Here is a 72,089-nt window from a genome sequence, read left to right as displayed (position 1 = left end):
GCACAAGAGCTTCACTATTCCCTCTTGGATTTGCTCCTTGTCTTCAGATTGGCTTTGCTCTCTCAACCCTGTGGGAATACTGGGCACAGACCCTCAGAACTGAAGGAATGTTACAAAGTCAAGGACAAGCCCTCACAGTGGGAGCTCTATCCTAGATCCCCAAGTAACTCTGAATCATCCACCTCTATCCCTTCCCTAGTCACTATCCCTGTGCCATGACACCATCCCCACTACCAAAGACCACATCACTGGCCAGTCACCCCAGAGCTGAATGTCCCAGACTTGCCAAATCATCAGAGTCATCCAGGGATACTTCTTAAAAACACACACCCTCTGGCTCCTCCACTGTTCATTCTGGTGTGGACCCAGGAGTCTCTGTCTTTAATAAGCATCTCCTGGTCATTCTGTAATTGGGGAAACTTGGAAGCCACACAAGCAATTTTAAAACTTTAATTAGCATCAGAATAACTTGGGTGTTTATTACAATGCACATTCCTACCCTCACCCCAAAGATTCTGCTTCTAGTAGCCCTGGGGGGATCCCTAGGAACCTGCATCTTTACTCATTTTTTTTGTTTGTTCTAATTAGTTATACATGACATTAGAATGCATTTTTTAAAAACTATTTTATTTATTTTTTAGTTGTAGATGGACACAATACCTTTATTTTGTTTATTTATTTGTATGTGGTGCTGAGGATCGAACCCAGGGCCTTGGCAAGTGCTCTACCACTGAGCCACAATCCCAGCCCTAGAATGCATTTTGACACATCATACATAAATGGAGTATGATTGCTTATTCTTCTCGTTGTGCAAGATGTAGGATTACACTGGTCTTGTAATCCTATATGCACATAGAGTGGAACCTACAGTTTTTAAAAAATATATTTTTAGTTGTAAATGGACACAATACCTTTATTTTGTTTATTTTTATGTGGTGCCAGGATGGAACCCAGTGCCTCATGCATGCTCAGAAAGCGCTCTACCACTGAGCCACAACCTCAGCCCCAGAACTTGCATTTTAACACTGATTATGAGAGATGGGTTCCTAGGCTACAGTTTGAGAAATGTTATTTTAAAGAAATTCCATTTAGTTTCAGAATCTCCACTGAATCAGCCATTGTGATCTGGAGCTAGCCCCATCTTCTACCCTATTCCAGGACCCGTGGACCAGAGAAGGATTTTGATTCTTGGAGTTCAGGAGCCATAAACCCAAACCACTGGGTAGGAGGCAACAGAATGATTCAAGGGGTTGGTCACAAAGGAGGAAGGTAACTCTTCCATTTAACAAAAGAAACAAAGCAAGCTGCCTTTAAATCGAATGTGGGTAAAACAACCTTTATATATAAATAATAACAGAAGAATAAGAATTGGCCACTAATGTACTAAGAGTTTACTGTGCACTAAATGTCTGAGGTATGTTGTTGAATCCATGACGAAATTTTAATCTATATTTTTGAGAGGATAAAAAAGTATATACAAACACAGCAAGTAACAGAGCTTGGTCTCAAACCTAGGTCTTTTCTGAAGTCAAAGCATATGGATGTATTTAACCATCATAGTCGGTGTGTTGCAGCTAGGAACAGGCATCACTTCCAAAGTCAGGAAAAAGAAACCCATAAATGCAAAATTATATACACAGGAGAATGATTGGCTAATAAAAGGGACCTGAAGTTGATCGCACAATCCTTTTGCATTTTTTAAAAAAAATCCACTCCCATAATTTACCAATTTGGTAAACTTTTATGAATTGTGTTTTATTAAGCTAACACACCTGTAATGCATGGGAGGGCTCTAGAGGTCCCCGAAAGTGCAAATAATTGAAAGATACAGAGGTGATGTAAAAGGAAACCAGCTAAGGATTTCAGACTAAATAACATCCCATTCCAGTGGAAACGCAGCCACGGAAATAAATCGCACAGCTGTTTGCACTGTGACCTCCCCCGCTTGAGTCACAGCGCCCGGGAGCCTGCACCTTAGCTGGTCGGCACCCGCCGGCTGCTGCGCCTCACTCTGCGGAGGTGGGAGGCAGCAGGGCTGCGTTCCTGGCCCCCTTGCGGTTCCCATTCAGGCCACGCGTTGGTATCCAGCCTGCTCTGCCCAGCCTTGCGGCGCCGGTTTATCCCGATTTGCACCAAGAGGCGGGATCCGATCTCTAATTTTCTGCGAACTCAATGTGCTTTGCGAACAAATAGCTATAATCAAAATGCCTCCTGTCGACTTTGCAGAACCTTGGAGGAGGAGTTCACCAGTGCTAAACACACGGTTTCCAAATCCTCATCCTCAAAGCAGTCCTTTAAGATACCAACGTGTAGGGCCTGGGAGGGAAAATCCAGAACAATGTAGCAAGGTGTGGGGAGGGTGTGGAAAACTGAAAAAGAGAGGCAGGCGTGTCCCTAGTCCCACTTCCTGCCCTCACTGCCTCCTCCATCCTTTCCTGTGGTTCCTTGACACAGAGTTTTGGATTCCAGGGGAAGACCTCAATTTTGCTTTCTGTTTAATCATAGCAAGCACATGTAAGGAACAAAGATTGTGAGACCGGTGTCAACTTCAGGTTTTGAGACTGGATAACAAGAACCGTGACATACAAGTAGCCCCCCAAACCAGAGATCCAAGGAAGCAGCCTGAATCCTAAACAGTTCAACTCTCTGATTGTTGCACGAGTCACTTTAGCAACAAGTGTTTACGGGCTAATCGGTCTGTAAATTCATCATTAACTTGAGCAGGAGCCAGAACCGCAAGACCTAGATTTGCCTTTAAGAAGCTCCTGGTTTAGAGGAGGGCAGATTCATAACAAGGGAACACGGTAGTAGACTAGATTATAAGGGGAAGTTCTATGAAAGAGGCGGGTTTTGAACTATTAGGATTTGGAGAGCAAGAGAAAACCGTGCTGAGGTCATTCCAGGAGAAGAGAAAGGGCTTCAATTCTTTCCATTTATCAAAAACTTCTCGGGCCAGAACTCAAATCTGGCTTGCCCTTTCAGTTTTCCACCATGAGGACTGAGAGGATGAATGCCTACAGACTTCACAGAAATCAAATCGGGTTTATGCAGAGTTACATAAAGTGTCAGTGACATGAAATGACTTCAATTGCAATTTAAGTATTATGCCATTTATAAAGATAGCATCCTGAATTCAAAACAGCCTGGACTTAGAAAAACCACCTGCCGAATACCTTTCACCCTTCTCTTTGCTTGGATACCTTTAAAATATTAAGCTGTAGAGCAAATAATTAGTTGGATGAATAAGAGCAAAAACTCCATTCTATATGATTATTTTCTCTGTACCATATGAACCAAACAGCTGCATTTAAAATAGATACACGTGATTCCATTATTGCCTAAGCTATCACTTTGGAGGAAATTTTTGAAACACTGAAAATACAGCTGAGAAGATAGTTTGAATCCTTTGGTTCTGAGAAGGCAGCTCTCTATGAGTTGGGTGAAAGCTGCATTGAGACCCTACACCTGCTTGCAAATAGAATCTTAACTGGCAATTTGGCTTCTAGGTAGTGTATTATGACTTAGAAAATAAATCAGTCTTTTTTCTTTCATAAAGAACACGAGGCCACCATCAGTGCCAAGTCTGTTCTCCACAATAATTTGGCAGTGTGCCTGGATGCTCAGCAGCCTTGCAGCCGAAGCTTCCCGGCCCATTTGCTATGTGGTGCTTTTATTTTTTGTCTTCCAGTTCAAGATTGCAATATGTCCCACCCTTCCTGGTTTTTTTGGACAATAGTATTTTCAACTCTCCCTTAATGTCTCATTTTCCTAAACCGGAGGTCTAAGATTAACTGTGATTCTCTTTAAACTCTTATGGTTCTATTATTCATTTAGATAAGCCCTTGTGGACTCCAATTCAACTTAGAAGGTGTTCTCCAAACTGTTAAGTTTCTCAGGATATTAATAGAGATTTCATGAGATAAGGGTTCTGATGTCCAATAACAATAGGAAATGCCGCAAACCTTCTAAGTATCCACTTAGGGTTTTAAAATGGACATCAGATAAAAAAAAAAAAGAAAAAGAAATCAAGCAGGAAATATGTTTATTTCAAAACTGATTTGTTTATAGAATTCTCTCTCTCTCTTCTTTCTTTTTATAAGCTCCCTAGAATATAATGAGAGCTAATATTTATAGCTATTTCTATTCCTTTAGTGATTACCTTATAAATTGTAATATGAACAACTAACAGACTTCAATATTAAGAGCTTTACTCTCCTTCTGAGCTTTATGAGAATCTTAGAAATGCTGTCATGCCAATCACCACCTACCCTAAATTATATGTTATCCTCTTTTGATATTTTTGCCTCAAAAATTACACATTAATTGTACCATTCTTCATGGTCAACATTTATGCTTTTCGTTTTTGTGTGTTGCTAATCTTCCTCCTGATGTTATAAGGAGGTACCTGCATTAGAAATTCATTTGTGAAGATTCATTGGTACTGAATTCTCTTGGGTTTGTGTCTGAAAAGGCTTTATTTATTTTTTTTGAAAGATTATGTTGCTAAACATAGAACTGTAACTTCAAAGTTATTTTCTTCCAGTATTTTGAAAGATTGTTTTCTATTCTTCTCTCGTCCATTGTGTTGGCTAAATAGTCAACCATCAGTCATTGACGGTTTTTGGGTTTTGGTTTGTTGTTGTGTTTTCTTGTTTAGTTGATTTTAGTATCTTCTCCATCTATTTATTGCTCTGAATTTGTTACTCTGTTGTCTGTTTCTTTTCATTTATGGTGTTTGGCACTTTGGGGAACTTCTTTAATCTGTGATTTGGCATTTCTAATGTGTTTAACCCCTTCTGCAAAACACTAAGTCACTGTGTCTTTTAATATTGGATCTACCTCATTTTTATTTCAGAACTAAGATCATGTGTGTGCTGGACCTACTTATTCTGCCTTCCATGTTTCTTAATCTCCTTTTCGTATTTTTCTTGGTCTCTGTCCCACTTTGTGTGTAACTTCTTCAGCTTTACTTTCCAAGTCACTAATCATTTCTTTAACTGTGTTTAATAAAATCTTAAATCTATCCATCTAGATTCTACTTTTAATTATCATAATTTTCACTTCTGGAGACTCTTTCCAGAACTTTTTCCAATTTATTTCTTCATATGTATTAATTTATTTATACATTTTAATTTTATATCATATACTTGGCATCTATTAATTCTAATAACCTAAGTCTTTGAAGGTCTGATTTTGTGGTTTACTATTTTTACTGAATCTCATTTATGGTTGTATGTTTCCTAAGTGTACAGTGAGCATATACAACATGAAATCCTAATTAAGGGATTTCTTTGAACCTAGGTTGTGAGGTTTGTTCCTTCAGAGAGGATTTGTGTTGGTTTCTACCTGACAGGACACTTGTTCTAGTATACATAATGCTTATTATAAAGCTGTAGTAATTAAGATTATGTGGTGTTAGCAAAGGGATGGGAAACTGAGCTCATAAATAGATGTTCACATATATGGTAAATTGTGTATGACAAGTAGCATTGCAGACACTGTACAAAATATGAACTATTTAATACATGTTGCAAGATAATTAAAAAAAAGATGTTTCTTTATGGGACTACAACAGGAAAATGTCTTACCCATGTCTGCTTTTTCATTATGAGGGACCATTATAAAACTAAAGTGAAGAAAAGTCATTTTTACATTAAGGATTTGAAAATCGTATTAGCTAAGGAAAAAAGATTTAAAAAATCAAGCAGGAAATATGTTTATTTCAAAACTGGTTTGTCTACGGAATCCTCTTGCATTCAGACCGACATATTGACTTTCAGAATACGTGTGAGCCCTGAGAGTGTATGAAAAGATAGCATATGTCTGCATAAAAATGAAGGAAAAGTAAGATATACTCATGTCCATGTCCCGTGTGGGTAATGGAAATGGGGTTCCCCTTGGTGGAATGGGCTGGCTGAGAAATAAAAGCTAAGAGAAATAAAATGGTGAAAAAAACTACAGAACACAGAAAGTAATATCAAAAGTGGGGGCAGGATGGGCAAGCTGACAAGACGGATGGAGCTTCTAGACTCTGGCAAAATGGAGCCCGCACCTGCTTTAATTATATCAGGAAACATCAAAGGCCTTCCATAGAATGTTTTTTTACCATAAATGGTTAAAGTTGGGCTGTCCAGTTGCCAACAGGTTACACCCATCTCTGGAGCTACTATGAGGGATTTTCCTAGTAGAGCAGAGATAAAGGTCAGCACATGCATTGGGCAATCTATTGATAAGAGAGCCATGGATAGTTCACAATGCAAAATCTAAATCTCCCTGGCTACCATACCCAGAGAAGACTCCCAAGTTATTCACAGATGGCTTCCTGAAGTATATATTTGCAAAAATGTTTCAAACTGTTTTTGAGTCATCATACTTGCCCAGGCCATTTTAACAATGTGTGCCCCTATCTCAGTTGGGTCCCCTCATTAGAATATGGAAAAGCAGGTTCAGTATATCCGTCCATGGAGAAGGGATTTCAGGAAGCATCTTAAGGGAATCAGAAAATGATCCAGGGAAGGCAGAAAAACCAATAAATTGTGGGTTAATGTACAGGTTACTGCCACAGTCCAGCTGCAGCAAACTAACCGGGGGGTGACGAGCAACTTGTGTAGATTGATACAGCAGGAGTGGGAGCCGTTTATTGTAGGACAGGAGGGGTATATATACATTCCACACAGCTTATCTTAATTAACATAAACTAGATACAGCAGTCAACCAATAAGGAATCTCCACACTTAATGGCTCGCTGGCGTTACTTCACAAACCACTCCCTCTGGCAAAATGCCAGGCGCCATCCTGACTTGTTTACAGACCCTAACAGGTTACCATCATGTGTGACTGCGGCTTAACAATTCTGGAGCCATTTTAAGATAATGGACGTGAAACACCCCAGAACTGCTCCCCTGAAGGAACAGAAAGTTCAACTCCCACCCCTCATTAGTGGAGACCTGCTCCTGAGCACTGACTCTCGGGTTTGGTTGGCCTGCCTGCCCTACTCCTCAGCACGCCCGGGAGCATGGACAAACTCAGTCCTGCAGCTGGACAGTGCCCAGGCAGAGAGCCACAGTAAGCCAACAGAGTGTGTGAGAGCCACTGGCAGGTGACCTCCGGGGTAAGTGGAGGGGATATGGGTGGAGTATCTACAGAATCCCCCTTTCCATGGAAACGGGAACTCATGGAAATCTCTTGTTTATCCCAATCAAGCACAAGCACATTAGGTATCAAGAAAGAAGATGGGTAACATAAGTCAGGCGCTCTCCGAAGGGAACTTGACCCTGCACAAGGCTGTGGGTGAACGCAGAGACAGTACAGCTACTCATCATTGCTAAAAGGGCAAAGGTTCAAAAATACAGTCTGCAAGCAAACAGAACTTTGGGCCTCTTCAGCACATTCCTTCATTTAACTGTCAGTGCATCTGGCGTGAGGTCTGTGGTGCAGTTGGGCCTCCCCAGCATCGAGGCTCTTGGCTGTTGTGATCATATTAGGAGTGGGTGTGGGTGGGGTAGTTTTTAAAGGGTGACTGCTCTTACGTCTATTCCCAGAGAATGTTGGGGTCACGGTGCTTTCAGTTCTTTAGGTTTTTGACCAAAGGATGTGAAGAAAGAGGGCACAAAGACCCTAGTCAAGCCAACAGAAAGTCATGTGGCCATGTTGATCAATTTAATGCCCAAAAGAGACCTGTCCCAACCAAAGCAATACAGTCACCCTTTTAGCGTTAATTTTAATTATTCGGTGACTCCTTGAGAAATAGTTCTCAGGAAAAAATCAATATGAAGGCAAAGTCAGGGACCCTGTGAAGAATTCCACAAATATATTCACCCTTCACTGTATCGAAGGTTTAAAGCTTCTTGATTGGAGACCGGCCTTTATTTCTGCAAGGAGAGAGGTGGTCTTGTGATAGGCGACCATCATCATGGACTTCACTCATTTATTTATTCAACCACGCCAGACCCTGTTTGAAATGCTGGGGAATTGTAGTGAGCAAAATAACTAAAGTTTCTTTCTTCGTGTGGCTTAGAGTTAATTGGGAGGGACCAACAATAAGGAATTACTTACATGGACCATAATGAAGTGACCATAATTGCTAAAGCTCACAATAAATCAAGATAAAGGAGGCCAGGAAAACTGAAAAGACAGGTTGCTATTTTCATTTGATGGATTCTCTAATAAGATGACTTCTGAGCACCGTCCTGAAGGAAGAGAAGTTGTTAATCAGACATCAACCTGGGGAAGAATGTTCCAGACTGAGGGATAGTTTGTGCAAAGACGCCGAGGTAGGGCTGGGTGATAAGCTCAAGAACACCAAAGAGACCAAGAACAAATGAACTAAGAGAGGTTGTGGGAGAGAGAGGGTAGAGGGAACGTTGGGTCAGGTTGGGGAACCTGCCAAAAAACAAGGAGCCTGTGAACCCCTGAAGAAATGTAGTTAGTAACTGAGTGACATTAGAAGCCATTGGTGGATTTTGACTTAGGTTTGAAAATATCACTCTAGTAGAGGAGGGAACAAAGCATTTGAGATGCTGTTACAATCATTCAGGAAACATGGTGGGGGCTTGGACCAGACCAGAGCAGTAGTGGTGGAGACAGTGTTTATAATAGAGTCACAGGATTTGTTCACATGAACACGGAATGACGAGAGGAAGAATCAAGGATGACTCCAACGCTCTTGTCCTGAGCAGCTGGAAGGGTTGGGAACGTGCCCTTCACTAATGTGGAAGGACTGTGAGAAGCAGATTCAGTAGGCAGAATCATACCTTTGGTTTCGGTCATTGTAAATTTGAGATGTCTCTTAGAATTGCGGTGGTTTTAATGTGTGTTTACACCCCCCCACTCCCACCCCCCAAAATTTATGTGTGGAAATAATTACCAATGCCATGGTATTAAGAAGTGGGGCCTTTGCTGGGCACGGTGGCATTCACCTGTAATCTCAGTGGCTCAAGAGGTGGAGGCAGGAGGATGGCGAATTCAAAGCCAACCTCAGCAAAAATGAGGCACTAAGCAACCCAGTGAGACTCTGTCTCTATAAAAAACAAAATAGGGCTGGGCACATGGCTCAGCGGTCAAGTGCCCCGAGTTCAATCGCTGGCATGCGCGCACACACACTCACACACACACACACACAAAGAAAAAGGAAGTGGGGCCTCTGGGGAATCATGGGCATTTGGGAAACCTGAGGTAATATGTTAATCCATTTTTAGTTGCTATAACAAAATATGTGAGGTTGGGTACTTTATAAAGGAAAGAGAATGGTTTGTTTAGCTCACAGTTTTTAAAGCAGATAGTCCAAACAGTATGGTGTCAGCTCTAGTGAGAGCCCCCTGGCTGCATCACATCATGGCAGATGGCATCATGGTGGGAACATGTGTGAGTGGGAGAGATTACGTGATGAGACAGAAAACCAGAGAGACTGGGAAGAAGCCTGATTCCTTCCTAACAACTCTCTTGTGAGAACTGCCTTAATTTCTTCCCAGGGCAGCACTCCCAATGACTTAGTGACCTTGCACTGGGTCTTGTCTTTTAAAGGTTCCACCGTGTCTCACCTTCACTACACTGAAGACCAACTTTTATCACGTGACCCCTTGGGGGACATGCTCAAACCACACTGAAAGCCTAGCCGGTCACCAGGGTCTCCACACTCTTATACATTAATCCCTTTCAAAAAGAGGCCTGAGGGAGCTTGGGTACCCCAGTCACCATGTGAGGTCACAGAAGGGGCCATCTATGAAAAACACGCCCTCCCCAGATAAGAAAACGGCTGGTGTCTTGATATCCAACTTCCCTGTCTCTAGAAGAGCGAGCAACACATCTCTGTTATTTATACATGACCAGGCTAAGGTATCTTGTCATAGCAGACCAAAGACAGCAGGACGCACATCCAGATGTCAAGAAGGCAAACATACGTGTCTGGAGTTCTGCCTGGAAAGTTCTGACAGGAAGTACAATTAAGAAGTTGTATTTAAAGCTCTGTCACCACAAGGACTCACCAAAGGAGTGAATGTGGTAATGGAAGAGAAGAGTCCAGAGCTCTTCTTCCCTAATAGCCACTGAGGGAGAAGGACAAAGGACATGGAAGAGAGAGAGAGAGAGAGAGAGAGAGAGAGAGAGAGAGAGAGAGAGAGAGGTAGGTGCGGGTGGCCAAGGGAGGGATGTGTTTCTGAGGAGGGAGGCGGAGAATGAGTCGTGATGTCAGATGCTGCCAAAGGAACGGGGAGAGGAAGATGGGGAGTGAACACTGGGCTTGGCTTCTCTGTCCCTTGGAAGTAAGTGACCCTGACAAGTCAGGATAGGGCTCTTTTCTTCAAAATAGGTTCCTTTATAAATGAAGGGAACTTAAAACCTAAAATGCAGTGGAGAGGGAGAAGATGAAGAATTTACAAGGAAGGAAGCCTGAGGGAAAATAAACTTCAGTGACGACAGGCAATGTCCCTTGCTTCCTTGGCCTCTGGGCTGGTCACCGCCACATGAGAGGCTGGTTTCTATCCTAAGTTTTCTCTTCTGAATAATGGGAGTAATAACTATAGGGTTATGCTTGGAATTCAGTGAGTTAAAACATGTGAAGCCTTTAGGGTACTCATGGACATCCTAAGTGCCGAATAGACGTTTGCTGTGGTTATTGGGCTGTCATCGTCATGTCCAATACACTGTGTCCTCTTGAACTTGGAGAATTCGTGACTCTGTGTCATCACCTGCTTGCCAAGGACCAGCCATCCCTGGTGGCTAGTTCTGTGTTGTATTGCCGTAGCAGGGCAGACTTGCCCCCTGACCAAATATTAGTCATGGCTTCCCGGTCATTTTCTCAGCCAGATTCAGTATTCAGAGTCAAGTAGGTAAGAAAAGGAGTGGGGAGTGGGAGTTCCGTGAGTGGTGCTTTATTGACATCAACATGCCTGCTCTCCGCAGCCTGGATTTCTTTGTCTGATTGTTTTTGAAGTGTTTACACTGCTCTCTCCAGCTAAAATTGCCGGCTGCCTTTGTTTCATTTGGACCTTATAGTACACCATAATGATTAATCCACTTGGTCTTTGCCCGAGTCAGCTGGCATCTAAGCACCACTTGTAAATTCCACACCCATGGAAGTCATTCACCCTAGCTTGGAGTTTGCACTTGACATACCTCCAATTCTCACCTACGGGGCACCCGAGACCTTGATTAGAGCATCAAAATAGTGAGAGATTTTTGAAGTTAATTTTTTTTTGCTGACTTTTATCCTCTATCCAATTTCCAAATTTGAGGAAGGAGTTGCTTTATAGATATGGGACTGAGACTGATAAAACTCAGAAAGGGCCAGGAGAAGACGAAATTGGTCTCAAGATTTGTTCTGTCTTCCTCCCCTGAGGCATGGATGGCAGGATGGGGCCGGAGTACAGCTGCCACTGCACCAGGCACATAGTCATTGAGGTGTGGGCTGTTGGAGAGGAGGGGGTGGGGAAGCCCTTGACTGACCTCCACTACCCTGCTTCCTCAAAACAAGCTGGGAGTAGTAAAGCCAGGAATCCAGACTCTGGTCAGCCTCATTCTGAAGTCTATATTCCTAATGATGCCTCCTGAGTCAATCTTATTTTTTTTTAAATTGTGCATATCAGTGTGTTCTCATATATTCAAGAGTTGTGCAAACATCAACACAATTTTAGAGGCTTTTCATCACCAAATAGAAATCCTGTACCTATCACCTTCTAAACCTGACATTATTCCAATTACAGGCAGCCACTAATGTACTTTCTGCCTAGATATTTGCTTACTCTGGACATTTTATATAAGTAAAATCATTCACTGTATTGGTATTTTGTGACTGGCATGTTTTTTCAAAGTTTGTCCATATCTTAGCATGCACAATACTTTATTCCCTTTAATCCCCAACTCTATCCCATTGTTTGGATATATTATACTTTATTTATCCACTCATCAGATGGTGGACATTTACATTGTTTCTACTTTCTGGATACAATGAACAATGCTTCTGTGAACCATCTGTGGAAAAGTTTGTACTGTGGATATAGTTTGATATATGTTGGGTACACAGGTGAGAGCAGAATTTCTGAATTACATAGTAACTATCATTTTGATCAAGTACTGGAGTGTTTTCTAAAGTAGCTATGCCATTCATAGGTCCACCAGCAACCAATGAAGTTTCCTTTTCTATACAGCATTACCGATTTTTGCTATTATCTGTCTTTTCTATTCTAGCCATGGAAGTGGGTATGCAATGGCATCTCACTGTGGTTTTGATCTGCACTCCCTGTTGAGTATATTTTTATGTGCGTCTTCGTTGTTCATATATTTTCTTTGGAAAAATGTTAAGACTTTGTGCCCATTTGTAAATTGGAATTTTTGTCTTTTTATTATTAGGTCATCAGAGTTCTTCCTGTATTCCTGATGCAAATCCCTTTTTAAATATAACTGGCAAACATTTTGTCTCATTTCTGAGTTGTGTCTTTACATTCTTGTGGTGACTGTATAAGTCTGTTTAGGCTGCTATAACAAAATGCCCCCAAACTGGCATATTATAAAGAACAGAAATTTATTTCTCACAGCTACTGAGGCTGAAAGCCCAAGATCAAGGTGTCTGCAGATGGGTGTCTGGTGAGTCTTCCTCACAGTTGACTCTCTTCACTGAATCCTCATATACATTGAAACTCAAGTTCTATGAAGGCAGGGGTATTTTGTCCATTGTGTGCACTGATGTATTTATAACACTTAGAACAGGGCCTGGCACAGGGATAATAATAATCAATGGATACTTTACTTAAATTGAAAAGAATTGATTATATAATTAACAATATTCTTTAAACTAAATTATTATAAATTCTGGCTATTTTCAGACTTAAACAGTCAAAACAAAAAAAATCAAGTAGATGTCATATAAGAAAGAATAAATTATGTACATTTTGACAATGTGCAATTAACTCTGATGAACTGAAGCTATGGTATGGGGGTGGCCATGAGAGGAGGGAGGGGACAGGCTGATGGGGCTGTTAAATCCCTCACTGTCTTAGAGGGAAGGCAAGAGAAACTGTCCAAAATTGATGAACCAAGAAATGGAGGGCTGAAGATGAGTGGATAAAGAAAATATATATAAATCATATTTATACACACACACATACACTGGAGTATTACTCAGCCTTAAAGCAGAATGAAATTATGGCATTTTCAGGTAAATGAATGCAGCTGGGGAATATCATCCCGATCAAAATAATCCAATCTCAAAAACCAAAGTCTGAATGTTTTCTCTGATATGTAAATGGTAATCCATAATTGGGGTGTGGCTAGGAAAGAATGGAAGAACTTTGGTTAGGGTGGAGGAGAAGGAGAGGAGGGAAAGGGTTGTCAAGGTGGGAAGGATGGTGGAATGAGTGGGACATTATTACCCTATGTATATGTATGATTGCACAACTGATGTGATTCTGCATTGTGTGCAGCCAGAGGAATGAGAAGTTGTGCTCCATTTGTGTACAATATGTCAAAGTGCATGGCTAACTAATTAGAACAACAACAACAACAACAAAAGAAATGGAGGGTTGAGTGTGAAACTATAGAAACGTCTCATAAAATAATGAAAACAAAATACCTGTGGTCGTCCTTGTTGAGGACTAAGTAATAAATGAACCCAGAGCTTTGTTTCTCATAAGAGGCCACAACAGATATACTTTGATGTTGATACATAGGAAATAAAGAGATAGCGAATTATTATTGGGGGGATTGGCCTCAGCAGGATTCAAAATAGAGAAGCATTATGCTCTCACCTCTGGGGGAATATCATGAGGAAGGGGGAGATTTATGTTTCTTAAAAAAACTGCTCTCCAGTCCCAGCTACATTCTGTGTGCCACGTATTCATACTCTAAAAGTGATATTTTTGATTTAAAAATAGTTTCTAGAGAAAAAGAATTTTTAGGACAGAAAAAAAAAATGGATCCAACAGTTTGCAATTACATACTGCCTAGCAGCAAGGACCATCAAACATTTTGCAAACATTATCCGATGGCGAGTGTCAGAATCTACGTTTGCCAGATGGAGAAATCCAGACAAAGACGGGAGCCACTTGCCCATTTTCAGTACATCTGTGGCCAAGCCAGTGATAAAACCCAGGCTTCCTGGATTCTGAATCCAAAGACGGATTTGGATGGATCTCTCCTTAGAGAAACTACCACATATTGGTTCAACGACAGTTAAGGAAGAAATCCAAACTAATAGATGGCACACTCGGTGTTTGGGGCTTGGAAAATGCTTGTGTTTTTCCATCCAATAATCTGGTGCCAAAATGCACACTGCCTGTCAAGAAAAAGACCAGTGCTTCTCGGAAGCACCTGAGGGGAACACATAACATTTGGGGGGAGTTATGTAGGCAAAGACAAAAAAATGACAATGTCTGCAACAACCACAGTGAATTCTTAGGTCTCATAATACAAATACTGTGTCTCTCTCTGTGTGTGTGAAGCTCTCTGACACTTTATCACCACGTCAGAAAAAATCTCTGGTTAATGAGCTTGATAAATAATTCTGATTTTTTCCTCCATATGCCTCTCTTTTTCGTTCAGACTCCTCGAACAGGTGGAAAGGAGAAAAAGCATATTTGACCGATCTGGCATCACTGAATCTACTGGTTTCATTTTAATGTGATTTTAAAATATTTATTTATTTTTGTCTGGCTTCCTCACTTAGTGAGAAGACTGGAGGGAAGCGGGTCATGAAATGACGACAGGAGAGGCCTCCGCCAGGCCTCTGAAAACAAGGCTGCACCAGCTGGCGGGGTCCAAGTGGCCCAAGTGAGAGCTGCATCAACTCTGGGCGTTCTGTGGAAAGTGAGCACTGAGACAAGGCTATTGCGGGACTTCCAGGGGAATTTGGAAGAGAGGATTATGAAAACCCAGATGCAGTCTGTCTGGTTTCTGGAGTAAAGGAATTATAGCCAAATTATTGTTGGCTATAAAATTTTTAGTGTGCGATATAGAAACAGAAGTGACCAAGAAAGTAGGCGGACAGAGAGGAGCAAAGAGAGGGACAAAAAGGTTGACCACAAAGTCACCGTTAGTTTTATTGTAGTCAAATATGCTAACATCATATTTGACACTTTGACCTCTTTAACCTCCCACCCCCGCTATTTTTTTTTTTTTTTGGTACGAGGGATTGAACCCAGGGGTGCTTAAACCACTGAGCCACACCCCCAGCCCTTTTAAAATTTTATTTAGAGACAGAGTCTCACTGAAGTTGCTTAGGGCCTCACTAAGTTGCTGAGGCTGGCTTTGAACTTCTGATCCTCCTGCCTCAGCCTCAGAGCTTCTGGATTACAGGTGTGCACTTCCGCACCCTGCTCCACACTTTAACCCTTTTGAGTGTTCAGTTCTGTGTCATTAAATACACTCACCTGTGGTGCAACTATCTCCCCCATGCATCTCTAGAACGTCTTCATTATCCCAAAGCGAAACTCTTTACATCAAACAATGACTCTCCCTTGCCCACCCCCCATCCCCTGGTAACAACTGTTGTATCTTCTTTCTCTATGGCTTTGACTCTTCTAGGAATTAATCATTCTTACCAGGTTACTCCTGCTGGAAGTGGTGTCCTTAGCAATTTATTGTCTCCCAGATCCAAATTCAGCTTTCCATGCAATACGGATGGAATTTTGTGAAGCACTGTTCCTCTATAGCATGCACCACGTCCTTTGTTCTCCACAGAGGGTGCTGGACAGACACTGCGTGAGGAAGGGGCTCTCTTGCTTTTGGTGGCTGCACTGTGAGTCAGCAGTGTGGGTGTGGAAACATCTGGTGATGCTCTAACCCAGACATAGGCCCGGAACCCATGTTCCCCTGGTGACCTGGAAGCCCTGGCCTGGTGTGGCCTGCTGACCATCTTCCCATGGCCTTCTGGGCATAAATATGTCACACTCCAAACCTCCTGCCTGCAATGGTGTCCCTGTGCACATCCACATGCCAAACGACTGGCTGCAGTTTTCCCATGTCTCACCGATGTCCCAGAGGGCTGTTTCCTGCCTGCCCAGGGACTACAGCTCTGGCCTGGGAAAGTCAGCAGAACTCCTGCCACCCAGTGGCTGCTATGCCAGCCTGGGAGAAAGGGGTTCCCTTTATGCACGTGTTTCCTTGGGTTCTCTCCCAGGGGTACCTTAGGGTACCATATACAGTTGGCTTATGTTTTTAAATTGTTCTGTCTTCATAATGTAAGAATTTTTTTTTAATCAAACATTCCCTGTTTCTGCTCCCTGATGTCCCAGGCTGACAGAAAAGCAAACAACAAACAGGATGACAGAATTAAACCAAGGCAGACCTGCCCAATGTGAGGCCACCTTCTTTGGAGCTGGGAAGGCGGGTTCCACTGCGCTGAGACTCTGGCTCTAGTTTATTTCTGACGTCCAGATATCTCCCGCCCTTGGGTTCTGAGACAAACCTGCTTCCCTAAGTTAAATTGTGTCTCTTTGCTTTAAGAAAGTTCAAGTGTGATTCTGTTACTTAAAACCAAATGAGTCACCTTTAATAAATATGCAATTTCACACTCTCTTAAACATGGTTCAGAAGAGGGGGTAGAGGGGTAAAGAACAATTCTAGAAGAATTAAAAAAGAGAAGAAGGGAGATTATGCTGAAGATTGACATGAAGGCAAATTCCAGTTCTTTAAAGAATCCCTTTGGGCTTCAGGTGATGGTAGGACTTCCAGTTTCATGGCTCACCCATGAGAGGCAAAAACTGCTCCTCATTTTCACTGTATTCACACTCTTTGCCATGTGTCTCCAAATCTCTTCCATGAGGAAGCAGAGTTCTTTCCTCATCCCTTGAAACCGAGCTGGTCTTGTGATTTGCTTTGACCAATAGAGTGTGGCAGAAGCGATATTGTTCCAGTATGAACATCAAACCTTCTCTGTCTGCCTGCCTCTCAGCCCACTGTGCCATGAGAACAGAATATGTACCTATTGGCAGATGCAAGACACGGAGACCAGTGGAGCAGAGTTGAGTCAACCTAGTTTCTTATCCAGAATCCAAGCTATGTGAGAGCCAGTCAAGGTCAGCAAAACTCTGTTGCCTTGTAGCTGACTTCAGAGGCAAGAGCATGTCCCACTCACCAAGATTGACTCAGAGCAGCAAAATCACCCAGTCAATCTTTACACTCATAGGCAAATCTGAGCGTTTATTACTAAATTCTACCGAGGTTTCAGGTTGCTTGTTACTCAGCATTATTGTGAAATAGATAGCTGATACATTCCCCTTGCTCAGTATTCTTCAGACTTCAAGAAAACACCAATTTTATCCCACTTTAGTCTTTGCACTTGTTCTCCCTGCCAAGAACATTCCACCTTGATCCACCTGCAGCCAATAGCTACATACCTTGATCCCCAATCTACTGCAAGTCTTTTCTCAAACATCACCTTCTCCAGGGGAACATGTAATGCCCCTTTCTTTTCACACCTCCTATTCCTCCTCCTTGGCCGTTAACTTTCTTCTCAGCATATTTTGCATTTCCTTCTTTTTCTTGTTTCTGATCTATATACTTGGAGAGAACTTTGAGAGTGAAGATTTTTGCCTATTTTATTCACTACTATCTCCTCCTGGCCCAGAATAGTGTCTCGCACAGAAAACACACACAGTCTCATATGTGGAGTGAGTGTGAGAATGAGTGTGAATTCCTCAGAGAACAGTGGAGATGATGAGAGAACTTAAAAAATTTTTCCAACTGGTGAAGTTAAAGCTCCTCAGGTTTCACTTGTTTAACTCCCTCTCCTCCTGTCTCATGACTCTAGTCAGAGCTGCCTTCAGCTGGATTGTTGTAGTGGCCTCCTAACGAGTAGTTCTGCCTCCTTCCCTGTTCCCACAGTCTCTTTCTTCCCTCACAGCCAAGGTGGTCTTTATTTTTTTTAAAAAAAGGTTTATTTTATTTTTATTGACATATAATTATAACATATATAATATATATTATATATCATATATAATATTTTTAAAATTTATATGTTCTTATATGGTGCTGAGGATCGAACCCAGTGCCTCACACATGCAAGGGTAATGCAATACCAACTAAGCTACGACCCCAGCCCTATATAATATTTTTTAATGAAATATGATGTGGGTTTTTTTTTTTTTTTGAAAAGGGAAAACTGATGGAGATCAAAACACTTAGCCTGGCCTTTATGACAGGTCCGGTATGAGTTGTAGAGCTCCTGAGAGCCATCTTTAGCTCACACATGAACTTCTCATTCTCTTTTCTCCCTCAATAATCTTTAAGGTATCTCAAAATAATCTTCAGGTACCTCAAAATATCCATGACTCTCAGGGATTTTTCACAAGCTATTCCTTTTTCCTGAGAGGAGTATCCCTGGGCCTCCTCAACTCCTTCTCCTCCTTCTGGTCTCATTTCCTCAGGAAAGTCTTCCCTAAATCCCCACATGCAAGTCCTCTGATAGTCTGTGCTTTTTAAAAAGACATCCACCACATCTTATAATTTTCTTTGTATGATTATTTGTTTAATGTCTGCTGTCCCCAACATCCTGTAAACTCAGAGAAGACCTAAAACCCTTCAATGGATCCTTGGGATAAACCTGGACTCAGGTTCTGCTAAACTCCGTAGTTGAGAGACTTGTAGAATCAAACAGGAAACCGAAAGAGAAGGGCCTTTGCATGCTGTGTTAAGTCTTCCAGGAAGGACTCAGCTCCCGGGATATTTTTATTCCCCTCTAAAGCCACAAGGCCTATAAACCACTCTTCCCCAGGACCACGACCAGCCCATTAGCAGGAGGAGACAGACTACACACACTCTAAGGGCGTCGTATTGAAGAACAGTGCCCCTTGTCCTGCTTGCACCACTGTGACTTATGCAATCAAGAATCGCCTTGATTCTTCAGCAGCAATTAGGAGCCGAAATGGACCCTGTGAGAGCAGCAGACATTGCTGATGGGCTGCAGGTAGTGTATTAGTCTTCTATTGCTGTGAACAAATTGGCACAAACAGTGAATTAAAACAGGACACATTTATTACCATATGGTTTCTGTGGATCAGGAGTGTGAGTACCAGTTTAGCTGGACACTCTGCTGGGCTCTCCCAAGGCTGCAGATCACGGCATGGGCTGCTGGTCTCCCCTGAGCCTTGGGCTCCTCTCCAAGCTCATCAGGTTATTCACAGGATTCAGTTCCTCGTGGTGGTAGGAATGAGTTCTCCGTGTTCTTGTGAGCTGCCAACTGGGCTCCTAGAGGCTGCTGGTGGTCCTTGCCACGAGCTCCCCATGGACTCTTCCTGGCGGATGGGTATCTCCTCCAGGCCAGCAGGAGGGCTCCTCTCTGACTCCTCTCTCTGCACCAAGTGGAGGAAGCGCTTTGCTTTTAAAGGCTTACCTGATTAGGTCAGGCCCCAGCAGGACAGGCTTCCTCTTGCTGTGTCACATAATCAGAGAGTGATGGCTCATCTCAACCCACTCTCCACTCACACCCAAGGGGACTGACTCTCCAGGGCCTGCACAACAGGAGTGGAAATGCTGAGGGCTGTGTTAGAATCCTGCCTACTGCAGGAAAATCATCATAGTAATGAAAATAAAGTATTGGGTGTCTTCATTGCCGGAACTGTGTTAAGTGCTTCTCAGCATTTAATCTTTAAAAAACAGACTACAAGGTCAATTCTCTTACTTTCTTTGCTTTATAGGAGAGGAAAGGAGGCTAAGAGGCCAGGTGACTTTGCCCCATTTCACATCCTCAGTAAGAAGCACATCCTGAATTTGGGTCTTTCTTACTCCAGAATGCGCTCTTACCCGCGTTTCCTCATCTCAGCAGGCTGCCCGGCAGGAATGATGATGATCACTGTTAGGGGGACGTAAATACCCACTTGGAGAGATAAGGTGACATTTTCCAGACCACCCAGTTAGTACGGGGTAGAGCAGTCTTCAGTCTCATCTCCTTGGTCTCTGCTCGTGACATCCCATGTTACTAAGGGACACTCCCAAACTGCTTGTCAGCTAGAAGAAAACTTGGTAATGAATCCTTCCCCAGAACAGGGGAAAAGAGCATGTCTTGGGGCTGTAAGACTTAGTGGTGTTACATGTCACATAATGCGTGCTGTTTAACCTACTTTGTTTAAGCTGTAGTGAGCGAGAAACACCAGCGTTTCATTCCCGTGCTGGGGAATGATGGGAGCTAAGGGCCCGGGCACCTCCTCCCTCAGAAGTTTCATAACAAGCACCAGGAGAAGGCACCCCCTGAAGGGAAAAGGTTACTGATCATTAACTTCCCTGTCCTCTGTCCTGGGCCTCTGTGCATTTACATCTTTAAATGAAAGGTGTCCTGGGGTCAAAGCAAATGATTATTCAGAGCTGAAGATGTGTTTGCTTGAGACCAATGTCGTTTTTTCATTACTTCTTGCAAAGAGATAAAACGGTTTTTGCCCACAGGTGTTAACAAACACAGTTATTCATTGCACACGCCTTCACGCTGCCCCGTCTTGTGCTTTTAGCAGCCAGAAGCTAGTTTCCCCTGATAGTGGTGTCCCCTTAGTTGCTTCTCAATGCCTGTGAATGCCAATGGCAAAGCCGGCCACTAAAAAGGCATAGTTGTCTCCCATGTCTGATGTCTTACCTCCCCTGTCCTGTAACTGTGCTTCAGGCAAGAACTAGAGCACAAAGTTCCCCAAGAGTTCTCATTTCCTTTGCTTGCCCTGACAGGTCGTGGTTTGGTCATAACTGCATTCCTCGGTTAGTCTCCACAGCTCCTGTTGGGCACCTTCTCTCTCAGGGCTGCAGCTAGCCTAGGTGCCAAGAAGACCACTCCATCCTTCTGACCCCTAGGAGCAGGGATGGCAATGTGTCCCCAGAAGCTTCACCATCTCTGATGGTTCCCTTAGCCCTGCCCACACCAGAACAAATAGCTCCTTCTTAAAATTTTTCTTAAACCACGAACCCCAATTGAAGATCACTGTAAATCCTTAATGAAATTATTGATTTAAGCAAAAAGCTTTAGACTGGTGGTTAAAAGCATTAACACTGTCAATGGGGAATTGGCACTTGTATATTGCTCAAACAGCACCACATGCATAATTTTCTTGTCACAAGAGGGAAAACATAATGCTACAATAGAAGAATTAGACTATTGGTTGGTCAATGCTAGGATCCCCAGTGATGGATCACCAGAACATACCTATCCTCTGATACAATACAATATGGACGGTATAATTTAGCTACCAAGGCTAAAGCTGAATCTATCACAGCTTTGCATTTTACTTTCAGTTTATAAAAAAATCAGGTTGTTTAGAGAACATGGTAAATGACACCATAAGGAAGCAATTAGTCAAATCCAGAAGATGGAATATTCTATAGGTTAACTGGCCAAATCTATTTATCCCAGATCTATTTAATAAGCAAAAATGTCCTTAAAAATTTTTAATAAACAAAATGTCCTGTCTATGATTGACATAGGGCTTAAGAAGTATACATGCAATATATAGGCCTGAACTGATTTCTAATTGGACAAACCAGCTACAAAGGATATTTTGGGGGATAAATTAGGTAATCAAACATAGACTGGGTATTAGATAAAATATATGGACAAAAATATATTGACGTGTGTTGATATGGAAAATTTCAAAACAGTATGTAACAATTTTACAAAACAGTATTGTTTTCATGTAAAATAATATATGTATATATATGAATAAAAATTATAGAAGGATATATAATAGGATATCTCTGGATGGTGAGAATAGTGCATTTTAATTTTCTTACTATTGAGAATCTCTTTATGTGCTAATGTGTAGTTACAAGAGGTTTTCATTTTAATAATGAGGACAGGAAAACCATCTGTATAAATTGTAACCAAAGCTACGAAAATAAGTGAAGTTGCCCAGGGAAGAGCACAGGAAGAACAAGAAGTCTGAAGAAAGGGCTTTTAGAAGCATCTAGACTTCAGAGAGGGGGCTGTGGAAGGCAGGCTGGTCAGAGACTAAGAAGTCCTGAGAGACCTGAAAAAACAGGAGAGTCGGAGGATGGTGTTTCCAGGAGGGGACTGTCGGGTGCATCAAAGGCTACAGAGGGGGTGAGTGGGAAGCCACAGAGAAGTCTCAGCAGGAAGTCCATGGGGACGTGCCCATGACTGTCCTTTTGAGAAGCAGTAATGTAGGGAGAGCCACAGGCAGTAACTGAAGGAGCTGTAGTGTCCTTCTTTGCACAAGGAGAGAGTTCTCATCCTGGATTTAGTCTATGTAGATGAAAACCCCAGGGACCGCTGCTCCTTTACCTGGAATGCACGGTGAGTGGCGCCCCCTGGGGGATATAAATAGAAGGACCTAGGAGGCCAGCCAACCAAAGACTTGTTTGGAAATGGAGACTTAAGTAGTTTGTAGACCAATTGGGAAAGGCCAGGGGAAATAGATTAAAAAAAAAAAATCCAAGAGGAAAAGGATCATTTATGGTCCAGGATCCAGGAGGTCACAGGTGAAGAGCCCAGAAGCAGGATGAGCATTGTGGAGGACTGAGGCGGATGGCCCTGGAGTCAGAGGGGAAGAGGCCAGGAAGGAATGTGCAAGTCACATCTACTCACACCTGTGGCAGGTGCCAGAGTCTGCTGGTGATCCGTGATTGTAAATATACTTTGAAAGCAACTTTCCAAGTTTCAGGGTGCTGCTTGGGGAGCCATTAGATTATGTGGGCTTCACACTTTACTGGGTCAGGGATTTGAAGAGTGGACAGAGACCTGTCACCCAGGGGATAGCTCCCAATCTGTTTGGTCAGACAGCATGGCCTCTGGTGTGTGCTTCTAGAAACTTCTCTTCCCAAACTATCCTTCCAGCAATGCTATGCAGGAGAGGAGTGGTAACCCCTGCTTCCCTCACAGATTTAAAAACTCTGGGGCTTTGTTCATATGGGTACACAGTGTAGAGGCTCCAGCCAAGAGAGGAGAGTGGGAAGGAGAACAGCAATGGCAGGGATTGGGGGAAGGTCCTGGGCCACTAATTACACTTCAGGGAACTCAGAGAGGAGCTCCAGGGCTCAAGCAAACAGGGGGCGGTTAATGAGAAAGTCCCTGAGAGGAAATGACTCAGTGGTATGGAAAGAGGTGCTGTCCATGGACAGGGAGGAAGGCCAGTCCAGAAGGGGCTTCCTGGGGGAGAGCAGGGACTTTCTCTTAGATGCCCAAGTCTGAGATGCCCAGCCTCGTTCTCCACTCAGGGTGTTGGGGAGGGGAGCGTCCAGGGGGATTAGCTGTGGCCACAGGATTGAGGAAAGCATCCTGGCTCTCGGTGCCGGAGGGAAGCAGAGACCTTATTGTCAAGTATCTGCCTGGAGAAAGGTTGGAAGGTGCTGGGGCTAGGCTTGCAATGAGGGATGCACGAGAGTCCTCCCTGTGCCTGGGAAAGAGAACAGAAAGAAGGGAGGGAGGGAGGGAGAGAAGGAGGGAGGGAGGAAAAGGAAAGGAAAGGAAGAAGGAAGGGAGGGAGGGAGGGAGAGAGGGAGGGGCAGGGCAGGGCAGACAGAATAATTAGGACACAACATTTGCTCTGATCTGTTTCAGACTTGGTATGTACATCGGCGAGGAAATGCATTTTCTGATTAAAAAATCAGGGAATAGCATTTGACAAAAATTTTTTTTCTGCATGAAATGCTTTACAATGATATAACATAAAATCATATTGGGTCATAAATGTAGCAAAATAAATTTATTAAAAATCATAACATTGCACGACATTGAAAACACCCTGGAAAATCTGGGGTGAATGAACACCATGTTCTGAAGGGAAGCATATCGAGAAGGGCTGAGGAACAAAACTGGATAAGTCACAAGTTGGTTAGTTGAATCAGCAGCGTTTGACGTGGAAAAGAGAGGGAAGAAGAAGTTCCTCTGAGGAGAGGAGGTGGAGAAGAGAAGTGGGAGCCCCTTCCGGTGTGTTTGTGGGAGAAGTTCCTGGAAGCTGGGCCAGACATCTGGAACTGACCTTGGATTTCCTCACTGTGTCACAGGAGAATCTGTTTCCTGATCTGGGAATTATGGATCGCGCTCAGCTGGCTGGGGCTGGTGTCCCCTGGGCACGTGGTCCAATGTCTGGCACCGGTGGACAGTGTGCAGACACCAGTTCCCTTCCTCCACCCCGTCTCTGGTGATGTGTGGAAAGTTGCCCAGCTTTTGAAAGGAACCCAGTCACCAAAGACACCTTGCAATGTAGCAGACATCTGGGGATTGAGTAGGTGCAGCTGTCTCCTGTCTCCTGGGTAAGTGGGTGAGAGGAAACCCAGGGCAGGGAGAGCCAAGCTGCCTGTTGGCCAGCACTCCGCACACCAGTAATGGGCGGGAGAAGAAGCTGTCAGTGGCCTCGGCAGCAAGAAATTTTACTGTTGAGCAAGGGGAAAGCAGGAGCCTGGTAATTATGGAAGAGCAAAGATCAAAAGCAATAAAGAGGGGGCAAGTGTCGATGCAAATGAACTGGGGAGCCCCCAGTTTGGTTTGTCAGACAGAGGAAAAGCCTTGGCAGAAAGAGTACAGGAACCTCAGAAGATCAGAGGAACTTTGCAGCCTTCCATGATCCAGAGAGCAGCTCCTTCTGGGAATTCAAAGGCGTTTTATAAACCACTCACCAAGAACCTCCTGCAAGGGGAGGGGAAGACTCCTGCCATTTCCACCCTTCCACACTGTCCCTTCTGGGTACCCTGGCTTTTTCTAGAAAGGTCTCTGTCTCTTACATTCCATCATTTACACTACTTGCTTCGGTGACTCTGCACTTGGCAGGCTGCTCCGTGGTTTTGCTGCTCTCTGATCACACTGCACTTTGCTTGCATTACCTAGCAGGGCTTGCAGTCCGGCCTCAGGAGCAGGTAGCCAAAGCATCTCATTCTGTTGGAGGCCAGCAGGCGGCTCCTGTCAACCAAAACACATTTTCTTCCTAAGGTCTCTTTTCTCATTTTAACCAGCTTTGAAGAAATTTTCTATGACTGAGCCAAGGGAGAGATCAAATCAATTTAAATTAACATGCATTTGGGCACCTGCCTTATGTAGACATGCAGGGGAAGCCGAGGTGAGGTAACCCTTCCTTGCTGCTCTCCTGGGCTTTGCCACCTGTGATGGAGAACAGTTCCAACAGCTGTGGGTGGAGGTGACTGTGATGAAACAGTTCACTCTTCTTGCACTTATTCCAGAAATATCCTCTGAGCACCTACCATGGGCCACATACCTTTCAATACCCCAGGGAATCAGCAAGGAGCAAGAATGTTTGATCTGAGCTTAGACAGAATTGTGCCCAAGCCCTGCCTTAGGCATGACTATGTTCTTGGGCAAGTCTCCTAACTTCTCTGAGTTCCAGGCTTCTCATTTTAAAACATGAATCACAATAACAATCATCGTAATGTTAATAAGATGATCTATTTTTCAGAGTTCTTGTAAAGTCAAGAAGTAGTTACAGCCGGGCACAGTGTTGCATGCCTATAATTGTAGCAGCTCTAGAGGCTGAGGCAGGAGGATCACAAGTTCAAAGCCAGCTTCAGCAATTTAGCCAGATCCTAAGCAACTTAGTAAGACTTTGTCTCAAAATAAAACATAAAAAGGGCTAGGGATGTGGCTCAGTGGTTAAGCGCCCCTGAGTTCAATCCTTGGTACCAATAAATAAATAAATGTAATTATGCTAGGCACTCAATAAATGGTGCTGATTGGTTGCTCTATAATAGACAAACATATATGTATGATAGTTGCCTATACAAGGGGAAGGTAAAGAAAATTAATCTTATGTTCTGTTGAACCAAATGCATACACATGACAGAAGGAGAAATAAAAATGTATCCAGAGAGTTGGCCTTTCAGACCACAGTGTGATGAAAGAAGTGTTCCTCAAGGGTTTATGAGTTTCTAAAATAATGTTTTAATTTGCCATTTAAAGTTAAAATTTGATGATTATCTCATGTAACATAGGTGTGCATATATACATGTATATGTATAAACATTCATATGTGTGATACATATTTAGAAAATAGAGTATGTTTATTCTTATAAGCTTGTATATTCTAAATGATCTGAATGGTCAATATATCACACAGGGACTACATGATCCCCACCTCTGTTTGCTTTGTGGTCACATCAGTGCAAAGTAAAAGTCACTTTATCAGATTAATGAAGAGAGATAAACTTAACATATAAATGTGTTTACATCCGTTGAAAACTAAAAAACAGCAGGATGCCCTTTATCAAAACGAAGGGTTAGAAGTAATTTGAAGAGAGAAAAGCCAAGAGGGGAGAAAGATGTTTGTGCTAGTGACATGGTAATGTGGGTGCCTCATTTCTACAGACCTCAGGTTTGGACGGTCAGCACCAGATCATTTGTTGAGATTGCACTTTAGCAAAACAATATTATGTCACATTTCATTAATGTTGGTATCTTTATTTATACTTGTTTGGAGACTTTTTCATATTTTCAATCATATGAGTTTGTTAGTCTTACATAAGCACTAAAGTAAAGTGACTTAACACCTAATCTTATACAAATTTAAATAACATAGTAATAAAAATAATTGAAGCCTAACACAGGGATTCACCAGCCCTTTAAAAGGCAGAATGTGTTCTTTGTTTAGGAGAAGGCTGCTGGGATCTCCCCTGGGTATGGAAGGAGGAAATCCTGACTCCTGTGGAGAAAGGTCAATGGTCTCTAATTCCTGGGAACATTCCAGAAGTCTAGCTATCCCAGAAGAATTTGAGAGGGTGCAAAGGAGCATGGTCCTCTTGCCCCCACAGAACCTCCTGAGTCTCCCCACCTCCTACTGCTTCTCTCCATTACTCACTCAAAAGGCCACAGGGTCCACACGTGCCAGCTACTGTGCGAAGCCCAGGGCCACAGTAGTGGACAAGAGGAACACAGTCCCTGCCTGTCAGGAGCCTGCAGTGGAGTGGACCTTAGAACATTGTATTTAAACTTTAATTCTCAGCTCCCACTTCTAGTCCTTCCCCCAGACCTAAGTCTGTAGAATCATGCACCAATTCCCCACCCTACACCCTACTTTTGCAAATAAATAAATTTCTTTGGATTTATTCAGCCACATACCTAGAAAAGGGAGTGGCCCCGGTGAGTCAGGAATCTTTCCTCCAGCTGTTGTCCTAGGCTAGGCACCTTCAGAAAGCAAGAATTTGGAATTAGGGAGCAGAAAAACTTGGGTCAAGTCTTTGGAAGCAGAACCTGAGGCAGGATTTTGAAGACACATGATTTATTAATTCATTCAGGAAAAACTTGTAAGGAAGGAAGGAAGGGAAGCAAGAAATGCAATGAACCAGTGGAGCAGGGATGTGGTCTCAGGAAGAAAAATCCAAATTTGATTCACAGAAGACTCTGAAGCATAAATGATATCACAGATTGTGTGTGTGTGTGTGTGTGTGTGAGTGTGTGTGTGTGTGTGTGTGTGTTGGGGGCAAGGGGTGATTCGAGGGATGACCTCTATCTGAGGCCGCTCTCCTCCGCTGTAAGGGTCATTCCCAGAGAAAGGGGAAGCTATGAGCTGTTGCTCACAGCCGCTGTAGAATGCGCGCACCAGCCCCATAAAGGATTGAGTCAAATCTCAAATGAACCCACTTCACAGAGGTTCAGATGCCTGGTTCACTGTCACCAGCTGGTGTGATCTTTATGTAAGAGGACTACGAAAAACACCTCAAGCAGTAGCTGTCCCTCCCTCTCCCTTAGGTATTATGGACAGATTATTCTTGACAGATGAGCCCCGTCAGAAACCTGATTTAAACTTCTGGGTAGGCAAGAAGGTAAACGTGGTTCATGCTTTAACCAAATGCTACTCTGCTCACTCATTCCAACCACACGGAGGAATCCAACCTCCACCTGGCCCAGGGCTCACCTGGTGCTTTGGTTGATATCAGTGTCCCTAGAGAATTTATTTCTTTCCTGTCTAGAATTTATCCCTCTTGATACCTTTGGGGCAGTGCTTACCAAGCTGTATTCCATTAAACTCTGGTTTAGTGGGGTCAAGGAAGGAGTGTGACTTCAGACACAATAATGCACCCCTTCTCCTAATCCCTGGGACCTGTCACTGTGTTCACTTAAGTGGTAAAACAAATTTTGCAGATGAGACTAAGGTTAGGGACCTTGAGGTGGGAAGATTGTCCCAGACTATCCAGGTGAGCCCAATGTAACCAGGGTGACCTCAAAAGCTGAAAAATTTTCCTGGTTTTGTCAGGGAGCAATAAGTCGGAAGAAGGAGGAAGAGAGAGTCACAAGGTGAGAGGAATTTGATGCACCTCTGCTAGGTTTGATGAGACAGGAAGGAGCCATGGGCTAAAGAATGTGGGAGCCTCCAGAAGCTGGGAATCACCCTCCACTGACAGTGCAAGAAAATGGAGACCACAGGCCCAACCGCCAAGAACACAAATGACCTCCCCTTTGGGCTGAAGAAAGGAATGCAGACTCACCATACCTTAATTTTAGCCTGGAGAGACCATGTCAGCCTTCCAACCTACAAAAGACCTCATGTTATCTAGCTGTTAACTCTGTGGGAATTTTTATTGAAGCAGCAATAGAAAACAAACATAGGGATTCTGGTCAAATAATTTCAAGAAAGGATGCTGTAGATCATATCAATCATTTTGATTTTGAATTTTTGTGTGTGTGTGGTGCTGAGAATTGAACCCAGAGCAAGCACTCTACCCACTGAGCGATATCCCCAGCCCTATATCAATCATCTTGTTATAAAATAGTCATAGTAAAAATAAAATAAAGCATTAATTGAATCAAGGAGAAGGTCGTTTGTTCACCATAAAGGCAAAAGCTGACACTGCATTGATTCATAATTCTGTGGGTAAATAGAGGGCCGCTGCAGCCCCACAGCATGCTACTCCGTTGTCATGGCTACCCTCTGAAGAGAAAGATGCCCTGACAAAGACCAGATTGGCTGCTTCGGAGTGGTGGGAAGTACCCCGAGGGTGGCCGGATGTTTCTACATTCATGTCAGGGATGTTTTCTGGAATTTGTATTCACTCAGCTCTGCCCCAAATGGAATGGTCATTTGCATTCAGAAAACAGGAAGTCTATATTAACGATGGATATCTTTTAGGGAGGAGGAGTTGTTCTTCCATCCTAAGACCTAGGGAAACAACTAGCAGCAAAAGCAATGTTTTGAAATGGATTTTGCCCTGAATTCAGTGTTAACCACTAGCCACTCTCACACGCCATTTCCTGTCCTCCTCCAACTCGACCCTCCACTCTAACCACAGTCTTCTTCCCACTCCTTGACCAGGCCAAGCTTTCTCCTCCACAGGGACTGTGCTCCGGCTCTCCCTCAGTCCAGGGTGCCCTTTCTCCATACTGCATGCTCCACTCCTTGCTCAAACATTCCCACTTTAGGAAGGCCTTCCTGAAGCACTTTATCTAAAGTAGACATCCCAGTATTGTTGGTGTCCTTACTTGAATTTATTATTTCCTCAGAGGGCTTCTGTATTTATTTGAGCACCAGCTTACTGTATCCCCACAGACCATGAAGGCCAGGGCCTTGGCTCTGGCTGTATCCCTAGTTTCTGGCACATAAGTACCATGGACATTTGTGGAATAGACAAAAGAACTGCTGGGACTCTTGATTCTCTTGACACTGGCTCCGCATAATTTGTTTTAAATCCAAGTTCTTTCCCTAGTCCAATGCCATTGGTGTTACAAGTTGTATTTTTCCAGATGGCCACCACAGTATGTAGCCCACACCACAAGTCCTTCTTACAAATGGGTGTTGACATTCCTCCCTTTAATAAATACATCGGTGTTCTCTCCTCTTGCATTTCTACTGACTAGGATTATGGTGGGATTGTACTGTGACATTGTGCAACTTCTGACAACTTCTAAGACTAAGGTCATAAAAGGCAATACAGAATTTGCCTCATTCTCTTGGCCTCTCTCTCCTTGTGGAAGCACAGTCTCCATGCTGAGGGGAGGCCCAGACCCTGCTGACAGCCAGTGGGGGAAGTCTATGAGATGACTCTACCCCATTCATTGTCTGATGGCAACTGCAGGAGCCACCAACCAAGACCCGTCAGCCTCCCAAAATCCATGGGAGATAATAATAAATGATGGCTCTAGTCCTAAACCACTAATCTTAAGGGTGTCTTGTTATATATGAATATATAATGAGAAAGGATGGTGTTTGATGGTCAAAGATATGATTTTTAGTTTTATTTATGTGCCATTCCCATTCTTCAGTCTCTGGATGGCCCAGAGACTCAGTGCCCCACCTCCCCAAGCGTGCATGCAATCAGTGCTCCTAACCTTCATCCTAGGGTGAGATAATGAAAATTGATCTCCGGAACAGTGCTTATTTTTTTAAAAGTACATATACTTTTTGAGATTTTTCTATGATAAGAATTTAGGAATTTCCTGGGTTTAGCTACTCTCAAGATTGCTAGGTCACCCAGGACAGGGGGTCAATAAGCCTCCTCCCTCCATGGTCGGTCTTCTCAGTCTAGCCCCAGGCCTAGTGGCAATTCCTTTTCCAAGTGGCCCTTGCCATCTATGGAGCCAGATTCTGAACCCTTCTGAGCACATCTCTCAGAAGGCTGCTCTATTGTTCCCACCAACCTGTCCTTACCCAAGGCTGGGGACAACCCCTGTTGTCACACTACCTTGTTATGCTATTCCTGTGGCACATGTGGGAGGGCTATCCAGGGAAGACAGCCTGGTTGCAATGGGAGCTGGAAAACAAACTTGTGGTCAGAGTTCCTCGAATTCAATGAGGAACTTGAAAATAAGCCTGGAAAATAAGTTGGAGATCAAAATACATGCAAAAAAATAAAAATCAAAACAAAAGAAAAAACGCTGCAGTCTATAACTGGGGGAAGAAACTGGATAGGTTGAATGTATAGAATTGGTCAGTACAAAAATGATGGTGGAAACCATGAGATCTGACGTTAGGTGGGCCTAAGTTTGAATTCTGAGTCCTTCACTTGCAAACAATGTGCCCTTAGGCAAGTCCACAACTCTCTCTAAGGCTCAGTTTCCTTATCTGTAAAATGGAACTAATATTAGAAGCTCCCTCAGAGGGAGGTTTATGGCAGAAACACTGGTGCAAGCACTGGACACTGGCACAGCGGAAGTCACCAGTAAGTGGGAGCCCCCACTTTCTACTGAGATGGGTCAGCTGGGAGCTGGCTGAGCTGCCGGAAACTGTTCTGATTTCAGAGTCGCAGTGGGGAACTCTGAAATGGGCAAGGCCGTCACTGCCTCAGGGATCTGCAAAAGGACCTTGGGCCTTTTCTGTTCCTTTCCTCTGCAACACCACTGACAACCACCTCCACCTCCTCTGACACTGCCACCCACAGATGACTTTTGAGCCACTAAAATTGAGGGCCCCTGGGACTAGCATCATGGGAAAACCCTGCCCCCATCCTCTGCCATATCTCATCTGAAGGTTGACTGAAGGGCCAACTCTCAACACAAAATAAAAACCAGAAAATCCACTTAGTGCCCTTGGTTTCCCAGGAGCTGCCGGTGGACAGTCGCATTTGCACAAAGCGGCGTGTACTAAAATAGGCAGTTGGAAATATTCCTGGCAGATGGTGCTAAATATAGACACAGTGACAGATTGGACCCACAGAACAGCTCTTCTCCTGCTCGTTAAGAACGTGCCGGAGCCAACAAGCTTCTCTTCTAGCTTCTCCTTCCTGGAAGATTGTGGCAACAGCCCCAGGATATCAGCATGCCAGAACCCAGCACCTTGCTGAGAGCTGCCCAAATTACCCTGGGAAACTGTTCGGGAATAAAGAAAAGGTTGCAAACTTGAAGGTCTGGTGGACTCACCGCTTTATTGGCCCTCCTGAAGGATTCACTAGCCTCCCGAGAGATCTCCTACACCAGCAAAACTCTGCTGAATACCAGTGGAGGCAGCATAGAACAATGGTTAAGGGCAGAGGCTTGGGGGTCAGTGCTGGCCTCTGAGCCATGCTTTTGCCCTTTCCTAGCTGTAGGAGCATGGCCAAGCTATTTAACCACTTGATGCCTCCATTTTTTCATCTGCAGAATGGGGATAATGATAGTGTCCACTTCACATGAAGATGAAGTTAAAGCACATAAAGGCCATGCACAAGGCCTGGTGTAAAACAACTCTGGCACAGATGGCGGCCATTTTACTCAATGGGACAGGGAGGAGAGAGAAAGATACCCCAAGTGACCAAAGGTTTTAAGGCTTAGAGGAATATTTTGGATAAGAACAAAACTAAAGTTAAAATAAATTCAAGTTGCAAATAGTTTTTCTACATGCCAAGATCATATTTGAAATGGGCAGTATCATAAATACCCAGAGAAAGCTGCTCACTCAGAATAAGGTGTTAGAGTGTAAGAGTGACTTTCCATGGGTAGAAGCCTCAACTGCCATCTTTAAAGGGAAGACAAACCTTCTTCATAACCAGTAAGGATGCCTCTGAACATTGTGAAATTTTCTCCATGACTTCCTTACAATAAGACATTTAAAAGACCTAGAGGATTGTCCGTTAAACTTAGTTGACAGAGCTGGCCAGTCTGTGGCAAGGCATGAGGGGCCTTGAGATGGCCCTGGGCCCTGGTGCTTTCTCTGCTACATGTCATGTTCCTGTGTGGCTGTGCCTCTGGTTTCCTTCTATCCCATTTTGTTCTCTTCATATTTTGGAGTTAGATTTTCTGAGTGTTGATTTATGCTTTATGTGGTGCTAGGACCACATTCTGAAGGCCAGGAGAAATGTTGGCTCACGAGCTGTTCTTGAAGACTAAACCCAGTCCCCCAGAGTCAGAGGAGGCTTTCCTATACAGTTTTAGTGGGAAATTGCGATGGGGCAACATCTTCAGGAGAATTATGGAACCATGTTCAGGACTCTGGCTTCCAGAATCAATAGTCCCGTGCATGGTCTTCATGGTACAGTCTTGCCTATGTCCTCACTTCCTGGGCTAGTTAGAAAAGGCTCACTCTGTGACAAATATACTCCAGCATTTCAGAGGATTAACACAGCAAAAACGTCTTTTTTTTTTTCCGCCAGCAAAATCCATTGACACTGGGATGGGAAAGAGAGGGGATGGGTAGTTTCTACTCCATTGAGTCATCCAAGGACCCAGGCTGCCAGAGGCCCTGCCATTTTCAATTTGTGGCTTCCAAGACTGCCTGGGTGTCATCATCCAGTAACAGACAGAGAAGGTGTGTGGGAACCACAGTAGGAATATTTTATAACTCTAAAAGTGGTGCACATCACTTCCATGCACATTCTATTGGCTAGTACTTAGTCATATGACCATATATGCTGCAAAGGAGTCTGGGATGTGTAGTTTCTCTGTATGGAGTGGGATAATAGGAATTCCAGTGATGATCTAATCCTTCTTGGCTCATTTCATGAAGTGCTACTTCAAGAGACCAAGAGACATTCTGCAGAGGTAGTTTGAAGAAATTTCAGAAGTGTTTCCAAATTCCTGTGTTGTTTTCACTCAGTCTTTGACTTGGACTTGCTAAATAATTGCTTGTAATCTGTATCTCTTCCCACCAAGTCTTGAAATCAAAGAACATCACAGCTTCTCTCCAATGGGAGTAGGCTGATCTGTCCCTCATAGCCAAGGTTTCCTTGTAAATGACATGGTGAATGAGTGTCTCCTTTTAAGAAATAAACACCAATTATTCTTTCAAAGAAAGCTCATTTCTCTCAGTGCAAGACCCAGAGTTTTGCATTTTGTATCATTGCTGGAGTTTCAGTAGAAAAACCACTATGATTACTTTTCCAATGATACTGGAACCTTCTGTATCAACAGTCTGCAAAAGAGCTTAGTAGACAAAGGGGAAAAAAGAACGCTCTTATTTATGAAAGAACTAGTTCTGTAACAACATAGAACAGCTCCCTAGAGTTTTTAGTATAAACTATCAAATCCTTTCCTCAATTCTACTAGAATAAGTTATATGCATCAATATAGTAATATTGTATGTTTATAGTGTTATCTTACCTTTATGATCATTTTAAGAACATTCAAAATTTCTGCAATATATTAATAGAAATAAATCATATTGCTACAGCATTAAAACCCTAATAAAAAACTCCATTACCATTGAGAATCTCAATATATTGTTAAGTATACAGATTCTATGGTAAGACACAAAATTTAATATACATTCTATCCTATATGTATTTCTAACACTCTTACATTTTATTACATTCGGTTTTTTATTAAATGTTTTTACATAGACCGATGGTTATGTAACTTTATTGAACATCAGATCACATGAAAAGCATGTTATAAAAAATAGATTCTTGGACCCACTGAACGTCAGGGGTAGAGTTGGGATGTGTGTATCACTAACAGATTTGCCAGTAGTTTTGATGCACACCAGAACTTGAGAACTAGGCCTTAATTTCTTTACATTCCCAGGGTCTGGCATGCAGTAGCACCTAGTATATGTTGATAGATGAATGAGTGAATAAATGAACCAAACAAAATAGTATTCTCCTTACAAATTAATTTGCTACTGAGATGAAGGAACTAAAATAAAAATTCACTGGTGATTTATTACCACAAATATTAAACACAAAATAAGAAATGATTTCATTACCAGGAAACTTGTTGCAATAGTTGAACTTTATTTGTATATTTTTTGTTGTCATGTTTCACCAGTAGTTAAATATTCAAATTACTACTACAATATGAAAATGTCATAGGTGAATAATGGGGTCATCAGTAGAGTATGTCACACTTGCAGAGTGACACAAAAGATTGGAGGACAATCATTTTCATGAAAACACTGAGTGCTGTTAACACAAAGTCTCCATGCCACTGGTGTTCTAGGTACCTCAGGCTGAGAACTACATGTTTGATGTCAAGAACAATTTCAATTCTCATTTAACTAAGGAGAATTTATTATTACTGGGGGTGTAGCTCAATAGTAAAGTGCTTACCTAGTAGGCATAAGGCCCTGAGCTCAATCCCTAGCACCACACGTATAAAGAATTTATTATTAATAATAGGTGCTTAACCAGGAGTTAGACTCCCCAAAGCAAGGACAATTGCAAGTTTTCAGAAAAGTTCCAATACCTTCCCACATATAATACCATCCCACTTTTCCTTCTACCTCTCTGGCTGCTCCTTCTCAGCATCAGGCTTATCATCCTCTACTCAGCCACTAAATATTATCATTCCTCAGTGTTTTGTCTTATGTGTTTGTCTCTTCTCACTCTCCACGGACTGTGATCCATCTTCACATCTTCAATTACTGTCTATTTATATATGGTGCCGAAACTTCCGTTCCAGGGCAGACCTCTCCCCTGAACTCCCATTTGTTATACAGGCTCTATAAGGAAAAAAAAAAAAAAGACTCAGGTATAACTTTCATGAGTAAAAGGAAAATATCAGCCAATCTTTTGAATTGATTAAGCATATGGATTATGCAAAGTATCTGGACTTGCCAGATACTTGTAAAGTATCTTGAAACATGCCAACCACCATTAACTAGCATATGCTGGATTCTGTTTTGTTTTTCCTTTTTTCCTAAGATGTTGTATAACATAGCCCTCCAAAGCAGGATAAAGTTTAAGTTTCAAAAGCTATGTCAAGATGTATATCTGAGTAGACATGTCAATCATGCTAGGATGGAATGATATTTGGCTGGAAAATGAACACTCAGTCTTGGACCTGCTTCCTATGACAGCTTCTTTAAGGCTCAGGAGAGGAAAGTACACATGCAGGGGAAACCTCTGTGTTGATTGCTCTGAAGGGTTAGCCCCTCTTTGTCCTCTCTGCTGGGAATCAAACTCTATTGAGCTGCACAGGGCCACAGGGATTCCTTTGCCTGGAGAATAAAGCCAAATAGCTTGGATCAAAATCAAGCACTGTGGTCTATTTCCTTAAGACCTGCACCTAGTTCTGGTCTTCAAGTGCCTACCACTATGATTACTAGAAAATTCAAGAAAGATAAAACCCAAGGACAAGCAATAAGGGAAAGGGAGAATTTCTTCCTATGGCTCAAAGCAGTGGGTATCCTTTATATCTCCCACCCTTTGCCCCAGTCCATCTCAGCATTCCATGGATATTAATCTATTTCAGATATCCTCCAGATGGTGAGGATGGAAAGTCTTACACTTCCCCGTTTGTTTGGTGATGCATTTATTCATCCACCAAATATTTTGAGTGACAAATACATGTCAGGGACTATTCTAGGTGATAGGTATATATCAGTGATGATATATTTATTTAGTATACAATAAAATAAATACTAAGTCAGATGATGATAAGTCCTGAGGAGAAAAATTAAGCTGAGATGGTGGATGGGGAATTCCAAGCTATTACAATAACCTAAGCAAGACATGCCAGTGCCCAAAAATGACAGTTTGAGAAGTTAATGTCACATTCTCAATAACTGATTGAACAACAGGATAGAAAATCAACAAGGATACTGAAGACCTAAACAATAATGGATCTCAGTGATGTTTGTGAACATTCCATCCAGTGACAGCAGAATAGACGTTCTTTTCAAGTACACATGGAACATTCTGCAGAACAGACCATATGCTAGGCCATAAAACAAATTTCAATAAATATGAAAGGTTCAAAATAATAAAAAGTATGTTCTCCAAACACAATGCACTTAAATTAGAAATCAACAACATAAGGAAGTTTGGAAATCACCAAGTTCTTGGAAATTAAACCAAACACTTCTAAATAACCCATTTGTCAAATGAAACATCAGAAGGAAAAATGTTTAAATATTTTGAACTGAACAAAAATGAAAACTTGGCCCATTCAAATTTATGAAATGCAGCTACAGCAGAGAATAGAGGGAAATATTTAGCTGTAAACACCTACATTAGACCAGAAGAATGATATTAAATCAGCATCTAAACTTCTACCATAATGAACTAGAAGTAGAGGAGCTAAATAAACCCAAATCAAGCAGATGAAAGAAAATAGAAAAGTTTAAGCAAAAAACAATAAGGGAAAACAGTAGAAAAAAACTTAAGAAACCCAAACCATTTCTTAAAAAGAACAACAAAATTGAGAATCCAGCTAGACTAAACAAAAAATAAAACAAAGACACAAATTATTAAAATTAGGGGAAAAAATTAGGGTAAACACTACCAACCTCAACATTAAAGGATTGTGATATATTGTGAACAGCTTTATACCAACAAGTTGGACAACTTAAGTGTATGGACAAATCTCTACAGAAACATAATTTACCTAAACTAATTCAAGACTATAAAATCCAAATAAGCCTAAACCAGAGAAATTAAATTATTAATTTAAAATCTTGCTCAAAGAAAATATCAAGCCCAAATGGCTTCAATGGTGAATTCTAACAAATGTTTAAAAAAGAAATAGTTCTAATTCTTCACAAACACTTTCAGAAAAGAGTAGCAGGAAACTCTTCCAAACACATTCTATGAACCTAGTATTCCCCTGATACAAAAATCAGGTAGACATCTCGTGAACAGAAAAATCTGACTGATATCCCTCATCAATATATGTGAAAAAAATCCTTAAATTTTTAGCAGGTTTAACCCAGAAACATAGTAAAAGAATTATGTTCTATCTCTAAGTGGAATTTAACCAGGGAACATAAGATTTAGTGTTTAAATATCAACTAATATAATATACTAAATTAATAGAATAATAACCAAAATTCATGTAAGTATCTCAGGAAATGCAAAAAAGTCTTTAATAAAATTCAACATTCATGATAAGAACTATTATCAAACTAGTTATGCAAAGGAATTTTTTTAACCTGAAAAAGGTACATCTACACACAACCTATTGCTCATATCGTACTTAATGATAAAATATTGAACATTTTCCTGCTAAGATTGGGAATAAAGACAAGCATTGTTATTTCTTTTATTCAACTTTGCATCAATGTCAGTTAGTTTAATAAGGCAAGAAAAAAAATCAAAGGCATATCAGTTGGAATGGAAGAAAAAAAACTGCCTTTATTTACAAACATTATAATCTTGTATGTAGAAAATCCTAAGAAATCTACACAAAAAATCTGTTAGTATTAATAAAAAAAATTTAGCAAGGTACAGAATACAGAAATGTATAAAATCAATTGTGTTTCTATATATTAGCAAAGAACAATCCCAAAATGAAATTAAGAATTCTATTTAGAATAATATCAAGAATAAAATACTTAGGAATCAATCTAACAGAACAAGTGCAAGACAGAAATTGTACAACAAACACCACAAAATATTGCTAAATAAATAGAAATACATTTTACATTCATGAATTATAGATTCATTATTATTAAAATAACAAGTCTCCCCAGAATGATCTATAATTCAACATAATACCTGTAATATACTCAGGAGGGATTGTTTTTGTAGCAATAGACAAGCTAATTCTGAAATTCATATGAAAATGCAAAGAAAATGGAAGAGCTGAAACCATCTGGAAAAAAAGGAATAAGTCAAAGGATGTATACTACTCATTTTCAAGCTTACCATAAAGCTACAGTAATCAAAACATTGATTGTCAGAAGATGGGCAAAGAGATCAATGGAACTGAACTGAGAGTCCAGAAATAAAGCCTTACCTTTACAGTCAATTGATTTTTGACAAATGTGCTAAGTCAGGTCAATGGAGGCAGGATAGTCTTTCCAACAAATGGCATTGTGACAATTAGATATTCATATGCAGAAAAAGAAAAAAATGTTGATGATACATCATACTGTGTACAAAAATCAACTCAAAATGAATTATAGACTTAATGTAGATATAAAATTATAAAACTTAGAGGAGAAAACATAAGGAAAAAACTTTAGTTATATTGAATTGGGTATAGAATTCTTAGATATGACACCAGGAGCATAATCCATCAAAGAAAAGTTGGATAAATGGGACTTTATCAAAATTAAAAATTTGCTCTTGTAAAAACCAGTGAGGAAAAGAATAGGACAAGGCAGTCACTGAGAGAAAAAGGCTGTAAAACATAGACCTGATGAAGTACTTGCTTTCAGATATATAAGAAACTTGAATAACCCAATAATAGGAAGACAATCCAATTTAAAAATGGCCAAAAGATTCGAAGACCCTTCACCAAAGAAAACAAGGAAAAGCTAATAAGTGCATGAAAAAAAAAATGCTCACATCCTTAGTTACCAAAGAGATGCAACTTAAAACCAAATTGAGTTACATTGAACCCTCATTAAAATGACTAGATTAAAAAAAAAAAAACAATAACTCTTCTATGGAGGCATAGAAGCCTGGTCCACGTGGAAATGAAATATGATTGAGCCATTGTGGAAACAATGTAGCAACGTCTGATAAAGTTAATCATATATGTACCATACAATCAGCAATTCCATATCCAGATATCTACACAAGAGTTTCTAAACATGTGTCCACACAGAGACTTACACATTCACAGCAGAATTACACAAAATAGCCCAAATCCAGAAACAATCCAAATGTCCATCAACTGAAGAAAGGAAAAGCAAACTGGTCTAGCCATGCAATAGACAGCTATTTAAAAAAGAAAAGGAGCCAACTAGTGATACAGACTACAACATTAACACATTATGCAAAACATTATGTGAGAGAAGCCACACACAATGTGCTACATATTGTATCATTCCATTTATATGAAATTTCCAGAAATGGAAAATCTGGAGACACAGAAAACCAATCAATTAGTGGTTGTCTGGGGTTGAAAGGGCAAGCAGAATTGACCATAAGTAGGCACAAAGAAACATTTTGGGGTGATAAAGTTATTCTAAAATGGGATCATAATGATGACTATATGATTCTGTACATTTACTAAAAATCATTGAATGGAATACTAAGAATAGGTGAGGTGAGTTTTATAATGTGCAAATTATCCCTCACTGAGTTGTTTTTTTGTTGTTGTTGTTTTGTTTTTTTAAAGGAGGAGATATGACTTGGACCTTAGGTCTCAGAAGAGAGGTGATAATAAGGGATGGCAGGTAGTGAGGACATTCCACCCACAGATGAGGGAGATCGGGGTCCTGATTCAGGGCACCTCATAGATCAATAAATCCATGAAGATAACACTTGGTTCATTTTCCACCATGGACTATTACTGCAGATCTCTCTTCTGTAGGAAATCCTGAGAAGATGTGATAGAATGTTTGCATTCATATCTCCTGAGGCCCTTGGCCTACAGACACCTAACTCTACTGCTAAGGTCCCCGAGCCTGCGCTCCAAGCTGTCCCTTGAAATGCAATCCTTTCTCCCTGGCTATTCCCCCTGTGATGGAAATGGGAGTGAGGAGAAGCATATCACTTCTTAGAGGTCATTCTAGGTAACTCATCTGTCCAAAGTTACACCCACAGCAAAGTCCTTGCAGGGGTGCCCCATGATTTGTCCCCAGTGACTTCTCTGAACTTTTCTCTTAATGCCTTCCCCTGTCTCCCTCGGCTCTAGCCACATCCTTCCCCTCGGTGTCCCCCAGCTCACCAGGCATGTCCTACCTCAGGGGGTTTGCCTGGCTATTTGCCCTGCTTGGAATGCTTTCCCCAAATACCCACACGCTAACCCTCTCACTGAACTTCAGGTGTTTCCTCAACAGTCTCCATTTCTGAGGGATCTTGTCTGATGGCCTTACCTCCCAGTCAGCTTGCCCTGCTTTGGGTGCTCCGAGCTACTTACCACCATCTGGCACATTTTGTATCTTCTGTTGTATCTTCTTTACTGTCTATTTTAGGTAGACAATTCATCTAAGGATTGTCTTTAGAGTCTTTAGAATCTAAGCATACATTCTCTTTACCATAAAATATGTCCTTATGTTCTTGACTCTTTGGAATATAAGCTCCATGAGGGCAGGATTTTGGCCTGATTTTTTTCTCACCTCTTCTCCCAGAATCTGTGACAGTGCCTCATTCAGTAGGTGGAATAACTATTTGTGGAATGAACAGACAGCCAACAACTGGAGGACAAACAAGCACCCGTGGGTGGAGCTTGAGCCAACTGGCTCCTTCAGGGCACTCAGGGTGTGGCCCTAGAGGCCCTTTAAACCTGCATCACTTTTGGGGCTCAGGAAGTACTGTTCCCTCACCACCATGCCCACCCCAGTTACTCATCCCATCAGCAATACTTCACCCCATCTCAGGCCAGTGTTCAGTGATGTTTTCACCCGGTTCTTCACACCTGACCTTCTTAGAGAGTTGATTAAAAACAGCTCCCAGGACTCACACCACTCCCTCGGCCGCTGCTCTTCGGATTGCCGTATTTTTCACTTTGCCGCTTGAATTGTGCAAGGCTCTTCTGCGTTTCTGACTGGTAGAATGGACTGCCTCTGACTTGTCACTGTCTGCTAAGAACCAGCAACCCGAACCTGACAACCACGCAACCGTGGCATGCTATTTAAACACCCATGCTCTGGTGGGAGTATGGTTTCCTCTCTCTTCTTGCTTTGCTAGCCCAATGTGCTGCTCCCCACAGTTCCCAAGGATGCATAGCTGTACCCACCCTCATTGGGGCTCTGTTTTACACCCATGGCTTGCTGGAGAACCACCTACAGTGCCAATCTCTTTGTCTAACTCAAGGTGTAAAAAAAATCTTTGAAGACTGATTTCCCCAAAGAAAAGTAGAACAATCCTAATGTAAAATTACTACGTTTCAGTCCCACCAGCAGGCATCTAGCTTTTAATCTTTTATTTATTGTACACATTCTTTCTGTACCTACACACACACACACACACACACACACACACACACACACACTTCCTTGCTTATTTGTTTGTGTTTAGTTTTTTTAGTTTTCAGTTCTATGTACTGGGGCTGAATTCTGTTTCCGTTTCTTAGTGATTTATTCGTGTCTTTCCCGAAGACACCACACCCTCCTGAGCTCATTGACCATTCCTCTTCTCTCTCCACACTGTTTTAATATGCAGAGTCTCACCACCAGTGTCACAGTCCCAGCAGCAGTCAGAGCTGCCCTAACCTGGAAGAGGAAATAAAAGAAATAAAGGAAAGGTTGTGGAAATACAATGTGGAGACACAGCCAGCCTTGGAATCACGCCCTCATTCATATTTCATGTATCCAGAAGAACTTTTCTGTATTTCTAATATGTGAGGGTCACTGTGGAGGTAGTTTAAGAAATGCCAAGATATAAAAGATAGACTTTACCTTCAAGGAAATTGTGGCAAGTCATGGATATAGGAGAGATATGAAAGAAAGGGCAGCAGATTATAAGTGGTAAGCACTTGAGTGAGTGGCAGGTTCAAGGGCAAGCTAGCTCACTTTCAGTAGGTCTGTTCGGAGGAGGAATCCCTGAGGCAGTGGCTTAGTGGTGGCATTTGAACTGGCCTTAGAGGATGGATGAGGCTTTGAAAGACAGAGAAAGGGAGGTAGAGGAGAAGGAACTCTAGGGAAAGGGAGTAGTTTGAGCAAAACCATGGAAACAGAAGAGTGTAAATTGTTGAGAACCTCATCAAGGCCAGAGTCTCTTTCTTCATTAGGAGCATCCAGGAAACAGAGCGACAGCCCAGATGCACGAGTCTCACCCAGAAATTCAGTTGGAATATTCTTTCTACTTCTATTTGTAAGGTCAGCTTTTTTCCTATGCCTTTAACTCGGAGGTCATATATTATCTTCTCCAAAAAGACCTTTTCTGACCATCACATCTATTGTAGGACCTCTTCCTGCCAATGTTCTTTCTCTCTCAGCCCACGTTTAGATCTCAACATATGCCATAATTTATAATCATTTTGTTGCTATCTTTGTTTACTTCTCTGTCTCTAATAGTAGCATCTAAAGCCTCTGATAATCGAGACTGTTTCCTTAGTGCCTGAAAAATAGCAGAAGTCCAATGAATATTTTGTTGGTTGAATGAATGAATAGTGAACGAATAAATGGAATTTGCATTATGACTTTTATGAGACTGAAACATAAATTCTTTCATGGGTTCCTTCTTTTATTAAAAAATACTCAAAATTATGTTTTATAACCATACTAGTTTAAATGTTAATATAATCCAACTTGGATTAGGTTCATTTTTTCTTTTGACTTTAAAATAAATTAAAACATCATGGAACTCTAAAAAACATTATGGGACTAGGCAATGTGCCTCTCATATCTGATGGCTAAATCAGCCTTGTGAATAGCAAAAAGCTCATAAAGAATTTGTAGGATGCATGGCTAGACAGATACTACAGAAGATAATTACAGAAGGTCTGGTACATAAGACTTTGAGTTTAGTAAATTTGAACTCTATTTGTCCAGCAATAAAAGTTATGGGAAGATTTTTGAGTGTAAGAAGGTTTCAATATGCCAGAGCCATTGTAGGAAGAAGAACTGTAGGAAGAACAGAGAAGGAAGATGTTGGGAGAAGGTTCCAGAATATGGCCCAGACAGTTCCAGGTGGAAAGGCATCTGAATTGTGGTGTTGATGGTGATGGGGTTTTGGAAGAGTAAAAGCAGGCCTGGGTGAAAGTGTGGACATCTCTCACACCTGATTCTAGGGAGGGTGGATGTCATTTGAAGCTGGACAGAGAGAACCATGTGACTGAACAGAAATAGGGCCATTAGGAGAGAGAAAGTAATTGATGGGGACCTTGATTTGGTTTGGGATTTGTTTCGTGGTAGGGGTGCTAGCAGAATAATCAACTGGAACATTGTAGTAGTCAGGAACTTACAAACATAAGACTAGAATTCTGGAGCTCCAAAATTTGTGAACCATGTTCAGCCAACTTCAAGATTTTTTAAATCATAGTCCATGAATAGTTAAATCCATAAAGAACATGTGTAACGAATCATTCAAGAATTAACTCTCTTGGGGCTGGCTGATTATTCCCAGAACTATTTCTAGTTAAGAGGTTCCCTAAGTCTTCTCCCTTTTTGTTCTTCTAGCTAAGGAAAAGGGCGAGAGTCAAATGAATTATTCTATGACATAGGGTAAATATAGAATTCAACAGGGTAAATATAGAATTCAGTGAGTGTACTCCTACTTTCAATTAAATGAGAACAGGCCATAAATCATGAACATTTTATTTTTAATTAGTAGAAGCTTACACATTTTTTAGTGTGTGTGTGGTACTAGGGATTGAACCCAAGACCTTATGCATACGAGGCAAGCACTCTACCAACTGAGCTATGTTCCTAGCCTAATGTTCTTAATTCCATAAACCTGATAGGCAAGTGCAAGGCCTGCCTCATTTCAACAGGTTCCAAATAAGAGAAAGTTGATTGGGAGAAGAGCAACTTCAGCAGTAGAGGCTGAGGAATTACTAGAACTTGTGGTTCCCGGTCTCAAAATGTGCCTACTCTGAAAAAGATTCTTGAATGGGCAATCTCCCCCAAGCTCCATCCCTACTGTAAATGGCTGGGTTGCCATGGGTTTTTAGTATTAGAATGGGGCTATATTTCTGGAATGATTGGAGCAATAGCTATGTCTCTGGGTTGGGTTTGAGCAATCTATTCCTTTTCAACCAAGTTCTGAGTTATTCAAACATACACATTTTACTATGAAAGCAGGAGCAGGAGGTGTTATCATAAGTGTCTGTATCTTATTAACTAATATGTGCCTCTGTTGCCCTGTTTGGAAAATGGAGGGAATATTAGCGTGAATTTCAGAGGATCGCCATGAGGATTAAATGAGATGGCCAGTATTTAGAAGAGAGCACCTGTTTCATGGTCAACTCTCAATTAACGTTGATTTTCATCTCTTTGTCATGGTAGTTCTTGTTCAGACGCTTTCCCTTATCTACTACACTTTCCCCGAGACTGGAAATTTTACATGATCTGCATCAAAATCACTAAAGAACTTTTTGCATGTAGATTCTTGGTTCCTACCCTAGAACCATGGAATAGTGATCTCTTGGAATGGGGTCGAGAATGTTGCATTTGATCAACTTTTATAAGAGATATTTCATCTCCGTGGAGTTTGAGTCCACTGGTGTACTGGATTTATATGAAGCATGGATGAAATTTGGATTAATATAAAGCATTCTACCTGAACTAGTTATGAAATAGGTTCCGACATCTAGAACCCCAAGACATGCAATAGAGCTGCAATGTCCTGTTCAAGACACGGTGGAGCTATACCACTCTGCAGACCACCTGATCCCTGTTGCACCCCTATCCTGTTCTGGAACCCTACCTCATGACCTGTCATGACCAAAACCCAGCCTGCAGTTGCTGGAGAGAGCCTGCCACAACAGCCAGCTTTCCTAGAAGGAAGTCTAAATGTCTAGAGAGCCTGGAACATGCTTTGAATGCACCTGTCACTGCCTCAATCAAGTTACATACACAACCTGCATAATTCCCGACAGCTCCTGACTATGAATTATCTGCTGCCCTGGCACATCAGCTTATCAGATGATTTAATTTGGACTCCAACATTCCGAGGTGGTCCACTCAAATTTAACCCCTTTAAGCAACCTCTTCCCAGAGCAGCTAATGCATGTCTCATATTTAAAGTATGAAAATCTTGCTACATCATCATAGCCATCACAGTACAAAACAAAAGTCCCATAGGACTGCAAGGATGGTTGTCAAGGTACTTTCCCATCTACTATCCAGCATTCTTTTACAGTGGGAGTTAGAAAAAACAGGTGTTTCTTTGCTTTGTAGAAAACAGAACCTCAAGGAGTTTATGAGATTACCTAAATTTACCCAACAGATTCTAGGCTAACATGACACATGATTCTTCTTTTTTGGGGGGAGAGGGGAGTACTAGGGATTGAACTCAGGGGCACTTGCCTACTAAGCCACATCCCCAGCCCTATTTTGTATTTTATTTAGAGACAGGGTCTCACTGAGTTGCATAGCACCTTGTTTTTGCTGAGGCTGGCTTTGAACTCATGATTCTCCTGTCTCAGCCTCCTCAGCTGCTGGGTATTCAGGCATGCACCACGGCACCTGGTCAAACATGACACATGATTCTTGATGCTCTGATCCCTGGGCAGGGGCTTGGGCTGTTAGCCCACACTGCCTCCAGCTGTCAGATCATTGGTGTGGAGAAGAGATTAGGAACGCTGGTCTTGGACCACACTTTATACCTTGACTCCAACACCCACCATCTTTGTGGCCTTGAGAAAAACCCACCTCACCTCAGGATGTCGAATGCAAATGACTGTGTGGCCCATACTTCACACTTGGTAGTCGTTACATGTTATCATCATTGCTATTATTAGCTACAGACTGACAGTGATGGTCGTTCTGACCAATATAGCTAAGTTTCTAGTAGAAGTCTATCTCTTATTTTACAATAGATAAAAAGAATAAGATAAAAAATAGTTATTCATTTCCATTTTTGTCTCTCTCTCTCTTTTTTTTTTCTTGGTAAAACTGGTGGATTGAACTCAGGGCCCATGCAAGCTGGTCAAGTGTTCTACCACTGAGCTATACCCCGAGTCCTGCCCCCACATTTTTTTTCTTAAATAAAATAGAGAAACCCTTTGGAACTTATTCTTCAATCGTCAAGAACTTCAATCTAAATTATCACTCTATGATAGTATACTTGACATCAGGAATAGATCTTTTTTTCCTCCCAGAGAAACAAACTTAAAATTCACCCTCGCTCCAAATCAAATGAATCCAGTTACTTTGTTTTGTTCAATTAGCTTCTTGGCCAGTATGGAAAATAAGTGCACAAGAGATAACACCAGGTCAGAGGAGTGGGTGAGCTCTGATCAGCCAAGGAGAAGTGAGTTGGACGAATTTCCCTGATACATGCTTGGCTTGCTGAATTGGTCCCTGACTAATTTCTCAACAACATCAAGAAATTCAGAATGAATACACTAAGTAAAGAAACAAATAAAAATATTGGTGCCCAGGGAACTATTTGCCTTGGATGATGTAACTCTAACTTTCAGTTAATTACAGTCATGGAGATTTTATGAACAACAATTCACTTCACTGCCACTACCAAAGATGTATTTTGTTCCAGGTACAACACTTACTGAGAACTTAATAGGCCCTTAGGGGAGATTGCAAAGTGAAGGAGACAGGGACCATGGAGATTCTAGGTACAGAACCAACTTCTAGCAGAGGCAGTATCCCAAGGATAAAGCTTAGCATTAACACAGAAAGCACTCTCTGTCCTAATGAGCATGAACCTCTTCCTGCCTGCCACTACCTGCCCCATCCAATGCCCCGGAAGCACCTGGTAGCATGGGAATTCCTGAGTCCAGGGAGGACCAATGAAGTGTGACACAACAGTTATAGAATCAGAGTGGCCATAATGCAGAGAAGTGACCGTGAGGGGAATGGAACTTCAAAAAAGAACTTGTGAGAAAGCAAAACTATGGCTGGGTATGGTGGTGCATGCCTGTGACTCCAGTGGCTGAGGAGGCTGAGGCAGGAGGATCGCAAGTTCAAAGCCAGTCTCAGCAACTTAGCAAGGCCCTAAGCAACTCAGAGAGACCCTGTCTCTAAATAAAATATTAAAAAGAGCTGGGAATGTGGTTCAGTGGTTAAGCTTCCCAGGGTTCAATCCCGGGTACCAAAAAAAAAAAAAAAGAAAAGAAAAAGAAAGAAAGAAAGAAAAGAAAGCAAAGCTATTTCAAACGATAGTCTCAGTGGCACTATATTTAAGGTGGGGAAAGTATATAGAACTAAAAACCACATGAAAGTATGGAAGGGCCAGAAATATCATGATGGGAACTATGATGAAATAATATACAATTCTTTAAACTAACAAGTTTATGGGTTGCAAACCTGTGGAGATGTTCATATAAAACAATGTAAAATGGAGAGTCACAATGGAAAGCTAAAATTAATTTATGTATTTACACTGAAATGTTGAACAAAATGTTATAAGAATATGTCACAACCTGAAAGATTGGAATCTTTATGGATTCTAGCCTGTATCACTTTTTTATTTCTTTGTTTTTTTATTCTAATTTGTTATATTTGATAGCAGAATGCATTACAATTCATATTGCACATAGACAGCACAATTTTTCATATCTCTGGTTGTATATAAAGTATACTCACACCATTCCTGTCTTCATACATGTACTTAGGGTAATGATGTCCATCTCATTACACCATCTTTTTTACCCCCAAGCCCCCTCCATTCCCCTCCCAACCCTTTGCGATATCTAGAGTTCGTCTAATCCTTCCATACTCCCCCTCCCATAGCCTGTCTCACTTTAAATGAACCTCTGGACCCTGTTGCTAGATTTCTTTAGCAAGGTCGTTTTCTCAGTCTGGTAACCTCTATTTCATGCTTCCTCCCCTCTCCAAACTTCTAAGTCCCCTCGTAACAGAACCCCAGGAGCTGTCTGGGACTCTCCCTCTGCCTGCTCACATCTGGCAGCACCATACCTGACTTCCATAAGGTCTTTTGGATCTTTGAATTTGCCATAGTCTTGAGGTCTTAATTCTTCTATGCATTTTCTGCTGCAGGGAAAGCCTTGCATCAAGTTGGTGAAAACTTAAGTGTCATATTTATAGGCTTCCACTATTATCCTCACTCTTGGGGGACCTGCATTTCCCCTTCATAGCACTTCACACACTCTTTAATTATCTATGTATTTGCATGATTATGGTTCCACTGTGTCTCTTTCCCCTGCATAGATGGTGAGTTCCAGGAGGAATGTGATGGTAAGTTTTATGAGTTAGTCTGATTGGGCTATGGGGTGCCCAGATACTTGGTCCAACATTATTTGGCATGCTTCTATGAAGGTGGTTTGAATAAGGTGAACTCTTTGTTTTCTTTTTCTTTTTTTGAGATGAACATTTGAATCAGTAGACTAAGGAAAGCAGATGCCTCCCTAACATGCCAGGCCTCATCCAAGCAGCAGAAGGCATAAATAGAACAAAAAGGCTGACCATCCTACAGATAAGAGAGAATTCTTGCCTGATTGCCTTTGAACTGGCACAGTGGCTTTTCTCCTGCCTTTGGACTCAAACTGAAATAATGGCTCTTTCTGGGTCTTGAGCCTGCTGGCCTTCAGTGACCACACCACTGATTCTCCTGGGGTTTCCACAGCTGACTCACCCAGCAGACCTTGGGACTCACCCACGTTTACAAAAATTGCATGAAACAATTACTTAAAATATAGCTCTTTCTATAAATATATACACCCTTTTGGTTCTGTTTCTCTAGAGAACTCCGACTAATATAAGTAATATCTGGACTGTTCACAATAATACACCTTACCTACCATCCGTGCAGTGCTGGTCAAGCTGGTTGTTTCATAAAACTTCACTGAAGGAATATATGAATGTATATGTGTATGCATGGGCAGACAGATGAATAAAGTGATGTGAATATAATTTAATATTCATTAAATTTTAATTTTTCCACAAAACACTATGTGGCATATGCAGACTATTGAATACATGTGTTCACTTGAGTAGTATTTTTCAAAGCATTTTCATATTACAGCAGTGTTTATTATTATTATTATTCTTAGATCCCTTTGACGGTAGACATCATTCCAACTTCATATTTGAGGAAATGGAAGTTCAGAGAAATTAACAGATTTGCCAGTGCTCCTATCGTGAGCCAAATGGCAAAGGCTGAAATTGAGACCTGATAAATTCAGACCAAGGATGTGGATCTTCTGCTTCTGTAGGACACTGTGTCCACTGCAGGGTGTTGGAGAACATGGAGGGCTGGAAGGCACAGAGACATTATCCTGACGGGTCTCTCTGCAGTTCGGGAATGGTAGGAGGTGACAGTGGTCTGGTCTGGGGAAAGGTCCTGTGATATTGGAATGATGAGGTCATGAGCAGTGGGCAATGAGCCTTAGACATGGCTCTCAGGTCCCTCTTTCACATGTAATCCACAGTTGTCATGGCCACATTTTCAGTGAAGTTCTGGTGCTCGTGTAGGAGTCATATCAATCTCTTAATTATAACTCACAGGTGGCTCCATAAACACCCAATTTAGATGTAGGACAATGGAATGGGAAGCACATGGGTTGAACCCAAAGGTGTGGTTGGAGAAGTCAAAGGACAGAGAAAGGTCCAGGAGAGCCAGTAGGTATATTCCCACAGTCTGTCACTCTGGCAAAGCCATGACCTTGTTACCCTATTATTTGTCCTATTTGAACATTCACAAAAGACACAAGCTCAAAGAGCAGAGCTGTGATAGGGGAGGAAGGATGATATAAAACCACCCGTAACCAAGGGAAGGCCTGATTCTCAGCTTGGATGCAGAGAACTCCTCCCGGGGCCCTGAGCGCCTAGCGCACCTTTTCATCATTCGACTTTCACATCCTGTTGAAGCCTTCATCTTCTTTTCAGCCCCTGTCTGCAGCAGCTTTCTACAAAGAGCTTGATGACAGCTCAGTCTGCTGGGAAAACCACAACCTCCCTTTCCTCCTCAGAATCATCTTTGGACTGTGACACTCAGCATCCTTAATGAGGTGGGGTTTGCAAGGCCAGCAGTACAGGGGCTGGTTACCTCCGTCCTGACAGCTTCTGAGAGTCCAGCAGCTGCCTCCAAGCCCAATGCTGAGATTCACCGGACAACGACAACCCGATAACCAGGAGCTGAACGCTCGTTGGCCTCTCATGATTTTTGCATTATTAAATTACTAAATTTTTATATTATACTTTCACAGTGCTAAAATCATAACAGTTACTTGAGGGACACAGTATAAGAAGATTAAAACAAATCCAATAATGAAAATAGCTACTCTTTTTACGCTTTGTCTAAGTTACATTTTTCATTTCTCAATAATCTATTTTCCTAATAAGGAAAATGAGTTTCAAGAGACACTTACCCAGCAGGGCAGGGAGTTGGAAGTTGGGAATTAAGAGTCTCTTGGCACTGAGGTTATTGGTTGGCTGTGTGGCCTTAGGTGAGTCTCTTTATCTCTCTGGGATTTAGTTTCATTTCTGGAGATAGGAAAAGAGCAAGTTAGACTTGAATATGGAATAGATCCTCTCTTGCTCTAAGGGTTCTCACGTTGAGTTTCATTGCTTTTCTTCGTCAATGATTATTCTCGTTCTTGTTTGGGTTTTTTTTTGTTTCTTACTTCCCTTAACTTTCTCCTCATCCAATTCTCAAGTTGTCACCTTTCAGAGAGCTTTTCCCTGGCTAGGCTAGTCCTGTGTAAACTCCTGCCCGCTGTCCTCCACTTGTGGTCATAGCTGATGGTTTCCTTTTCTTTTTTAGCTCATTTTTCTTTTCCCTTTCCTTTCTAAACTTTTGTAATTAACACGTATTAATTGTACGTATCAATGCAGAACGGTCCGCCATCCCAACACGTTCCTACAGCATGCACTGATCAAATCAGGGTCATTCGTATCTTTTCTTCATGTTTGGAACCTTCAAGCTCCTCTTTCCTAGGTCCTCATAAAATGTATAATAGGTCATGGTTAACCGTAGCCACTCCACTGGGCTGCATTACACCACAACATAGTCTTTCTATCTAACTGTGTCATCCAACCTCTCTTTATCCCTCCCTGCCTCCCACTAGTAGTGCCTAGTAAGCACTACTCTACATCCAGGTCAACTTTTTTTTAGCTCTTACATATGAGAAAGAAAATAACAAAGCAGGAGACATCACAATACCTGATTTCATGACCTACTACGGAGCCATAGTAACCAAAACAGCACAGTGCTGGTGTAAAACCACACACATGGGCCAATGGGATGGCATAGAGAGCCCCAAATAAGCCACACATCTACAGCCAACGGATTCTTGACAAACGCACCATAAACCTACACTGGAGAAAGGACAGCCTCTTCAACAAATGGTGCTATGAAACTGACAAGACTGAAACTTGACCCGTATCTCCCACACTGTACAAAAGTCAACTCAAAATGGGTCAAGGACCTAAGGTCCATGTAAGCCATACTAGTTTTTAATTGACTAATGCTTTTTAACATATGTCCCCAAAAACATAGGAGACAAAAGCCAGAATAAGCAAATGATATTATACCGAACAAAGAAGCTTCCTCACAGCAAGGGAAACTATCAACAGTGAAAGGCAACCTACAGAATGGGAGAAAATATTTACCAACTATTCATCTAACAAGGGATTAATATCCAAAATACATGAAGAACTCAAAACCTCTAACAATGAAACAGCAAGTTCTCCCATTAAAAATTGATTTGATTTTCTTCATGGAACTTTTTTTTTTTCTTCCTTTTTTCACTCTATTGCTTCCAAAAGAATGGCAGCCCTATGAGCCCGGGATGTGTCTGTGCCATTCATACCTGATCACCCGTGCGGGAGCTCCTTTGTCATGCTCCTTACAAAGCCTAAATACCTGGTGTTATTGCCACAAACTGGCCCCACTTTCCCACGAGGAACAAAGTCAATAATCAATAAACATTTATTGATTGAATTGGTGAAAAAATCCAACTGTTTGCAAGTACTTTGGATTCTACCACAGAAAATTCTGGAACTCTGTGGTTCAATATGGTAGTCAATGGTCACATATGACTATTTAAATTTAAATTAATTAAAAGTAAAAATCCAGGACCTCAGCCTCTCTACCACTTTTCAAATACACAAGAGCCATTCGTGGCTCCTGGCTTGCCTAACATAGAGTGAAAAACAGAACGTTTCCATCCCTGCAGAGAGTTCTATTGGAGAGTGCTGGTCTACCTTCTGACCCTTCTTCTCCATCTCACCGTAATTGCTCACCTGGATTCTTGCAGTACCCTCTTCATGAGCCTGACAGTGGTTTGTTTCACACAAGTTCTTTTTCCACATGGCTTTCTTCACTTATTTATGCCAGCTACCGTGTTAGGCACAGAGGACCAACTGGGGCCTGAGTCAGATCTGGTCCTGATGCAATGAACTTACAGGCCAGTGATGATGTGTGCATGCCACCCCTGAGCTGAAGAGCAAGTTGGATCCTCTTCCCCAAAGCATCTCAGTGTCCCAGATCCCTGTGCTGTGCTTGGGAGATTCAGCAGAGCCCACTTTGCTGTGTCTGGAGGGATTTAGCTGAAATGAGGGTGGTAGGCATGCAGTGCAGGGTGGGGCATATGTGTGGGGTGCACTGTGTGGGAGTGGGGTGTGTGTGTGTGTGTGTGTGTGTGTGTGGTGGGGTGTGGGGATGTGGACTGTGTGGGCAGTTGCACTTGTGCCTTTTGGGCCTTGAGTTGGGTCTCATGGTGCTCGGCCCCATCCCTTTCTGGCAGCTTCTGACTGGCACTCCATCCTCTCACTTTATGCTCTTCCCTGATCTCTGCCTACCCAGTCATACCTCAGTGCTTTTGCACAGGACCAACCCTCAGTGAGATTTTCTTTGTTTAACCTATGAACGCTCACTTCAAATTTCACTCTATGAATCCTTCCCAGCCATCCAGAGATGTCAGGGGCTCTTTCTCTCTATGTGTCTGTGGGTATCTGTACTAAGCCCAGTACATCGCTGTGTTTACTCTAATGAGCCCCCTCCAGCAGACCAGATTTCCTCCAGGGAACTCTGTATCCATCATTTGATCCCCAGTGCAGGAGATGTAATAGGTCCCCAATCAATGATTTTGGACAAATGATGAATGAACCATGAAGAGATGGATAAAGTGAGTGAATAAATGTACAGATGTAAAAGTGTCCGAGCCATCTGCATCTCCCCAGGGAGTCTGCCTTGGTGCCAGACTCAACACAGAGGAAAAAGACCGTCATTGTCTGTTACTCTTATCAAAGAGAAAATCTTGGTTTCCATCTTAACATTTTTATTTCCTATCGTCAATGTTCCCTTCACCCTATTTTCACAGAGGACACACCTTTTATATGCACCCACAAACTTTCCTTTGTGGCTGGCCACAATTCTAGAGAGATCATTCACTTCATTTCCGAATACAGAGACCTAAGGTGCTCTTGCTTCTAATTGGGGAAGTGACTCTCTGATATCAAAATTCTCACCAGCCCCTCCTAACTTTTACTTAAGAATCTGAATCAAAACTGTTTTATAAGAAGTACACAACATTTTCATTAAATGATACCAATCGGAAGCAATCTTAACGTTTCTTAATTTTCCCCAGCTTGTAAAAAACAAGCAAACTAAAGAGGAAACTGTGGCATTGTTAGACAGAGGTTCTCTCCAAGGTGCCCTAGAGGTGCCCTTCCATTCACCCACCCAGATTGTTGTTTTATAGTTCTGCAGAGGAAAGAAAGGGGAAGTCCCTGGCATCCCTTAACAAGCCAGGTCAGGAAGCCAAACATTGACTAACACATTCAACTAGTTTGTGTGCTTTCTGAGATTCAAATAGATTATCCTGATCTTTCAGGGTATGTTTAAATAAGTAGATTGATTAACTCCCTCCCCTGTTCTTCCGGTGACTCTGAGGTACATCTTCAGAGAAGGGACCTGGGAATGTTTACCAAAAGTAGACAATTCCAGCTTCTTATTGCTCTCCCTTGAACTTGAAGCTCTGAGCCTGTCACTAGAGGTTGGGGGGGACAAAGAGGGTTAGAACACACCTAGAATCACCACTCCCTAGGATGACTAATGTTAACTTTGCTAGTGTCGATCATGCAAGGACAATATGCCATCATCATGACACCCTGGTTGCTAAAATCTTTTACTAGTCACTTATTCAGTGATTAAGATGCTAAGCCAAATCTACCTCTCGTTAAGTCTCTCTGTGTGTGTGTGTGTGTGTGTGTTAAAACTTCTGGTTCTCAGTAGATATTAAACCACCACAGAGCAGGTGTGTCTGTGAAAGCTAAAGGCTTGTCAGAGGCTCTGGACTACCCAGCTATGACTTTTCTAGAAATGAGGGAATCTTCTTCAGACTGAGAAATGGTTGCTGACTCTTAAGTACTAAAAAACAAGTGATCTTAATATGAGGCAAGTAGGTTTTCGAGGAAACAGTGTTGTGTGAATCTGGTGTTTCCATGATCTTGGCTTAGCTAAGGTGGCCTGATATCCAGCCTCAAGTCTACATGCAGGCTTAATGAGGACACTGGACATCTTTTGTCCATCTTAGGGAAGACTTTTTAAAAATAAAATCAAGTTAAGTTTCAACCCATGAAACGTAACCACACTTAAGCAAGAACTGCTTGATCATTAAGCTGGTCTGTGTGGCTTTCCCAAAAACAACAGGGAATCTGACAAGTATTGTCTGAGGGACAATTTGTGGAGGAGAGAAAAGAAAGTAAGATCCACACGTAGTCTATGCTCTGCAAGAGGCCACAGTCTAGGTGGGGAGATAATTCACTCACAAAATTATGGTTAATATAGCGTGAGACAGTGTCCACAAGGGCTGAGTGAAAGTCAAACACTCAAAGAGGAGGGAAGATCCCCATGGTCTCTCCATGTTGAGCCTTGAGGTATGGAAAAGGTTTGGGATGAGGGGAGAAGGAGAAGGAGGAAGAGAGGAAGAAGGGAAGAGGGGGAAGTAGAGAAGGAGGAGGGAGAGAAAGAGGGGGCACTTCAAGAAGGGCTACTATACATTTTAAAATTGAGTTTGAAGACAAATGTTATGTGATTCTACTTGTATCAGGTACCTAGACCCAGAGAATAGAATGGTGGTGTCCAGGGGTTGAGGGGAGGGAGGAAGGGGGAGATATTCTTCAATTTCATTTTGGGAATATGAAATCATTCCAGAGATGGGAGATGGTAATGGTTGCAAAACAATGTGAAGGTACTTAAGGCCACTGAAATGCACTCAGAACAATGGTTAAAATGATGAAGCTCATGAATATTTAAAAGAAAAATGCTTAGGGGAGACAACCATCTGTCCCTAGAAGAGACAGGATGGATTCATACTGAAGGCTTTTGATTGCCGCAGTCTGGCTGGGCACAATCAGGAGCCACTTGTCAAAAGAAACTAACTTTATTTTTAGAACCACACACGCCAAACAAAACAGCCTCTCAGGAAAAACCCTCAGAGCCTCAACTGTCACCACTGGCTTTCCACAAGCCTCTCTCTCCCCCACCAGCTTCTCTCCCCCTCCCACAATCCTCCTGCTCTTGAGGCAGATTGGCTGGGTCACGTGGGCGGAGCCAAAAAAGTCCCCCAATGAGCAGCTCCGTGGTCTGAAAGGGCAGGGAAACAGCCCAATGAGCATCACCGCAGAGGAGCCAATCAGCTAGATGTTGCTGGGGCCGCTGTGAGCCAATCATCAGCCGGAAGCTGGAAGTTTGCTGGCAGCTGGAAGTTTGCTGGGGCCCCTTCGGCTGTGGCTCTCAACATTTGATCTTTTTCTTCTATGACTTCATATTAACTACATGTACAACCCATGTGACAGCAGATGTGAAATGATTAAATATAATCCACTCCTGGGGTGCTGCACATCAGGAGGGTATTTAGTGGCTGTAGTTAGCTCCCCAACAACTCTCCTCCTTCGTAACACATAAAATCCACTTTCACTGTAGAAGCCAGTTAGGTTCTCAGTTTCTTGAAGGTAAAGAATAGACTTGTGACCTATTCTGGCCCATAGTATTTAAGGGTAAATCTCCTAGGGAGCATATTCTTCAAAAACTTTTCCTCCTATTTAAGAGAGAAAGAGAAATAATTCCACTAAGATGCACCCTCTCCTTGCCTTCCTTTCGATATTGCTGTGAAATGACATAATGTCCAGCTAAAGATGGCTGGGGCGCCATTTTGCATCCACAGGCAAGAGCTAAAGAATTACAGAAAGTCAATAGGGAGTCCTAATAATCTCATTACTGTATTTAACCACCATCAAAAATTAGACCCTTCATTGTTTAAACCACTTTTATTGTTGCATTCTGTCTGCTTGTAGATCCTACCAATAGAATATGACATTACCAAGTAGCCCTGTGGCACATTGTGGTGACTCCATATTCAGCTGGAGTTCACTCTTTCCTCCAAAAAACCACCATGTTTATTGATTTTTTTTCCCTTCATTTCATGGCAGGCAAGTGAAAGAATGCATAGAACATGGCACCAGGACAAAAAGAACATCAAGCACTGGGTTTGGAAAGATACCGTACCATCAGGAGGCAAGTGGGTGGTGAACAGAGTGAATAGCCAGTGTTTTGGTGTTTTGCCTTGTCTTGGAAAGAATCAAAGTCCTTAAAACTGTGAAAAGTCATATATAAAGGAATGCTGAATAAAAGCACTTAGGACAAAGACTAAGGACTCTGAAGATGATAAGGTCCAAAAGCAAGCAAAAGCAGTAATAGTCCAGTGAACACCAAAGGGAGGCTAACAATACAAGCTAAGAAGAGAATCAGGAGGTTCCAGAAAAAGAAAAACCCAACATCTACACCAGGCCACTGTCTTTTCTCAACCCAGCTTTATAGATTTTCTCAGCCATGCTTTTTACTTTTCTTATAAAGACCTAAGCTAAAGTTCCCCTGGACATACTGGTATAGATTCTTATGGTCTGTGTGGAACTGCTTTGATTCTTGAAATAAAGATTCCGGTGTTCTTCATGGAGAAATGCAGTTGGGACAAATCTGTTGTATCCTTCACTTCTCTTTCAATGGCTGAAACTATAAATGTATTTTTTTTTCCCAAATCATGAAATAAAAAAAGATTCTGGTGTTCTTGTATCAGAAGATAGAAAAATTATCAGGTTAGACATCTTTCTAGGGCTGTTACAATTCATATGTTTACTAAGCACTTTTATCAGCTAGTTCTATGCTAGCCGCCTGTAAAGGTGATTAAAGAGGCACAAACAAGGAAGGGAAGACAGCTCCATCTGTCCATTAAAGATGCTGGCAGCCCTGAGAGAGAGGTCCAGGCATGGGCCAATCTGTCACATCCCAGCTGTGCATGTTCTACGGCACTTTAAAAAAATTTATTGGTGCATACTAATTATGCATAAAAGTGACATTCTTTGTGACATATTCATCCTTTCAGATAAAATAATTTGATCAACTTCCCAAGCACCTCCCCTTTCCCTCCCTTTTTCCACAACCCTGATCCTTTCCTCTACTTCACCATTCTCCCTTCTGTTTTCATGAGGTGTCTTTTTTATTTTTTTTTTCTCTCTGGCTTCCACATATGAGATAAAACATTTGTCCCTGACTTCCTGAGTCTAACTTATTTCATCTAATATAATGCTCTCTAGTTTCATCTATTTTCCTGCAAATGACATAATTTTCTTCTTCTTTATGGCTGAGTAAAACTTCATTGTGTATACAGACCACGTTTTCTTTATCCACTCATCTGTTAGTGGACGTCTGGACTGGCTCCATAACTTGGCTATTGTGAGTTTCACTGCTGTAAACATGGGTATGCAAGCATCTCTATCATATGCTGACTTTAATTTGAGGCGGGCGGTAAATACCAGGGAACCGGATCACCATTCCTAGTCTTTTGAAGAATGTCCTGACTGACTTCCATAATGGTTATATTCATTTTCATTCCTATCAACATTATATAAGAGTTCTATTTCCCCCATACCTTACCAGCATTAATTGTTTCTTGTATTTTCTAATTGCTGCGTTATAATTACACATAATAGTGGAATTCATTGTGCCATATCTGTATATGCACATAACATACTTTCATCAGTCTTATTCTCCAATACCTCCTTGTTCACTCCCCTCCCCATCCTTCTGATCCTCTTGCTCTACTCCACTGGAGTCCCTTCTATTATTATTAATTAATCACTCTTTATTTCATAGTGCATTATATTTGTACTTAATAATGGAATCCATTCTGGCATTTTCATTCTGGACATAGCATAATTTGGTTGATTTCATTCCTCAGGATTTCCCCATGCTTTCTTCTCTTCCTTCCTTCTTGATCCCCTTTCTCTACTTTATTGTTCTCCCTTCTATTTTATTTATTTATTATTTATTTATTTATTTTTGCATTAAAATTCTTAATATACCACTCCCTTCTATTTTAATGAGATTTTATTTCTTGGTTTTTTTTTCTCTCCAGTTTCCACATATGAGAGAAAATATTTGATCCTTGGCTTTTTGAGTCAACCTTATTTCACTTGATGTAATGCTCTCCAGTTTTATTCACTTTACTGAAAGTGACATTATTTCATTCTTCTCTGGGACTGAGTAAAACTCCATTGTGTATATTTTCTTAATCTATTCATCTGTGCATGGACACCTAGGTTGCTTCCATAACTTGGTTATTGCCAATTGCATTGCTGTTAATCAATGTGTGCATATATCACTATATTATTTAGTTCTTTGGGGTAAATATCAAGGAGTGAGAAACCTGGGTTACATGGTGGCTCCATTCCTAGTCTTTTGAGGAACCTCTGTGATGATTTCCATAGTGGTTTTACTAATTTGCTGTTCTACCAACACCGTAAAAGGGTATTTTCCCCCCTGCATCCTTACCAGAATTTCTTGGTATTGATAATCGCCATTCTAACTGGAGTGAGACAGATCTTGATATAATTTTGATTGGTATATCCCTGATTGCTGAAGATGTTGAAGATTTTTTCATATATTTGTTGGTCATTCATACTTCTTCTTTTGAGAAATTTGTGTTTAGTTCATTTTCCCATTTATTGGTTGTTATTTATTGCAGTTCTTGCATGTTTTTAGTTCAGTATATATTCTGCATATTAACCTTCTGTCAGAAGAGTGTATGGTAAAGATTTTCGCCCATTCTGTGGGCTCTTCCTTCACGCTATTGTTTCCTTTACTGTGTAGAAACTTTAAAATTTGATGCCATCCTACTCGTTAATTTTTGGTACTGTTCCTGAGTTTTCGGGATCCTTCGCAGGAAGTCATTGCCTACACCTGCACGATGCAGGGCTGCCCCGTGTTTTCTTCTAACAGTTGCAGTTCTAGTCTAACTCCTAGGTCTGCGATCCAATTTGGATTGACTTTTATGTAGAGGGACAGACAGGGATCTAGTTTCACTCTTCTACATAAGTACATCCACATTTCCCAGCAACATTTGTTAGAAAGGCTGTCTTTTCTCCAATGTATGTTTTTGGCACCTTTGTCAAGAACCAGATGACTGTATCTGTGTGGGTTTGTCTCTGTGTCTTCTATTCTGTATCACTGGTCTATGTGTCTGTTTTTAGGCCAGTACCATGCAGTTTTTGTTGCTATGGATTTGTGGTGTGATTGAAATGAGGTAACGTGATACCTCCAGCATTGATTGCTCTTTTAGCTCAGAATTGCTTTGGCTTCTCAGGATCTCTTATTCTTCCACATGAATTTTAGGATTGCTTTTATACTTCTGTGAAGAATGTTGGTATTTCGATGGAGATTGCATTAAATCTGTAGATCACTTTTGGTAATATGGCCATTTTAACAATATTGATCCTGCCTATCCAAGAACATGGGAGGGCTCTCCATCTTCTGGTGTCTTCTATTTTTTTTTTTTTCAGTGCTTTGCTGTTTTCATTGTACAGCTCTTTTACCTCTGGTTAGATTTATCCCTTGGGTTTTTAAATATTTTGTTTTATTGTTCGTTTTTGAGGCTAAGTGGAATTGTCTTCCGATTTTTTTTCTCTCAAACAATTCAACTGGTGCATAGAAAGCTACTGATTTTTATATGTTAATTGTGTATCTTGATAACGTTACTGAATTTGTTTCTCAGCTCTAGAAGTCTTCTGGTGGAGCTTTGGGGATTTTCTAAGTATAGATAGGTTTCCCTATTTGTATCCTTTTTATTTTCTTATTTTATCTAATTGCTCTGGCTAAAACTTCAAGTACTATATTGAATAGGAGTGGTAAAAGCAGATACCTCTGTCTTGTTCCTGATTTCAGAGAAAATATTTTCGGTTTTCCCCGTTCAGTATGATATTGGCTTTGAGTTTGTCATATATAAACTTTATGATGGTGATTTTTTTCAGGACTTTTATAACGAATGGGTGCTGAATTTTGTTGAACACTTTCTGAATCTATTGAAATGATCATGTGATTTTTGTCGTTGGCTCGTTTTATGTGATTGAGTTGAATATGTTGAGTTACTATTGAATCCTGAAAAGGAGACCAACTTGATCACTGTGTACAGGTTTGTAATGTGTTTCTGAATTCTGTGTTCTCATATTTTATTAAGGATTTTTGCATCTATGTACATCAGTGATATTGGTCTGTAATTTTCTTTCCTTCATGTGTCTTTATCTGGTTTGGGTATCAGGGTGATACTGGCTTCATAGAATGAGTTTGGAGGTATTTCCTCCCTTTCTGTTTCATGAAATAATTTGAGAAGCATTGGCATTAGTTCTTTTTAAAAGTCTGGTAGAATTCAGCCATGGATCCTAGAGTTTTCTTTGTTGGACAGTTTTTTTTTTTTTTTATTTCTGCCTCAATCCCATTGCTTGATATTGGTCTTCTTAGGTTTTCTATATCCTCTTGGTTCAATTTTGGTAGGTTGTATGTGCCTAGAAATCTGTCAATTTTTTCTAGATTTCCCATTTATTGGAATATAAGTTTTAAAAACAATCCCTAATGAAATCTTGATTTCAGCAATGTTTGTTGGGACATCTTTTTTACCTCTAATTTTATTAATTCGGGTCTTCTCTCTTTCTTTTGATTAGTTTGGCTAAGAATTTACCAATAATATTTATCTTTTCAAAGAACCAACTCTTTATTTCATTGATTCTTTGTATTTTTTATTCACTATTTTACTAATTTTTGTTCTGATCATCATTATTTGATTCTTTCTGTTGGTTTTAGAATTGGTTTGTTGTTTTTCTAAGGCCTTGAAATGACCATTAAGTTATTTATTTGGAAATTTTTCTGAATTTTTAAGTAGCACTCAAGCTATGAACTTTCCTCTTAGAATTGTCTTTGTAGTATCCAGAGGTTCTAGTACGTTATATTTCTATTTTCATTTGATTCTAAGAATTTTAAAATTTCTCACCTGATTTATTCAATGACTCACCTGTGACACTTTTAACAGGACCTAAGGTACCACAGGATACACCTTTCCCATACGAAGGGAGTTCCTTGACCTGAGGCAGCTAGATTTAGACACTTCTACAGAAAAAAAAAAAGAGAGAGAGAGAGATTCTATGAAGCCAGTATCACCCTGATACCCAAACCAGATAAAGACACATTAAGGAAAGAAAATTACAGACCAATATCACTGATGTACTATGGCCTACCTGTTTCCTCTTGTACACATGCTGGTTCTTTTAAAAAAGGAACCTCAAGTTCCCTGGCAGGAAGTGATCCTAATGGCTTTGCAAACGCTCCTAGGAAAAATTTGAGTCATGAATGAATGCATACAAATATAGTCATAAATCTGAAGCCCATGTGAAATGTGGCTGATCCCAAGCCTTCCCATAAGGCTCAACTTCCACATTAAGGTTAAACATGGAATTTGCAACTCCAGTTATATCATCTGATTTTGATCAAGGGCAGAGGATATTCTCTCAGCCTTCAAAGAATGTGATATTATTCCCCAGATAGCACACAAACACTCCATGATTTGTGGAGTCCCAATGGAGCTGTGTTTTGCCTCTGGTGAAAATGAATTTCCATGGAAAATGTGACACAAACACTACTTCTTGGGTCTCAACTGAATCAGATTGTACATCGGAATTTTCTGGTTAAAATTTTACTTTGGGGAAGTGAATCTCAAAGACCTGATGAGGACCCTGATGGTTTTCTAGGACTTTCCTGAGGCCCCAATGACCTGTTCTGTTTATTCAAGTTGTTAAAAGGGAGTCAGTCATGTAAATCAGGGAAAGAATGTGAATTCAGATCTGGGTTTGAATTCGTAACCTGCTACTTCCTTACTCTGTGATATTAGACAAATCATTTTTTCTGGGGACCTAACTTACAGGGTTGATGTGAGATCCTATGTTCTGTATAAGTACCGAATGCTAACCGATTGCGCCACTGGAGCATCCAAGAGATCCTATATTCTGTACATAAGATAATAAAAGGATTATGTGAAAGATAATAGACAAGAATAGGGATCTTAATCCAGTTTCAAACTTCACTAATAATTTCAACAAAATGAGCAATCTCAAGGCTGGGGTGAAGCAGGAGTAATATAGCTCCCAAAGTCCTATCAAGCCTCACCAAGATATCCTCTTGCCCAGATGAACACAGGTCTTCAAGCCACGTATGTGGTCACATTACCTCACGGAAAAGAGCCATCATGAAATATCTTCATATCATGCTCAGATAGAGAACTTAATCATAGAACCCATCTCAGTATACCAATAGATTCTAGATTTGTTATAAATGAGCAAGCTAGGCCAACCAGGTACTTCTTTCTAAGAGAATTCCATAGATAAGAACCCTGGGCTAACAAATATCATTAGTGCGTTTACCTGGAAGTCTGCATGGTCACATGAAGACTGGTTTGTGTTCTTTCTCATGGATTCTCCCTTAATATGGAGAGAAAATGTATTATAGATATAGGGTATTGACAACATTTGAGCAGCCATCTTAAATGTTAACCACCATCTTATGAGATAAGTTTCACTTTCCTGTACTTCCTCTTACCTGAATTTCCCCCACCCCCATTAGTGACCTACCCCATGGTACCATAACCCTAAGTCAATCCCAGAAGGACACGACCCCTTTGCTCTGGAAAGCCCCATGGCACCATCACCTAAGCCAATCCCATGCTATTCCCACCCGCCTAGCTCTGATGCATGCACTCCCAAGCCTATCCCATAGCAACACAGCTACACCGCCAAGCCCCTGCCCCACAAAAGCTGAACCCCTGAACATCTCGGGGCCTCTCTCCACTCTACAGAGGGATGGCCTTTATTTGTCAGCTTTGATCTCGTCTGGTCTCCATCCTTTATTTCTAGCTCACCGGTCTCTCGCTTTCTCACTTTCCTTTCAATAGACCTGTTGCTAAACATTTCCTCCTCCAAACTTAACCCAGACTAAGAGTTAACATGTATAGATTTTAGCACATTATTGAGAATAGTCATGAGAAAAGGATTCTGTTTACATTTTCATTTCTGCTTGACTTCCCAGATCTTGTAAATCTAGCCTGCCTGTCTCCTGACACCATCCATCTAGGGCTCAGTTTCCCAACGGTGTGTGACTCTTATTTCTACCTTTTCTTCTTTTGGTCTTGCATTCAAATACTACTAATCCAACCTGGCCCTGCTTAGCTTTGGAGACCAGATGAGATCAGGCAAGTTCAGGGTGGTAAGCCAACAGACTATTCTCTCATTCTATTCCATTGCTCTACCCATCTCTGAGGGCCGACAAAGTGTCACTTTCTCTTGGAAAACTTCCAAGCCTACATAGGTCCTCACTGATTTCACCGCTTTCTACCCTTTATGATCCATAGTCTAACACCGAACACAGAGTGTCTTCTGAAGCAGTTTCTTACTTTTACATGCATGACACTCTTGTTCTCTAAAAGGATTGTAAGCTCCCTTAGAACTCAGAACTCCAGCTAACTTCATTGGACTCGTTCACATCTGGAAGCATCCCTTGATCCACTCCCCCAACAGATGTGGTCCCCCGATGCTGGACCCCTTAGCTTCTCACTTACCATACTGTGATGAGATCATAACGCCTGCTTTAATTATTGTCTTTCTTCCTGGGCAGCAAACTCTGCAAAAACAGGGTCGTGTCTCTCTTGCTCACTCTTACTGCCTGACTCAGCACCTGACAAATAGAGATAATTAATAAATATTTGTTAAAGAAATAGGTTTTCTGGTGGTAAAAGGAGGTGGAGCAAGGAAACTCATTAATTTATATGATGAACACATGGAGAATCTGCTCTGGGTACTCAGAATGCAAAGATGAATAAGTCATGATTTCTGTCATCTGGTCTCTGGTCTGAAAATGTTTGAGGAAATTTCTTTTGCATTAGCAGTTGAGCCTCCAGATATGTACAAACAGTTGTGTGGAAGAAATCAAAACCAAATCCTATTAATTAATACCAGTGATTTACTGGCAGAAAAAGAAAACAATGAGGGGGATGCAGTCCTGGAAGGGTGTGGGTCCTCTCAGGAAGACTTCCTCCCTGGTGCCCCTTCTTTCTCCCCAGATGGCCACCAGACAGGATTTACCACTGTCTCCAATTCACGTAAAAACAAATCCTTAAGTTTGAGTTTAAACTTAGTAGCTAGTATATCCTTCTCTTGCCCCTCGTCTCTCTTTCCTTACCCTACATTTGTGTAGATATAGGCTGGGACATGTCTCTGGAAACTTTTTTTTAATGATGCCATTGAAATAACCTTCCAACCTATTGGTCACAGATTTTGGCCACCAGCCAACAAATTCAAAGGTAGGCGCTAATAACTATAATGTTCAATTAAGATAATAACATATTTAATTTTATTCGTCTTAATTTCACCCCTGTAACAAAAACCATCTTGATTGTCATTGTTTTCCCTAAGTCAATAAATTTCTCATGGGTTTTCTACAAGTTGACTCCATTCCCCAGTTTTCCAAGAAATAAGGGAAATAAGGGATATGGTGTCATTAGCCAGATCTTATGGACACCAGAACGAAGCTCTGGTTGACCAGTCTCTCAACTCCTCGTTGGAGAAGGAGCTGAGATTATGGGATGGGGTTATGGATGGATTGGCTGATGATATTTTCTCAAGCCAGATGAGTAACTCCCTCCTACCTCCTTCCCTCCCTTTCTCCCTCACTTCCTGTCTTTGCTTTGTCCCTCCCATATTTTCCTTATTCGTTGTGTGCCAAATAATTGTTTCATCGACACCAGCATCACCAGCTGCCTTCAGCCATGCATCAAAAAGACTGATTCTGTCAGAACAACCTGCTGGCTGCTTCTTTATTCCCAATTAAATTGTTCCTCCCACAAACGCTCCTCTCTCTTTCTTCCCTCCTGGGAGGTAACCTCCAAGGCCACTGCTGTTCTCTTCAAAGCCTTTCTCCATGCCTCGCCCTCCTTGGTGGCCATATGTTAGTTACTATCCCTCTGCCCTCCCACTAAACTGGAGCTCTTTGAAGGCAGGATCTGCATCTCATTTGCTGCAGCACTCCCAGGGCCTTCGAAGGTGGATGTTGAGTGGGTGTTTGAATTTAATGAACACATCGAAACAATGTTGAGTCTATGAGCAAACACTTAGTGTCAGGGAGGTACAAAAAGAAGCAGGTTCACTGAGTCAGCGTTGGGCCATCCATCTGTGATGGAGGTACTAATGGCAAGTGCTCCTCTGGGCTGCAACATCCGACCCTGTGAAGTCAGGGTCACGGAGATTCAGTAAGAGGAAAGGACAAAAGAAATTTCAACAGAACCTATGGAGTCTCTGGAAACCACTGGACAGCCTTAATTTAAAGAAAAACTTGGGGCGAATAAAGCAAAAGAACACCTTCAACTGGTTTCAATGAAGCCAATGTAACCCCTCCCTACGTAGCAGAAGTCAGCCCATTTTTCCCTCTTTTTGCACCATTTAAAGCTCTGACCAATGATCCCAGATGGTTCTAGTCTCTCAAATGGATTTTAGTGCCATCTTTAAAGCATTCATTAGGATTGAACATGAAGGCAAAGAGAATCACGATTACTTGAGAAGCTTCAGCTACTTCCTCCCTCATCCTGTCTCAGGAGATCTGTAGCCCAGAAATCCACTTGGAGACCTTGCTTATGGGGTGTCCTGAGGAATGTAGACACTGTGAAACCAGAACCTCAGAGTGTCTTGTGCACAGCCTCTCCCTGATGTGCCCACGAGTCAGGAGTAGCTGGACCTCTAAAAGTGACAGATCAACCGTTGATCAAGGCTGACACGGATTGAAGTAAAATCTGCCTTGTAGTGTAAATTCAACCCTGCAATTCCTAAAGCCACTCAGCCTGGCCTGCTTCCTGACTGTACAGTCTAAACTAGACAGGGTGGAACGAATCCAATTATTTTATTTTATTAGTGGCTCTCTGTGCACAGTCCTAGCCTCAGGCACCTGGCCCTCTAAGACAGCCCATTAACTCATCCTTGGATGCAGACATTTGACCAATGGATAAGCAGTTGGCACAAGCGCATTAAGTCCCTCCGAGGAAGGGTGCAGTCATATTATTTGACACAAATCATCATGACTTAAACACAGAAACAGGATAGAAAAAGTTTAGTGGCTGTGGTTTGCTTTCTCTCTGATGCCCTCAATTTCTCATCAGAGGCTTCAAGTGGATTTGCAGCTATTTGGCCTTGGAGTTTCCAGAATTCTGTCCTAGAAAGATAAGTGTTTTTTAAGAAGGAATACAAACTGCTATCCTTAATGAATCTCTTACCTTGTGCCAGGAGATGTACCAAAGCCTTTTCCACAAGTCACCTGGGTATTAGTCTGCCGGGGCTGCCATAACAAAATACTACAGAATGGTGGCTTAAACAATCAGAGTGTGTTTTCTTACAGTTTTGGACACTAGAAGTCCCAGATCAAGGTGTAGGTAAACTCAGTTTCTGGTGAGGCCTCTTCCTGGCTGACAGAGACCTGATTTCTTGCTGTGTCCTCACATGGCCTTTCTTCCATGCACACCATGGGGGCAGGGGGGACGAGTGTCATGTCTGCTTTCTTCCAAGGATACCAGTCCTGTTGAGTGAAGGCTTCCCCTTCTCCCTCTCGATCCTAACTCCAAATACAGTCACATGGCAGGACAGAGCAACAGCATAAGGGGATACATTCAGCTCGTGATATCCTCATCGAGGCTTCATGACCAGCTGGCTGAGTCAAGGGCATCCTCTCTATTTGATCTGTGGATAAACAGAGTCGAGTACCTTGCTGAAAGTCTCACTACCAATAGGTAAGCTGTGGGTGTGGCTTCTTTCCATAGAAGAGAAGTGGAGAGATGGAGGATTCTTTTAAATAAATGTGGGGCTGCTCCCAGCGAGGTCAGAAGGGAACTGGCAGGTGGAAACTAGAGTGGGGCACCGAGCCCTCGGCTGTTCAGTTCGGTTAAACGTGTCACAAAATCGTGTGACGGGTGTGTCCCAGGGCTGGGTTCCGGGAGAAGAAGGCAAGAAGATGTGGGCCTGTCATCCAGGAGCTAGCCATCTCAGCCACAGGGAAGGACGGCTTCTTTTCCAGAGAGAGAAAACTGCCAAAGAGGAAAATATCCCCTTGGTTCCCTTCCTTCTCTGGGAGACACTTTTGGGTCTCTGTTTGATGTCTCTGTCCTCAGAGGCCACCTCCAATCTAACAGTGACAGCATACCCAGGGTCTTCATCAAGGTGACCCTTCTTTCCTTGTCCCCCATCCCACTATCCAGAATTGTCCTGATCTGCTTCCATCAGAATATCTTGGGTCCAAGTCCTATTCCCCCAAGGCAGATTTCTCAGCTAGGAAAGGAAAGGTTCACTGGTTGCTTCTCCTGGGTAATATATTGATATTTCATTAGTAGTCTCAGGAGACTGGTGACTTGTGGCACAAGTTTTAGGTGCCACAAAGGGCAAAGTGGTGGGAACTTCCTGACGGCAGGTGGGTTTATCAACAAACCCACAGTGAGTGAGACGGCACCAATCCCGGGCTTTTCACAGATAAGGCTGTTCCTGCTTGGACCCAGAGCTGGGCCCAAGGGTGTGTCCCGGCCCTGTCAGTGCTTCACTCTTCGCCCTTAGACTGGACCTTCCAAAATGTGAAAGACCCTGTGCTTCTGGTCACCTGCTCCTCTAGGAGCAGCCATCAACCAGCCTCTCTGCAGAGGTAGGGCATCAATCCTCTGCTCCCTCGTCCCTTGCACAGGATGTTCCCAAGCACGTGGTGCTCCATGACTCCAAGTTTCCCCGTCTCAGTCACTCACAACTGAAGCTGGCATAATGACACACCGTGATCGGCTGTCTCCCTTCCCCTCTGTCACTCTCTCACTGCCGAATAGTGTTTCCTGTACTTTACAAATCAGCTACTTGCATCCAGATCCTTTTCTCTAGGTCATCTTCTAGAGTATTCAAACTAACACACAGTGACAGTTAGAAAAGGGGACGGAGCAGGGCAGCTGGATGGGGACCAGCCAGGCTTTCTCATCAGCCGTGCCTGGTGGGCAGCTCCCTGTGGGCAGCCTCACCAGCACCACCCTTCCCTCCTCCGCCAGGCCTCTGAGAGGGGGGAGCCCACCCAGAGCTGGTCAACCTGTGGGGACATCAGGAATGCACAGCCCCAGCTCACCGTGACTCTAACCTCTCTGGGTGGAATCTTTCCTGGAGTTGACTCTTCTAGGGCACAGTGTCCCTGGGAACTCACCTGTTTCCAAGGCTGTACGGGATTTGAGGTCAGCAATGCCCCATTTGGATTTTTTTGAGCTAAGTAACTACTTTATTTCTCTGGGCCTTATTTTCCTCATATGTAAAAAGGGGGTAATATTAGCTGCTATAAAATACAGTTGCAAAAGTGATAATAATAACTAATGAGATTCTCAGAGGATCACATATAGTCGATGGAGCTCAGCAGCCCTGTGGGGGTGTATCCCAAGGCCTGGGTTCAAATCTCTAGAAACCAGATGAGTCTTGGAGTTCAGCATCTGGGTTTAGTGAAGGCAACAGAGTGCATATAATATATATATTACAGAACTACCTTCAAGGTCTTGGGCAATCCCATAAATTCAAACATAAATTTTCTTTACCAAAAAAATAGTGTGTATGTATATGTATGTATGTATGTATGTGTATGTATGTATGTATGTATATGTGTATATATATATATATATATATATATATATCACTATATAGGTGAAGGCTGCAGAAAGTTTCAATTTGGAGTTGCAGATAAAGGACTGTGGCTCAGAGAAGTTGAGCAATTGCTCAAGGTCACACACAGGGATTTGAACCCTGGACGCTGGCTAGAACCCCCGTTCTAACCACTACCTCCAGCAGACCATCCCTCTCACCTGGATGAGTGATGCCCCTGAAGGACTTGAACCTGATCCATAGAGTAAGTGAGAGCTGCTTCTTGTTCATACACAGATCACTCCTTCCAGAAATAAAATTAAAAATGAGATCACAAATTGCCACAAAATATTCACCTATTTCTTGAGAATGTGAGGAATAATTTAGATATGTTCATCTCACTGATCCCCATAAGAGCCCTATGAGATAGGTTTCGTTAGTATCCCCCCTTTGCATAGATGAAGACAAGTACTTTACCCAAGGTCACCCATACGAGAGAGGCAAAGCAGAGGATCTAATTCAGGTCTGCAGAACACTGTGCCGCTTCCACATTGCCCTGCCTCCAAAGGGCACTATGAGCTGCTGACCATCATTGTGTGGCTTGCCTAAGGTCACAGCTGAGCCAGTGTCTAGAGCACCAAGTGCCTGGGCCTTGTGACCTTAGAAGGCTTTGCAACGATTAACTTCCACTTTTGGACTGCTCTGCAAGTTCAATATCGTTTCTTTTTGCTGCCCACTCTTGCCACTCTGAGAAAAGAACAGTATCTCCTGTTCAAGGGAAGATGAAACAGAATTGATCATAAAGAAAATGTTATCCTACTCCAGTCCTATCCACAGTGTCCTACTGTTCTATATTTAGATAAACGCCCTGCACAGCTAAAGAGGCAATAAAGCAAGCTAAGAAGTACTAGGCGCATGCCAGGAAACCATAAAGAGCTGCGAGTTCTCGTTCTTTCCCAGAGAATGACTTTAAAAAGCAAGAGACAATGGGAACAGGCCGTCTCAGCAAGCAAATGGAGCTTTCAGGAGTGGGGCAATTCAGGATTGGGTGGAAATTGAAGGAGGATGGGGATAACGGGGCCCTCTTTCTCTCTCTCTCTCTCTCTGGTGGTCCTGGGGATTGAACTCTGGGCTTCCTGCATGCTAAGTAAGTGTTCTATCACTGAGCTACCACTCCCCAGGCCCTGTCTTCTCTCTTCATGGAAATGTGACTGTGTTATAATTTGGATCTGGAGTGTCCCTCAAAGGTTCAAGTGTTGAAGTCCTGATCCCCACTATTCAGAGGTAGTGGAAACTTTGGGAAATAGAAAGGAGTAGCACACTGGGTGCATGTCCTGAAAGGATTTATCTTGTCCTAAGCCTCTTATTTCTTTATCTACTTCTGAGTCACCATGAGGTAAGCAGGTTAGTTCCACCATGCAATCTCCACCATGGTGTTCTGTCTCAACACAGACCCCAGAAATGACAGAGCCAAGCAGCCATCAATTGAAATCTCTGAAATTATGAGCCAAATGAAATCTTCCCTCCTTTAAGTTGTGTATCTCAGGTATTTTGTCACAGTAACAGAAAACTGACTAACATAGCTTCTTAAGGGTGGAACCTATACAAATCTCAGTGTGGATGACTTGTGAAGTCAGGGAAGAACACAGATAAGGAAGGCATGGGCTGACCTGAGGCATCATCTCAACGCCCAATGTATCAAATCTGAACCACAGATCAGATTTGAACCTTGGTGCTTCAACAAGATGAAGATGAGAGTGAGAGACGACTGAAGTCCATTCATTCGTAGGTTTGAGGGATAGATGAGCAACCAAGTCCAAGTTCCCCAGTCCTCTCAAGAACCTGTATTCTGGGTTCTCTCAGAACATGGTAATTCCTGTGCTGTTCATAGTAATATGTGTCTTGATTGTGAATCATCTTCCTATACAGTTATTTGTACACATGTATTATCTCCTCTTAAATCATAAAGTCCTTGAGGGCAGAGATCAGTCCTTCTCTAGTAGCTGGAATAATTTCTAGTAGATTGAAATGTTTAAATGAACCTAAGCTATTCAAAGCCTTTTGCAGTCATACAGTCTGCAGATTGAGATTAAAAAAAAAAAAAAAAGTAGTTTACTTTTCCAATCCTTTGAAGCATCAGCTCTCTGAATTTTATCTAGTCTCTTTAATCTCCACACTCACTCAAACAGATCCTTGCCTGAGTGCACAGGTCTTACTATACCTTCAAATACAGTCCATAATAACCAACCTCTTCCCTGGAGATAGAGGCTTGTCCAGCACTTGGCCTTGCCTTGTAAATTATTATCAGCAACAGATTTTACCAAATGCTTTGTCCTCTTTCCACAGGTCTCCATCTTCCCAGCCTTTGATATCAGGATGTCTGCCATCCACCATCCAACTGCTAAGCCAGTGCAATATATTTAGTTTTTTATTACATTAACCCCACATCAAAATCCCAATTTATAAATTTACCAGGGTGATTAACACTACCTGCTATAATAAATGAACCTAATATGAAATGTTTATTTCTTCCTTATGAAGTAGTCCAAGGCAGGTGTTCCTGGGTGATGGGCAGCTGTCTTCCCAGGGGTGAATTAGGAACCCCAGGATCCATATCTCTTGTGGTTCCACTATCTCGAAGGACTTTTTTGTCTTCTACATCCAGCTAACAAAAGGGAAAAGATAGAATGGAGAAGACATGTTCTCTTCTAAAATCCTACCTCTCTGCCAGGCACAGTGGCTCATGCCTGTAATTGCAGGCACTGGGGAGGCTGAGGCAAGAGAATCGCCAGTTCAGAGCCAGACTCAGCAATTTAACGAGATCCTAACCAACTTAGTGAGACCCTGCCTTAAAATAAAAAAAAATATAAAGAACCAGGGATGTACCTCAGTGACAAAGTGCCT

The 72,089-nt window shown here is 41.9% G+C and overlaps 1 long non-coding RNA gene across 1 annotated transcript; it reads right to left on the bottom strand.

The window, feature by feature from the left end:
- Positions 1–34,480: 34,480 nt before the first annotated feature.
- On the bottom strand, positions 34,481–67,240 carry LOC124075891 (uncharacterized). The gene is made up of 6 exons (XR_006846203.2): positions 64,121–67,240; positions 62,931–62,987; positions 61,752–61,841; positions 61,529–61,623; positions 50,555–50,669; positions 34,481–35,207 (listed from the first exon to the last, which is right to left on the bottom strand). It is a non-coding gene; the product is annotated as an uncharacterized LOC124075891 (long non-coding RNA).
- Positions 67,241–72,089: the final 4,849 nt, after the last annotated feature.

The sequence above is a fragment of the Marmota monax genome, unplaced genomic scaffold (genome assembly GCF_021218885.2).
Source record: "Marmota monax isolate L192 unplaced genomic scaffold, Marmota_monax_Labrador192_F-V1.1 WCK01_AAM20220418_F8-fsc00209, whole genome shotgun sequence".
In the NCBI taxonomy this organism is placed as follows: Eukaryota; Metazoa; Chordata; class Mammalia; order Rodentia; family Sciuridae; genus Marmota; species Marmota monax.
The sequence above is the reverse complement of the archived record's forward strand: the minus strand, read 5'-3'. Positions and strand labels throughout refer to the sequence as shown.